We start from the raw sequence: 72089 nt of genomic DNA on the forward strand, positions 1-72089 counted from the left end.
TTGAATAAAGTTTACTTAGATATTCTACAAGATTCCAAGACGCATTAATCTGAAGTATTCATCGTCCGATTATAAAGCAACAGGTCGGCAGAAAGTGAAAAACAAATTCACTACGCGACCACGATAAAGACAATCGTCCGATAAAGGTGAAAACGTGATTCACCCAAAAGACGATCTAAAGACGCCAACCATTTTCTACAAATTGGCAAAGATGAACACAGAATAATGTAAGAAGTTATCGAAAGCAATCCAAAAAAAGAACCTGACGAGGTCTTATGGATAGCTAATATAATAACTTAAAAGACTGGCCGACGTTCAGAAGTCGGACCAAGTCAACCCAAGTTATAAGTAAACCCTGGAAAGAGGTTTGGCCAACCCTATTAAAGAGGATTACTTTAACTTAGAAGGGCCTGACATAACAAAGTCAGTCCCAAACTAAAAAGTTATATAAGTAGTCCCTGAAAGAGATCTGATAAAGGTCCAAGAAAGAGGACTACAAAAAATAACTTAAAGGAGACCGATATAACCAAGTCGGACTCCTACCATTAAAAAAGTTATACAAGTAGTCCCTGAAAGAGATCTGATAAAGGTCCAAGAAAGAGGACTACAAAAAATAACTTAAAGGAGACCGATATAACCAAGTCGGACTCCTACCATTAAAAAAGTTATACAAGTAGTCCCTGAAAGAGATTTGATAAAGATCAAAGAAAGAGGATTACGCTATAACTTAAAGGAGACCGACATAACTGGTGCACGAAATTGTGATCATCAATGGCGCCATCAACATGGTACGCTCATTGCAATCTCAACTCTCTATCACAACTCCGCACAACTAACCAGCAAGTGCACTGGGTCGTCCAAGTAATAAACCTTACGCGAGTAAGGGTCGATCCCACGGAGATTGTTGGTATGAAGCAAGCTATGGTCACCTTGTAAATCTTAGTCAGGCAAACTCAAATGGGTATAGATGATGAATAAAACATAAAGATAAAGATAGAGATACTTATGTAATTCATTGGTAGGAATTTCAGATAAGCGTATGAAGATGCTTGGTCCCTTCCGTCTCTCTGCTTTCCTACTGTCTTCATCCAATCCTTCTTACTCCTTTCCATGGCAAGCTTATGCAAGGGTTTCACCGTTGTCAGTGGCTACCTCCCATCCTCTCAGTGGAAATGTTCAACGCACCCTGTCACGGCACGGCTATCCATCTGTCGGTTCTCGATCAGGCCGGAATAGAATCCAGTGATTCTTTTGCGTCTGTCACTGACGCCCCGCCTTCAGGAGTTTGAAGCACGTCACAGTCATTCAATCATTGAATCCTACTCAGAATACCACAGACAAGGTTAGACCTTCCGGATTCTCTTGAATGCCGCCATCAGTTCTTGCCTATACCACGAAGACTCTGATCTCACGGAATGGCTGGCTCGTTTGTCAGGCGAGCGCTCGGTTGTCAGGCGATCAACCATGCATCGTGTATTAGGAATCCAAGAGATATTCACCCAATCTAAGGTAGAACGGAGGTGGTTGTCAGTCACACGTTCATAGGTGAGAATGATGATGAGTGTCACGGATCATCACATTCATCAAATTGAAGAACAAGTGATATCTTGGACAAAGAACAAGCGGAATTGAATAGAAGAACAATAGTAATTGCATTAATACTCGAGGTACAGCAGAGCTCCACACCTTAATCTATGGTGTGTAGAAACTCCACCGTTGAAAATACATAAGAACAAGGTCTAGGCATGGCCGTGAGGCCAGCCTCCCAAAGAGGGTTCAATCATCAAAACATGATCAAAAGATCCTAAGATTGAAAGATGAAAATACAATAGTAAAAGGTCCTATTTATAGAGAACTAGTAGCCTAGGGTGTACAGAGATGAGTAAATGACATAAAAATCCACTTCCGGGCCCACTTGGTGTGTGCTTGGGCTGAGCAATGAAGCATTTTCGTGTAGAGACTCTTCTTGGAGTTAAACGCCAGCTTTTATGCCAGTTTGGGCGTTTAACTCCCATTTTGGTGCCAGTTCCGGCGTTTAACGCTGGAAATTCTGAAGGTGACTTTGAACGCCGGTTTGGGCCATCAAATCTTGGGCAAAGTATGGACTATCATATATTTCTGGAAAGCCCAGGATGTCTACTTTCCAACGCCGTTGAGAGCGCTCTAATTGGGCTTCTGTAGCTCCAGAAAATCCACTTTGAGTGCAGGGAGGTCAGAATCCAACAGCATCTGCAGTCCTTTTCAGTCTCTGAATCAGATTTTTGCTCAGGTCCCTCAATTTCAGCCAGAAAATACCTGAAATCACAGAAAAACACACAAACTCATAGTAAAATCCAGAAAAGTGAATTTTAACTAAAAACTAATAAAAATATACTAAAAACTAAACCAAATATACTAAAAACATACTAAAAATAATGCCAAAAAGCGTACAAATTATCCGCTCATCACAACACCAAACTTAAATTGTTGCTTGTCCTCAAGCAACTGAAAATCAAATAAGATAAAAAGAAGAGAATATGCAATGAATTCCAAAAACATCTATGAAGATCAGTATTAATTAGATGAGCGGGGCTTTTAGCTTTTTGCCTCTGAACAGTTTTAGCATCTCACTCTATCCTTTGAAACTCAGAATGATTGGCTTCTTTAGGAACTCAGAATCCAGATAGTGTTATTGATTCTCCTAGCTAAGTATGATGATTCTTGAACACAGCTACTTATTGAGTCTTGGCTGTGGCCCAAAGCACTCTATCTTCCAGTATTACCACCGGATACATACATGCCACAGACACATAATTGGGTGAACCTTTTCAGATTGTGACTCAGCTTTGCTAGAGTCCCCAATTAGAGGTGCCCAGGGTTCTTAAGCACACTCTTTTTGCCTTGGATCACAACTTTATTCCTTTCTTTTTCTTTCTCTCTTTTCTTTTTTTTTCTTTTTTTCGTTTTTTTCTCTTTTTTTCCGTTTTTTTTTTGTATTCACTGCTTTTTCTTGCTTCAAGAATCATTTTGGTGATTTTTCAGATCCTCAGTAACATGTCTCCTTTTTCATCATTCTTTCAAGAGCCAACATTCATGAATCACAAATTCAAAAGACATATGCATTCAGAAAACCAAAGTGTTGCCACCACATCAAAATAATTAAACTGTTATAAAATTCAAAATTCATGCAATTCTTTTTCTTTTTCAATTAAGAACAAATTTTTTTTTCAAGAAAGGTGATGGATTCATAGGACATTCATAACTTTAAGGCATAGACACTTAAGACACCAATGATCATAAGACACAAACATGGATAAACATAAGCATGAAAATTTCGAAAAACAGGAAAATAAAGAACAAGGAGATTAAAGAACGGGTCCACCTCAGTGATGGCGGCTTGTTCTTCCTCTTGAAGGTCTTATGGAGTGCTTGAGCTCCTCAATGTCTCTTCCTTGTCTTTGTTGCTCCTCTCTCATGATTCTTTGATCTTCTCTAATTTCATGGAGGAGGATGGAATGTTCTTGGTGCTCCACCCTTAGTTGTCCCATGTTGGAGCTCAATTCTCCTAGGGAGGTGTTCAGTTGCTCCCAATAGTCTTGTGGAGGAAAGTGCATCCCTTGAGGCATCTCAGGGATTTCATGATGAGAGGGGTCTCTTGTTTGCTCCATCCTTTTCTTAGTAATGGGCTTATCCTCATCAATGGGGGTGTCTCCCTCTATGTCAACTCCAACTGAATAACAGAGGTGACAAATGAGGTGAGGAAAGGCTAATCTTGCCAAGGTGGAGGACTTGTCCGCCACCCTATAGAGTTCTTGGGCTATGACCTCATGAACTTCCACTTCTTCTCCAATCATGATGCTATGAATCATGATGGCCCGGTCTAGAGTAACTTCAGACCGGTTGCTAGTGGGAATGATTGAGCGTTGGATAAACTCCAACCATCCTCTAGCCACGGGTTTGAGGTCATGCCTTCTCAATTGAACCGGCTTTCCTCTTGAATCTCTCTTCCATTGGGCGCCCTCTTCATAAATGTCTGTGAGGACTTGGTCCAACCTTTGATCAAAGTTGACCCTTCTAGTGTAAGGATGTTCATCTCCTTGCATCATGGGCAAGTTGAATGCCAACCTCACATTTTCCGGACTAAAATCTAAGTATTTCCCCCGAACCATTGTAAGCCAATTCTTTGGATCCGGGTTCACACTTTGATCATGGTTCTTGGTGATCCATGCATTGGCATGGAACTCTTGAACCATTAAGATTCCGACTTGTTGAATGGGGTTGGTGAGGACTTCCCAACCTCTTCTTCGGATCTCATGTCGGATCTCCGGATATTCACCCTTTTTGAGTGAAAAGGGGACCTCGGGGATCACCTTCTTCAAGGCCACAACTTCATAGAAGTGGTCTTGATGCACCCTTGAGATGAATCTCTCCATCTCCCATGACTCGGAGGTGGAAGCTTTTGCCTTCCCTTTCCTCTTTCTAGAGGTTTCTCCGGCCTTGGATGCCATAAATGGTTATGGAAAAACGAAAAAGCAACGCTTTTACCACACCAAACTTAAAAGGTTTGCTCGTCCTCGAGCAAAAGAAGAAAGAAGAGAGTAGAAGAAGAAGAAATGAGGAAGAAGGGAATGGCTTTGTGTTCGGCCAAAGAGGGGGAGAAGTGGTGTTTAGGGTGTGTAAAAATGAAGGAGTGAAGATGGGTTTATATAGGTGTGAGGGGAAGGGTCATGGTTCGGCTATGGGAGGGTGAGTTTGGGAGGGAAAGTGGTTTGAATTTGAAGTGTGAGGTGGGTGGGGTTTTATGAAGGATGGATGTGAGTGGTGAAGAGAAAGATGGGATTTGATAGGTGAAGGGTTTTTGGGGAAGAGGTATTGAGGTGATTGGTGAATGGGTGAAGAAGAGAGAGGGTGGTGGGGTAGGTGGGGATCCTGTGGGGTCCACAGATCCTGAGGTGTCAAGAAAAAGTCATCCCTGCACCAAATGGCATGCAAAAACGCATTTTGAGCCAATTCTGGCGTTAAACGCCGGGCTGGTGCCCATTTCTGGTGTTTAACGCCAGGTTCTTGCCCTTTCCTGGCGTTTAACGCCAGTCTGGTGCCCCTTTCTGGCGTTAAACGCCCAGAATGGTGCCAGACTGGGCGTTAAACGCCCAACAGCTAGCCTTACTGGCGTTTAAACGCCAGCACGCTCTCCTCCAGGGTGTGATGTTTTTCTTTCTGCTTTTCACTCTGTTTTTGCTTTTTCAATTGATTTTGTGACTTCTCATGATCATCAACCTACAGAAACATAAAATAACAAAGAAAAATATATAAAATATAACATTGGGTTGCCTCCCAACAAGCGCTTCTTTAATGTCAGTAGCTTGACAGATGGCTCTCATGGAGCCTCACATTTTCTCAGAGCAATGTTGGAACCTCCCAACACCAAACTTAGAGTTTGAATGTGGGGGTTCAACACCAAACTTAGAGTTTGGTTGTGGCCTCCCAACACCAAACTTAGAGTTTGACTGTGGGGGCTCTGTTTGACTCTGATTTGAGAGAAGCTCTTCATGCTTCCTCTCCATGGTGACAGAGGGATATCCTTGAGCCTTAAACACAAAGGATTCTTCATTCACTTGAATGATCAGTTCACCTCCATCAACATCAATCACAGCCTTTGCTGTGGCTAGGAAGGGTCTGCCAAGGATGATGGATTCATCCATGCACTTCCCAGTCTCTAGGACTATGAAATCAGCAGGGATGTAATGGTCTTCAATCTTCACCAAAACATCCTCTACAAGTCCATGAGCTTGTTTTCTTGAGTTGTCTGCCATCTCTAGTGAGATTCTTGCAGCTTGCACCTCAAAGATTCCTAGCTTCTCCATTACAGAGAGAGGCATGAGGTTTACACTTGACCCTAAGTCACACAGAGCCTTCTTGAAGGTCATGGTGCCTATGGTACAAGGTATGGAGAACTTCCCAGGGTCCTGCCTCTTTTGAGGTAATTTCTGCCTAGACAAGTCATCCAATTCTTTGGTGAGCAAAGGGGGTTCATCCTCCCAAGTCTCATTTCCAAATAACTTGTGATTTAGCTTCATGATTGCTCCAAGGTATTTAGCAACTCGCTCTTCAGTGACATACTCATCCTCTTCAGAGGAAGAATACTCATCAGAGCTCATGAAAGGCAGAAGTAAGTCCAATGGAATCTCTATGGTCTCATTTTGAGCCTCAGATTCCCATGGTTCCTCATTGGGGAACTCAGTGGAGGCTAGTGCACGCCCATTGAGGTCTTCCTCAGTGGCGTTCACTTCCTCTCCCTCCTCTCCAAATTCGGCCATGTTGATGGCCTTGCACTCTCCTTTTGGATTTTCTTCTGTATTGCTTGGGAGAGTACTAGGAGGGAGTTCAGTAGTTTTCTTGCTCAGCTGTCCCACTTGTGCCTCCAAATTCCTAATGGAGGACCTTGTTTCAGTCATGAAACTTTGAGTGGTTTTGATTAGATCAGAGACCATAGTTGCTAAGTCAGAGGGGTTCTGCTTAGAATTCTCTGTCTGTTGCTGAGAAGATGATGGAAAAGGCTTGCCATTGCTAAACCTGTTTCTTCCACCATTATTGTTGTTGAAACCTTGTTGAGGTCTCTGTTGATCCTTCCATGAGAAATTTGGATGATTTCTCCATGAAGAATTATAGGTGTTTCTATAGGGTTCTCCTAGGTAATTCACCTCTTCCATTGAAGGGTTCTCAGGATCATAAGCTTCTTCTTCAGATGAAGCATCCTTAGTACTGCTTGGTGCATTTTGCATTCCAGACAGACTTTGAGAAATCAAATTGACTTGTTGAGTCAATATTTTATTCTGAGCCAATATGGCATTCAGAGTATCAATCTCAAGAACTCCTTTCTTCTGATTAGTCCCATTGTTCACAGGATTCCTTTCAGAGGTGTACATGAATTGGTTATTTGCAACCATTTCAATTAGTTCTGGAGCTTCTGTAGGCGTCTTCTTCAGATGAAGAGATCCTCCAGCAGAGCTATCCAAAGACATCTTGGACAGTTCAGAGAGACCATCATAGAAAATACCTATGATGCTCCATTCAGAAAGCATGTCAGAAGGACATTTTCTGATCAATTGTTTGTATCTTTCCCAAGCTTCATAGAGGGATTCTCCATCCTTCTGTCTGAAGGTTTGGACTTCCACTCTAAGCTTACTCAATTTTTGAGGTGGAAAGAACTTTGCCAAGAAGGCATTGACTAGCTTTTCCCATGAGTCCAGGCTTTTTTTAGGTTGTGAGTCCAACCATGTCCTAGCTCTGTCTCTTACAGCAAAAGGGAATAGCATAAGTCTGTAGACCTCAGGGTCAACCCCATTAGTCTTGACAGTGTCACAGATTTACAAGAATTCAGCTAAGAACTGATGAGGATCTTCCAATGGAAGTCCATGGAACTTGCAATTCTGTTGCATTAGAGAAACTAATTGAGGCTTAAGCTCAAAGTTGTTTGCTCCAATGGCAGGGATAGAGATGCTTCTCCCATAGAAGTCGGGAGTAGGTGCAGTAAAGTCACCCAGCACCTTCCTTGCGTTGTTTGCATTGTTGTTGTTTTCGGCTGCCATGGGTTCTTCTTGTTTAAAGATTTCTGTTAGGTCCTCTACAGAGAGTTGTGCCTTAGCTTCTTTTAGCTTTCGCTTCAAGGTCCTTTCAGGTTCAGGGTCAGCTTCAACAAGAATGCCTTTGTCTTTGTTCCTGCTCATATGAAAGAGAAGAGAACAAGAAAATGTGGAATCCTCTATGTCACAGTATAGAGATTCCTTGAGGTGTCAGAGAAGAAGAAAATTAGAAGGAAGAGGTAGAAGAATTCGAACTTAATCAGATAGAGTTCGAATTGTGCATTGAGAAGGAGTGGTACTCCATAAATAGAAGGATGTGAGAAGAGAGGAAGAAATTTTCGAAAATTAATTAAAAAGATTTTAAAAACATTTTGAAAAACTTTAATTTGATTTTTGAAAAACAAGAGTGGGAAAGAAATCAAGTAATTTTTGAAAAAGATTTTGAAATTAGAATTTAAAAAAGATATGATTGAAAACTATTTTGAAAAAGATGTGATTAAAAAGATATGATTGAAAAGTTATGCTTTTAAAAAGATATGATTGAAAAGATATGATTTGAAAACAAATTTTAAAAAGATTTGATTTTAAAAATTATTGACTTGCCTAACAAGAAAAGATATGATTCAAACATTAAACCTTTCTCAACAGAAAAGGCAACATACTTGAATTGTTCAATCAAATCATTAATTGTTGGCAAGTATCTTTGAAAAAGGAAAGAAATTGATTTTGAAAAAGATTTGATTGAAAAGATATGATTTGAAAAAGATTTGATTTTGAAAAACTTTGAAAACTTGAAGAAAAATTGATTTTGAAAACAAAATCCTCCCCCTTGTGCCATCCTGGCGTTAAACGCCCAGAATGGTGCACATTTTGGCGTTTAACGCCCAATGCACTACCTTTTTGGGCGTTAAACGCCCAACCATGCACCCTGGCTGGCGTTTAAACGCTAGTCTGTCCTTCTTCACTGGGCGTTTTGAACGCCCAGCTTTTTCTGTGTAATTCCTCTGCTGCATGTTCTGAATCCTCAGTTCCCTGTACTATTGACTTGAAAATAGAACCAAGATCAAATAAACAATGCATGCAAGACACCAAACTTAAAATTAGACACTAGACTCAAACAAGAAACATAAAATATTTTTGGGTTTTTATGATTTTGTAAATTTTTTTGGATTTTTCGAAAATTAAGTGGAAGAAGAAAATAAAGGTATCAAAATTCTTAATGAGAATTCCAGGAATCATGCAATGTTAGTCTAAAGCTTTAGTCTAAAGAAATTAGACATGGCTAGCCAAGCTTCAGCAGGACATTGCATTCAAGAGCTAAATTGATGAGAATCAATCAGCTTTGGTGATGATAAGAACATCACCTTGAAACACTAGAATTCATTCTTAAGAACTCTGAAGATAAATACCTAATCTAAGCAACAAGATGAACCGTCAGTTGTCCATACACGAAACAATCCCCGGCAACGGCGCCAAAAACATGGTGCACGAAATTGTGATCATCAATGGCGCCATCAACATGGTACGCTCATTGCAATCTCAACTCTCTATCACAACTCCGCACAACTAACCAGCAAGTGCACTGGGTCGTCCAAGTAATAAACCTTACACGAGTAAGGGTCGATCCCACGGAGATTGTTGGTATGAAGCAAGCTATGGTCACCTTGTAAATCTTAGTCAGGCAGACTCAAATGGGTATAGATGATGAATAAAACATAAAGATAAAGATAGAGATACTTATGTAATTCATTGGTAGGAATTTCAGATAAGCGTATGAAGATGCTTGGTCCCTTCCGTCTCTCTGCTTTCCTACAGTCTTCATCCAATCCTTCTTACTCCTTTCCATGGCAAGCTTATGCAAGGGTTTCACCGTTGTCAGTGGCTACCTCCCATCCTCTCAGTGGAAATGTTCAACGCACCCTGTCACGGCACGGCTATCCATCTGTCGGTTCTCGATCAGGCCGGAATAGAATCCAGTGATTCTTTTACGTCTGTCACTGACGCCCCGCCTTCAGGAGTTTGAAGCACGTCACAGTCATTCAATCATTGAATCCTACTCAGAATACCACAGACAAGGTTAGACCTTCCGGATTCTCTTGAATGCCGCCATCAGTTCTTGCCTATACCACGAAGACTCTGATCTCACGGAATGGCTGGCTCGTTTGTCAGGCGAGCGCTCGGTTGTCAGGCGATCAACCATGCATCGTGTATCAGGAATCCAAGAGATATTCACCCAATCTAAGGTAGAACGGAGGTGGTTGTCAGTCACACGTTCATAGGTGAGAATGATGATGAGTGTCACGGATCATCACATTCATCAAGTTGAAGAACAAGTGATATCTTGGACAAAGAACAAGCGGAATTGAATAGAAGAACAATAGTAATTGCATTAATACTCGAGGTACAACAGAGCTCCACACCTTAATCTATGGTGTGTAGAAACTCCACCGTTGAAAATACATAAGAGCAAGGTCTAGGCATGGCCGTGAGGCCAGCCTCCCAAAGAGGGTTCAATCATCAAAACATGATCAAAAGATCCTAAGATTGAAAGATGAAAATACAATAGTAAAAGGTCCTATTTATAGAGAACTAGTAGCCTAGGGTGTACAGAGATGAGTAAATGACATAAAAATCCACTTCCGGGCCCACTTGGTGTGTGCTTGGGCTGAGCAATGAAGCATTTTCGTATAGAGACTCTTCTTGGAGTTAAACGCCAGCTTTTATGCCAGTTTGGGCGTTTAACTCCCATTTTGGTGCCAGTTCTGGCGTTTAACGCTGGAAATTCTGAAGGTGAATTTGAACGCCGGTTTGGGCTATCAAATCTTGGGCAAAGTATGGACTATCATATATTGCTGGAAAGCCCAGGATGTCTACTTTCCAACGCCGTTGAGAGCGCACCAATTGGGCTTCTGTAGCTCCAGAAAATCCACTTGAGTGCAGGGAGGTCAGAATCCAACAGCATCTGCAGTCCTTTTCAGTCTCTGAATCAGATTTTTGCTCAGGTCCCTCAATTTCAGCCAGAAAATACCTGAAATCACAGAAAAACACACAAACTCATAGTAAAGTCCAGAAAAGTGAATTTTAACTAAAAACTAATAAAAATATACTAAAAACTAAACCAAATATACTAAAAACATACTAAAAACAATGCCAAAAAGCGTACAAATTATCCACTCATCAATAACCAAGTCAGACTCCTACCATTAAAAAAGTTATACAAGTAGTCCCTGAAAGAGATCTGATAAAGATCCAAGAAAGAGGATTACGCTATAACTTAAAGGAGACCGACATAACGAAGTCGGACTCCTGCTACTAAAAAGTTATACAAATAGTCCCTGAAAGAGATCTGATAAAGATCAAAGAAAGAGGATTACGCTATAACTTAAAGGAGACCGACATAATGAAGTCGGACTCCTGCTACTAAAAAGTTATACAAATAGTCCCTGAAAGAGATCTGATAAAGGTCCAAGAACGAGGATTACAAAAATAACTTAGAAGGGGACCAACATAAAGAAATCGGTTACGAGGCGCTAAAAATACAAACAAGAGCAAGAAAACCGAGAAACAAGCCGGACCCCCCCACATACACGGCCTCAAAAGGATCCAAGCTACAAGCAACAAGCACGAAAGCAACCTAAAAGGGGCCAGACAATAAAATTCCAACAGATATCATGCATAATACGATAAAGCTTCAAGGGGTCACCAAAAGCCAACCTCAGAAAGCTACTTTTGTTTTTGTAAAAGTTGCCAAGCAGGCAACTGAAAAGTGTCAGTAATCAAACAAAATAATAAACAGTTCAAAAAACCCACAAAACGGGCCATATACACAAATATCCAAGAAAAAAGATCAACTAAGATCAGAGGCCTTCCCAGTAGCATCAGTATGGGGAGAAGGAGGACGAGTCTGCAGGGGCACAGCATCTACAGTTCCATCATCCCGGTTCAGGACCTGGCAGTCCGGATCAGATGGAACAGGAGGAACAGAGGAGGTCGACACCTTAAGAGAAGGCACAGGAGGAGGATCAGTCTCATCATCATCCTGGTCATCAGGGACAATCCTACCATCTCTCACAACATTGTCCAAACTGATGAGAGTCAAGTCGGCATCAGGAGCTACAACCCGGAACTGCTCCATCAGATTCTCGGAGGCAGCAGTTACGCTACCCACAAGGTGACCCTGAAGCTCACCATAATTAACCCGAGCTGTTTCCAAATCCTCCCAAAGACGCATCAATTCCCTATAAGCCGAGACATAGCTATCCTTATGTTTCAAAGCCATGTCTTCGGCCAGCTTCAGAGAAGCAGCAAGGGCAATAGAGCTGGCCTTCTCACCCTCCAGTTCCTTCTCCACCTTGGCCAACTTCACCTCCACCTCCTCCTTCAGACCCTTGATTCGATCAAATTCTGACTTGGCTTCCTCCATAAAAGATTTGGTAGCATGAACCGGAATCCCCTGAATTGTTCGAAAAATAGCTGCACCCATATGGGCCATCTTCACACTATTTTGGGTAACAAAATACAAATGCTTTAGAAGAGATACGTCGTCCATGGAAAGCCCACCATAGGGGGCAATTTGCTGGTCAACAAACTCAATGGCATCAAAGTCCGGGGCATCCAAGTTAAAAGGCTCGGATGTTTTTTGCTTCTTGCTAGGAGGGGCACCAGGAGCTGCTGTAGAAGATTGTGGAGGATCGACCAGACGAACCCGAGGAATAGGAATTACTTTCCTCGGCCCGGGAGAACTCAGAATAGGAGGTTTAACTGGAGCTTGGGAAGACCCCTCGCCGACCACTTTGGCCGAAATGTTTAAAGCAGCAGTTGCCTTCTTCGCCTTCTTGAAGGCCTTCATGGAGTCATTGTTCTTAGACATCTCTGCAAACACAAAAACAACCACGACAAAGAGTTACAAAAGAGGAACAAAAAAGGAAATAAATAGAGGCAAGTCAGACCAATAGACAAACAAATACCCAAAGCAGGCCGAACCAAGGACGGATCATTCAGAAATCTCTTCGTATCCAGATGGGGAGGCTTCCCCCACAAATCTTCAAGAACAACTACAAAAGCCCGCTCAACCTCACTAAGCATTTCCCATGTGTAACGTGGCACTCTTACATTCTTTTGCCATTCTAGAGGAAAAGCAGGCTCGTCATTTTCATCAAGAAAAAAGGGGCAGGCCCCCTCAACAGCTCAAACTTTAAAAAAGTAGTTCTTGAAGTCCTTAAAGGACTCGTCATACATTGCAAACACTTTATGGCCCTGGACGGACCGGAAAGAAACCCAAGAAGCTTTCTTTTTTGAAGAACCGCAAGGCTTGGCAGAAACAAACAAGTAAAGAAAAAGAGTCTGAGAAGGTGTTACATCTAGTTCACTACAGAGAAGTTGGAAAATTTTTAATAAAACCCCAGGAATTGGGGTGAAGCTGGGATGGAGCAATGTTACACGACCACAATAGATCAGTCTCAAAAGCAGTAAAGAAACGTTTAACTGGCTAAAAAAGTATTCATAAGCATAAAAGAAGGGGCGTTCTCCCTCAAAAGAAGTCGGAAAGCACACTCTGTCGTCAGAATCAGGGGCAACAAGCTCGTAATCCTCCTCACGGGCAATGTTACCACAAATCCTATGGCGCTTCCTCAGCTCCGTGCAAAATTCAGCATCCACAACAGAAACACACAACAAAACAAGGGAGTCCAGCCAATCAGACATCCCCTCGGGAACTCTGGAAGACATCTCTACAATGTTATTGCGAGAAGACATGAGGCCAACTAATCCTACAAAGTAAGAAAAGAAGATAAGGGTTACTACAAACATCTCGGACAAAGGGAGAAAACAACTCGGTCAGTAGATGAAACAGCAAAAAGGAAAACCCCAGGACTCAAACCAAAAGTCCTGGGGCATCCTTTGGAGGCAGTAACAAAGCAAGGTTTCCAGAAATACTCTACAGCTCACATCCTAGCATTTCTCAAAAAGGATTCAAAACAACAAACACTTTTCACCAAAGAAAAACACAGCAAATCATTACAAGCCTGCCAAGCAATCCCAAACGTCAAACACGCCAAGCAGAGACCATTAAAGATGCAACCTTTTTTCAAAGATCAGGCAAAAAGCAAACCTCCAAAAGGAAGGAACAGATGCAGATTCTCTGTCAGAAGCAACAAAACCCTAGAAAAGCCTCGACGAAAATGCCAAAAAGAGCATGAAAGAAAGCAAAACACGTTTACAGCGAAGGAAACAAAAGCAAAGATCACAAAAAGGTTCAAAGCTTTCAAACATGCAAAAACAGAACTTCACCAAAAAACTAAAGACGAAGCTACGAAAGAAGCAAGAAAGCTAGTACCAACCTGGAAAGGGCAGCGAGCTTCAATGAAACTGAAGATGGAAATCTGGGAACACCTTCCCACAAAGAACGCAAACAAAGAGCAAATGTCGCAGGGAGAAACGTAAAACTCCAGGCTAAAACAGAAGCTCCAGAAACGCCAAACGACGACGCAAACACAGAAAAAAGGAGAGGCGCAAAACAAAAAAATAGAAGAGCAGAGAGAACGGAGAAGAGAAGTTATGAAAAGGGCAAAAGAAGAGAAACCGTTTCTGGGCTTTCAAAAATCAAAATAAAGAGCCAAAAGGAAACGGGGCAATTAATGCTAAAATTAAGGAAAGCATTAAACCCTCGCACGTTCCCAAAACGCCGATATAAAAGCGCGCGCCTTTAGAGAAAACGTTCTACATTCAAAAGCTGCTGCAAAGGAATCGACAAAATGCTTGAGTTCGGCTTCACCGAAGAAGGACCGAAGTCAAGGACTCGGCCTCAAAAAGAGAAGACCGAGCTCAAGCAGGGGCACTGTTCATACCCTGGGCCGAGCTGTCCGACCCGGGATGTTCTACAGGCAAAGCGACCGACCTCTTCAGGTCAGGACAAACCGACCTCTTCCCAAAGAGCTCGGCCAAGTCCCCAAAAAGCCCAAAGAAGGGCCCAAATAGAGGAACACGCCCCAAATCCTAAGGCGGCCCAAGCCTATAGAGAGAAGGGCGGTTCCCTTAAAAAATAAAGATGACCTCACTTAAAGATAAAGATAAGATAAGATAACTAACTTATCTTATCCACAGAAGGCCACATCTCACCATTATAAATACACTGGAGCACCCAGGTATAACTCATACTCTGATTCTATTCAATACCTGCTTAATACCCTTGCTAACTTAAGCATCGGAGTCTCTTGCAGGTACCCTCCACCCTCCGGGGACGAAGGATCAGCACCACCACCAAGTCCAACAAGTCGGACATACCAGCTCCGGCCGATACCCACCTGCCGGACACGTCAGTTCCGACCAACACAGACGATCTCATCCAAGATCGACCTATAGTTTCAGGTAACCCTCGGAACAATCATTACAAGGTTTGGGGTCCCATACTCCATCACCACAGACAATGGCACCCAATTCACAGATGCAGGCTTCAAAAAACTAGTGGCCGACTTGAATATAAAACACTAGTTCACCTCCGTCGAGCATCCCCAATCCAATGGACAAGCCGAAGCGGTTAACAAAGTCATATTGGCCGGGCTGAAACGGAGACTGCAAGAAGCAAAGGGGGCTTGGGCCGAGGAACTTCCACAAGTCCTATGGGCGTATCGAACAACCCCCCATTCTACTACGAACGAATCACCATTTCGATTAGCATACGGGGTGGAGGCAATGATTCCAATAGAAGTCGAGGAAGGGTCTCCCCGAGTAGTCCACTATAATGAACAAACCAAATCTCAACTTCAAAGAGAAGAGCTCGACCTACTTCCGGAAATCCAAGAAAAAGCTCGGATCAGAGAAGAAGCACTAAAGCGGCGAATGGCTTCCAGGTATAATCAAAAGGTAGTGCCAAGAGGTTTCGTTAAGAATGATCTCATCTTAATCTGAAATGATATTGGAACAACTCGACCCGGAGAAGGAAAGCTGGCAGCCAACTGGAAAGGGCCCTACCGAGTCACAGAAGTACTTGGGAAGGGCTACTACAGACTGTCCGAACTCGAGGGACGAGAACTCCTCAGATCATGGCACGCCTGTAACCTAAGAAGGTACTATAGTTAGGAAAGGTAAAAGATCTCATCACAAGATGCACTCTTTTTCCTGAAAAAGTTTTTTAATGAGGCGTCAAGATTGAGATTTAATCCGACTTAAGGGTATGAAAAACTCCCGCCTGTATATATTTGCACTTTCTTTAAATAAAATACCTTTCAGATATTCTACATATTCCCAAGACGCATTAATCTGAAGCATTCATCGTCCGATTATAAAGCAATGGATCGAACAGAAAGTGAAGAACAGATTCACTGTACGATCTCGATAGGAATGATCGACCGACAAAGGTGAAAACGCGATTCACCTAAAGGTCGATTAAACCAGGATAGAAACCACCATCTACAAATCGGCAAAGATGAACACAGAATAATGCAAGAAGTTATCGAAAGTGATCCCAAAAAGAACCTGACGAGGTCTTATGGATTGCTATATAATAACTTAAAAAGACTGGCCGACACTAAAAAGTCGGACCAAGTCAACCCAAGTTATTATCAAATCCCTGGAAAGAGGTCTAGCCAACCCTATTAAAGAGGAATTGCTATAACTTAGAAGAGATTGACCTAATGAAGTCGGTCTCCTACAAGACAAGTTGTAAAAGTAATCCCTGAAAGAGACCTAACAAAGGTCTAAGAAAGAGGATTACAAAAATAACTTAGAAGAGATCGACCTAAAGAAGTCAGTCTCCTACAAGACAAGTTGTAAAAGTAATCCCTGAAAGAGACCTAACAAAGGTCCAAGAAAGAGGATTACAAAAACAACTTAGAAGAGATCGACCTAACGAAGTCGGTCTCCTACAAGACAAGTTGTAAAAGTAATCCCTGAAAGAGACCTAACAAAGGTCCAAGAAAGAGGATTACAAAAACAACTTAGAAGAGATCGACCTAACGAAGTCGGTCTCCTACAAAACAAGATAATCCCTGAAAGAGACCCGAACAAGGTCCAAGAAAGAGGATTATCAAATAACTCGACAGAGCCCGATGATGAGCGGATAATTTGTACGCTTTTTGGCATTGTTTTTAGTATGTTTCTAGTAGGATTTAGTTAGTTTTTAGTATATTTTTATTAGTTTTTAGTTAAAATTCACTTTTCTGGACTTTACTATGAGTTTGTGTGTTTTTCTGTGATTTCAGGTATTTTCTGGCTGAAATTGAGGGATCTGAGCAAAAATCTGATCCAGAGACTCAAAAGGACTGCAGATGCTGTTGGATTCTGACCTCCCTGCACTCGAAGTGGATTTTCTGGAGCTACAGAAGCCCAATTGGCGCGCTCTCAACGGCGTTGGAAAGTAGACATCCTGGGCTTTCCAGCAATATATGATAGTCCATACTTTGCCCAAGATTTGATGGCCCAAACCGGCGTTCAAAGTCACCTACAGAAATTCCAGCGTTAAACGCCGGAACTGGCACCTAAATGGGAGTTAAACGCCCAAACTGGCACCAAAGCTGGCGTTTAACTCCAAGAAGAGTCTCTACACGAAAATGCTTCATTGCTCAGCCCAAGCACACACCAAGTGGGCCCAGAAGTGGATTTTTATGTCATTTACTCATCTTTGTACACCTTAGGCTACTAGTTTTCTATAAGTAGGACCTTTTACTATTGTATTAGAGAGCTTTTTGATCATGTTTTTATGATTGAACTCACTCTGGGAGGCTGGCCATTCGGCCATGCCTAGACTTTGTTCTTATGTATTTTCAACGGTGGAGTTTCTACACACCATAGATTAAGGTGTGGAGCTCTGCTGTACCTCGAGTATTAATGCAATTACTATTGTTCTTCTATTCAATTCCGCTTGTTCTTTGTCCAAGATATCACTTGTTCTTCAACTTGATGAATGTGATGATCCGTGACACTCATCATCATTCTCACTCAAGAACAAGGTGACTGACAACCACTTTTGTTCTACAAGCAATCAAGGCTCTAGTGTTTATCTCTTAGATTCCTGATACACGATGCATGGTTGATCGCCTGACAACCGAGTGCTCGCCTGACAAACGAGCCAGCCATTCCGTGAGATCAGAGTCTTCGTGGTATAGGCGAGAACTGATGGCGGCATTCAAGAGAATCCGGAAGGTCTAACCTTGTCTGTGGTATTCTGAGTAGGATTCAATGATTGAATGACTGTGACGTGCTTCAAACTCCTAGCAGGCGGGGCGTTAGTGACAGACGCAAAAGAATCGATGGATTTTATTCTGGCCTGACCGAGAACCGACAGATGATTACCTATGCTGTGAAAGAGCATAGGCAACGTTTTCACTGAGAGGATGGGAGGTAGCCACTGACAACGGTGAAACCCTACATGAGCTTGCCATGGAAAGGAGTAAGATTGGATGAAGACAGTAGGAAGCAGAGAGACGGAAGGGAAGGCATCTTCATTCGCTTATCTGAAGCTCTCACCAATGATATACATAAGTACCTCTATCTTTATCTTTATGCTTTATTCGTTTATCACTATACCCATTCGAGTCTGCCTGACTGAGATTTACAAGGTGACCATAGCTTGCTTCATAGCAACAATCTCCGTGGGATCGACCCTTACTCACGTAAGGTTTATTACTTGGACGACCCAGTGCACTTGCTGGTTAGTTGTGCAAAGTTGTGTTTATGCCATGGTATTGAGCACCAAGTCTTTGGAGCCATTACTAGGGATTGTTTTGAGTTGTAGTGATCACAATTTCGTGCACCAAGTTTTTGGCGCCGTTGCCGGGGATTGTTTGTGTATGGACAACTGACGGTTCATCTTGTTGCTTAGATTAGGTATTTTTTTTCAGAGTTCTTAAAAATGAATTCTAGTGTTTCATGATGATCTGTTGAAATCTGGCTGGCTGAGAAGCCATGTCTAATCTTATTGGACCGAGGTTTCAACTAATCATCACAATAGCTTGTTGATCTCTATCACTCTTGCTATTGGAGCAATGATCTGCTAAGGCTTGGCTGGCCATTGGCCATGTCTAGTGTTTTGGACCGAAGCTTTCTTTGAAAGCTTGGCTGGCTGTGAAGCCATGTCTAATTCCTGGACCGGAGTCTTAGACTAGCATTGCAATGATTCCTGGAAATTCAAATTGAGAATTCTGAAACCTTTATTTTCTATTTTCATATAATTTTTGAAAAAAGCACAAAAAATTTACAAAATCATAAAAACCAAAAATATTTTATATTTCTTGTTTGAGTCTAGTGTCTAATCTTAAGTTTGGTGTCTTGCATGCCTTGTTTATTTGATCTTGGTTCTATTTTCAAGTCAATAGTACAGGGAACTGAAGATTCAGAACATGCAGCAGAGGAATTACACAGAAAAAGCTGGGCGTTCAAAACGCCCAGTGAAGAAGGACAGACTGGCGTTTAAACGCCAGCCAGGGTACCTGGTTGGGCGTTTAACGCCCAAAAAGGTAGCATTTTGGGCGTTAAACGCCAGAATGGATACCATTCTGGCCGTTTAACGCCAGGATGGCACTAGGGGGAAGATTTTGTTTTTCAAATCAATTTTTTTTTCAAGTTTTCAAAGTTTTTCAAAATCAAATCTTTTTCAAATCATATCTTTTCAATCAAATGTTTTCAAAATCAATTTCTTTCCTTTTTCAAAAATACTTACTAACAATTAATGATTTGATTGAACATCTCAAGTCTGTTACCTTTTCTGTTGAGAAAGGTTTAATGTTTTGATCATATCTTTTCTTGTTAGGCAAGTCATTAATTTTTAAAATCAGATCTTTTAAAATTGTTTTCAAATCATATCTTCTCAATCACATCTTTTTAAAAAAACCAATCATATCTTTTTAATCACATCTTTTTCAAAATAGTTTTCAATCAAATCTTTTTGATTTCTAATTTCAAAATCTTTTTCAAAAAAATCACTTGATTTCTTTCCCACTCTTATTTTCGAAAATCAATTAGTGTTTTTTTTAAAAATGTTTTCAAAATCTTTTACTTAATTTTCGAAAATTACTTCCCCTCTTCTCACATCCTTCTATTTATGGAGTGTAACTCCTTCTTAATGCACAATTCGAACTCTATCTAATCAAGTTCGAATTCTTCTACCTCCTTCTTCTATTTTTCTTTTCCTCTGACACCTCAAGGAATCTCTATACTGTGACATAGAGGATTCCACGTTTTCTTGTTCTCTTCTCTTTCATATGAGCAGGAGCAGAGACAAAGGCATTCTTGTTGAAGCTGACCCTGAACCTGAAAGGACCTTGAAGCGAAAGCTAAGAGAAGCTAAGGCACAACTCTCTGTTGAGAACCTGACCGAATTCTTCAAAGAAGAAGAACCCATGGCAGCCAAAAACAACAACAATGCCAACAATGCAAGGAAGGTGCTGGGTGACTTTACTGCACCTACTCCCGACTTCTATGGGAGAAGCATCTCTATCCCTGCCATTGGAGCAAACAACTTTGAGCTTAAGCCTCAATTAGTTTCTCTAATGCAACAGAATTGCAAGTTCCATAGACTTCCATTGGAAGATCCTCATCAGTTTTTAGCTGAATTCTTGCAAATCTGTGACACAGTCAAGACTAATGGGGTTGACCCTGAGGTCTACAGACTGATGCTATTCCCTTTTGCTGTAAGAGACAGAGCTAGAATAAGGTTGGACTCTCAACCTAAAGAAAGCCTGGACTCTTGGGAAAAGCTAGTCACTGCCTTCTTGGCAAAGTTCTTTCCACCTCAAAAATTGAGTAAGCTTAGAGTGGAAGTCCAAATCTTCAGACAGAAGGATGGAGAATCCCTCTATGAAGCTTGGGAAAGATACAAACAATTGATCAGAAAATGTCCTTCTGACATGCTTTCTGAATGGAGCATCATAGGTATTTTCTATGATGGTCTCTCTGAACTATCCAAAATGTCTTTGGATAGCTCTGCTGGAGGATCTCTTCATCTGAAGAAGACGCCTACAGAAGCTCAAGAGCTAATTGAAATGGTTGCAAATAACCAATTCATGTACACTTCTGAAAAGAATCCTGTGAACAATGGGACAAGTCAGAAGAAAGGAGTTCTTGAGATTGATACTCTGAATGCCATTTTGGCTCAGAACAAGATATTGACTCAACAAGTCAATTTGATTTCTCAAAGTCTGTCTGGAATGCAAAATGCACCAAGAAGTACTAAGGATGCTTCATCTGAGGAAGAAGCTTATGATCCTGAGAACCCTTCAATGGAAGAGGTGAATTACCTAGGAGAACCCTATGGAAACACAAATAATTCTTCATGGAGAAATCACCCAAATTTCTCATGGAAGAATCAAGAGAGACCTCAACAAGGTTTCAACAACAATAATGGTGGAAGAAACAGGTTTAGCAATGGCAAGCCTTTTCCATCATCTTCTCAGCAACAGACAGAGAATTCTAAGCAGAACCCCTCTGACTTAGCAACCATGGTCTCTGATCTAATCAAAACCACTCAAAGTTTCATGACTGAAACAAGGTCCTCCATTAGAAATTTGGAGGCACAAGTGGGACAGCTGAGCAAGAAAGTTACTGAACTTCCTCCAAGTACTCTTCCAAGCAACACAGAAGAAAATCCAAAAGGAGAGTGCAAGGCCATCAACATGGCCGAATTTGGAGAGGAAGGGGAGGAAGTGAACGCCACTGAGGAAGACCTCAATGGGCGTGCACTGACCTCCACTGAGTTCCCCAATGAGGAACCATTGGAATCTGAGGCTCAAAATGAGACCATAGAGATTCCATTGGACTTACTTCTGCCTTTCATAAGCTCTGATGAGTATTCTTCTTCTGAAGAGGATGAGTATATCACTGAAGAGCAAGTTGCTAAATACCTTGGAGCAATCATGAAGCTAAATGACAAGTTATTTGGAAATGAGACTTGGGAGAATGAACCTCCTTTGCTCACCAAAGAACTGGATGACTTGTCTAGGCAGAAATTACCTCAAAAGAGACAAGATCCTGGGAAGTTTTCCATACCTTGTACCATAGGCACCATGACCTTCAAGAAGGCTCTGTGTGACTTAGGGTCAAGTGTAAACCTCATGCCTCTCTCTGTAATGGAGAAGCTAGGGATCTTTGAGGTGCAAGCTGCAAAAATCTCATTAGAGATGGCAGACAACTCAAGAAAACAAGCTTATGGACTTGTAGAGAATGTTTTGGTTAAGATTGAAGACCATTACATCCCTACTGATTTCATAGTCCTAGAGACTGGAAAGTGCATGGATGAAACCATCATCCTTGGCAGACCCTTCCTAGCCACAGCAAAGGCTGTGATTGATGTTGATGGAGGTGAACTGATCATTCAAGTGAATGAAGAATCCTTTGTGTTTAAGGCTCAAGGATATCCCTCTGTCACCATGGAGAGGAAGCATGAAGAGCTTCTCTCAAATCAGAGTCAAACAGAGCCCCCACAGTCAAACTCTAAGTTTGGTGTTGGGAGGCCACAACCAAACTCTAAGTTTGGTGTTGAACCCCCACATTCAAACTCTAAGCTTGGTGTTGGGAGGTTCCAACATTGCTCTGATCATTTGTGAGGCTCCATGAGAGCCCTCTGTCAAGCTACTAACATTAAAGAAGCGCTTGTTGGGAGGCAACCCAATGATTATATTTTATCTATTTTCCTTTGTTATTTTATGTTTTTTTTTGTAGGTTGATGATCATAAGAAGTCACAAAATCAATTGAAAAAGCAAAAACAGAATGAAAAACAGGAAGAAAAACAGCACACCCTGGAGGAAGAACCCACTGGCGTTTAAACGCCAGTGAGGCTAGCAGTTGGGCGTTTAACGCCCAGTCTGGCACCATTCTGGGCGTTTAACGCCAGAAAGGGGCACCAGACTGGCGTTAAACGCCAGAAAAGGGCAAGAACCTGGCGTTAAACGCCAGGAATGGGCACCAGCCCGGCGTTTAACGCCAGAAATGGCTCAAAATGTGATTTTGCATGCCATTTGGTGCAGGGATGACTTTTTCTTGACACCTCGGGATCTGTGGACCCCACAGGATCCCCACCAACCCCACCACTCTCTCTTTTCTTCACCCATTCACCACTCACCTCCATCCTTCATAAAACCCCACCTACCTCACCATTCAAATTCAAACCACTTTCCCACCCAAACCCACCCATAATGGCCGAAACACAAAGCCATTCCCTTCTTCCTCATTCCTTCTTCTTCTACTCTCTTCTTTCTTCTTTTGCTCGAGGACGAGCAAACCTTTTAAGTTTGGTGTGGTAAAAGCATTGCTTTTTGTTTTTCCATTACCATTTATGGCATCCAAGGCCGGAGAAACCTCTAGAAAGAGGAAAGGGAAGGCAAAAGCTTTCACCTCCGAGTCATGGGAGATGGAGAGATTCATCTCAAGGGTGCATCAAGACCACTTCTATGAAGTTGTGGCCATGAAGAAGGGTCAACTTTGATCAAAGGTTGGACCAAGTCCTCACAGACATTTGTGAAGAGGGCGCTCAATGGAAGAGAGATCCAAGAGGAAAGCCGGTTCAACTGAGAAGGCATGACCTCAAGCCCATCACTAAGAAAAGGATGGAGCAAACAAGAGACCCCTCTCATCATGAGATCCCTGAGATACCTCAAGGGATGCACTTTCCTCCACAAGACTATTGGGAGCAACTGAACACCTCCCTAGGAGAATTGAGTTCCAACATGGGACAACTAAGGGTGGAGCACCAAGAACATTCCATCCTCCTCCATGAAATTAGAGAAGATCAAAGAATCATGAGAGAGGAGCAACAAAGACAAGGAAGAGATATTGAGGAGCTCAAGCACTCCATAAGACCTTCAAGAGGAAGAACAAGCCGCCATCACTGAGGTGGACCCATTCTTTAATCTCCTTGTTCTTTATTTTCTTGTTTTTCGAATTTTTATGCTTATGTTTGTCCATGTTTGTGTCTTATGATCATTAGTGTCTTAGTGTCTATGCCTTAAAGTTATGAATGTCCTATGAATCCATCACCTTTCTTAAATGAAAACTGTTTTTATCACAAAAGAACAAGAAGTACATGATTTCAAATTCATCTTTAAAACTAGCTTAATTAGTTTGATGTGGTGACAATACTTTTTGTTTTCTGAATGTATGCTTGAACAGTGCATATGTCTTTTGAATTTGTTGTTCATGAATGTTAAAATTGTTGGCTCTTGAAAGAATGATGAAAAAGGAGACATGTTACTGAGGATCTGAAAAATCATAAAAATGATTCTTGAAGCAAGAAAAAGTAGTGAATACAAAAAAAAAGGAAAAGAGACGAAAAAAGAAAAGAAAGAGAAAAAAAAAAGAAAAAGAAAGAAATAAAGTTGTGATCCAAGGCAAAAAGAGTGTGCTTAAGAACCCTGGACACCTCTAATTGGGGACTTTAGCAAAGCTGAGTCACAATCTGAAAAGGTTCACCCAATTATGTGTCTGTGGCATGTATGTATCCGGTGGTAATACTGGAAGACAGAGTGCTTTGGGCCACGGCCAAGACTCAATAAGTAGCTGTGTTCAAGAATCATCATACTTAACTAGGAGAATCAATAACACTATCTGGATTCTGAGTTCCTAAAGAAGCCAATCATTCTGAATTTCAAAGGATAAAGTGAGATGCCAAAACTGTTCGGAGGCAATAAGCTACTAGTCCCGCTCATCTAATTTGGAGCTAAGTTTCATTGATAATTTGGAGTCTATAGTATATTCTCTTCTTTTTATCTTATTTGATTTTCAGTTGCTTGAGGACAAGCAACAATTTAAGTTTGGTGTTGTGATGAGCGGATAATTTGTACGCTTTTTGGCATTGTTTTTAGTATGTTTCTAGTAGGATTTAGTTAGTTTTTAGTATATTTTTATTAGTTTTTAGTTAAAATTCACTTTTCTGGACTTTACTATGAGTTTGTGTGTTTTTTTGTGATTTCAGGTATTTTCTGGGTGAAATTGAGGGATCTGAGCAAAAATCTGATCCAGAGACTCAAAAGGACTGCAGATGCTGTTGGATTCTGACCTCCCTGCACTCGAAGTGGATTTTCTGGAGCTACAGAAGCCCAATTGGCGCGCTCTCAACGGCGTTGGAAAGTAGACATCCTGGGCTTTCCAGCAATATATGATAGTCCATACTTTGCCCAAGATTTGATGGCCCAAACCGGCGTTCAAAGTCACCTACAGAAATTCCAGCGTTAAACGCCGGAACTGGCACCTAAATGGGAGTTAAACGCCCAAACTGGCACCAAAGCTGGCGTTTAACTCCAAGAAGAGTCTCTACACGAAAATGCTTCATTGCTCAGCCCAAGCACACACCAAGTGGGCCCGGAAGTGGATTTTTATGTCATTTACTCATCTTTGTACACCTTAGGCTACTAGTTTTCTATAAGTAGGACCTTTTACTATTGTATTAGAGAGCTTTTTGATCATGTTTTTATGATTGAACTCACTCTGGGAGGCTGGCCATTTGGCCATGCCTAGACCTTGTTCTTATGTATTTTCAACGGTGGAGTTTCTACACACCATAGATTAAGGTGTGGAGCTCTGCTGTACCTCGAGTATTAATGCAATTACTATTGTTCTTCTATTCAATTCCGCTTGTTCTTTGTCCAAGATATCACTTGTTCTTCAACTTGATGAATGTGATGATCCGTGACACTCATCATCATTCTCACTCATGAACAAGGTGACTGACAACCACTTTTGTTCTACAAGCAATCAAGGCTCTAGTGTTTATCTCTTAGATTCCTGATACACGATGCATGGTTGATCGCCTGACAACCGAGTGCTCGCCTGACAAACGAGCCAGCCATTCCGTGAGATCAGAGTCTTCGTGGTATAGGCGAGAACTGATGGCGGCATTCAAGAGAATCCGGAAGGTCTAACCTTGTCTGTGGTATTCTGAGTAGGATTCAATGATTGAATGACTGTGACGTGCTTCAAACTCCTAGCAGGCGGGGCGTTAGTGACAGACGCAAAAGAATCGATGGATTTTATTCCGGCCTGACCGAGAACCGACAGATGATTACCCATGCTGTGACAGAGCATAGGCAACGTTTTCACTGAGAGGATGGGAGGTAGCCACTGACAACGGTGAAACCCTACATGAGCTTGCCATGGAAAGGAGTAAGAAGGATTGGATGAAGACAGTAGGAAAGCAGAGAGACGGAAGGGAAGGCATCTTCATTCGCTTATCTGAAGCTCTCACCAATGATATACATAAGTACCTCTATCTTTATCTTTATGCTTTATTCGTTTATCACTATACCCATTCGAGTCTGCCTGACTGAGATTTACAAGGTGACCATAGCTTGCTTCATAGCAACAATCTCCGTGGGATCGACCCTTACTCGCGTAAGGTTTATTACTTGGACGACCCAGTGCACTTGCTGGTTAGTTGTGCGAAGTTGTGTTTATGCCATGGTATTGAGCACCAAGTCTTTGGAGCCATTACTAGGGATTGTTTTGAGTTGTAGTGATCACAATTTCGTGCACCACCCGACATGACAAAAGTCGACTCGGAAAGATAAAGTTACAAAAGATAAATCCCTGAAAAAGACCTGAACAAAGGTCCAAGAAAGAGGATTATCGAGTAACTCAACGACGTCTGACATGACGAAGTCGGCCCGAAAAAGATAAAGTTACAAAAGGTAAAACCTCAAAAGAGATCTGAACAAGATCTAAGAAAAAGGATCACCTAGTAACGAAATGGGGACCAACATGAAGAAATCGGACTAAAGCTACAAAAAGTTATAAAAAGTAATCCCAAGGGGTTGCTCGAAAAGATCAATTGAGAAGATCAACCAACAGAGGGGAGATAACTTGACCCGATAGACCTCGACCTCGCCACAAAAGCAATCAAAAGAGGATGGATAAAAAACAACTCTGAAAAAAAATTCCAGGTAAATGCTAAAGAAAGCTGCAAGCAAGCATATCGCAGTTACCATAAAACAAAGACTCAACAGGCCGCTTGAAGCCAACCCTAAAAGCAAGAGAAACCATTTTGTTTTTCAAAATAAAGTTGCTAAAAGTAGCAACTGGAAGTATCAACAGTCAACAAAACATCATTTACAAAAAAAGAGTTCAAAGCCCACAAATCGGGCTATTTACACAAATACTTAAAAAAGGAGGTCAACCAAGATCTGGAGCTTTCCCGGCAGCATCAGTACGGGGAGAAGGAGGGCAAGTTTGAATAGGCACAGCATCTACAGTTCCATCATCCCGGTTCAGAATCTGGCAATCCGGATCAGACGTAACGGGAGGAACCGAGGAGGTCGACACTTTGACAGAAGGCACTGGGGGAGGGTCAGCATCATCATCATCCTGGTCATCAGGGACAATCTTACCATCCCTCATAACATTGTCCAGGCTGAAAAGAGTAAGGTCGGTCTCGAAAGCAGTAAAAGGAAAAGTAACGTTCAACTGATTGAAGAAGTATTCACAGGCATAGAAGAAGGGACGCTCCCTCTCAATGGAAGTCGGAAAACAAACTCTCTCATTAGAATCAGGAGCAACAAGCTTGTAATCCTCCTCACAGGCATTGTTACCACAAATCCTATGGCGCTTCCTCAGCTCTGTGCAAAATTCAGCATCCACAACAGAAACACACAACAAAACAAGGGAGTCCAGCAATCGGACATCCCCTCGGGAACTCTGGAAGACATCTCTACAATGTTATTGCGAGAAGACATGAGGCCAACTAATCCTACAAGTAAGAAAAGAAGATGGGGTTACTAAAAACATCCCAGACAAAGGGAGAAAAACAACTCGGTCAATACGATACAGGCGAAGAAACAAGAAAAGGAAAACCCCTAGACTCAAACCAAAGTCCTGGGGAATCCTTTGGAGGCAGTAACAAAGCAAGGTTTCCAGGCAAGATCTACAGCTTGCACCCCAGCATTTCTCAGAAAGAATTCAAAACAGCAAACATTTTTCATCAAAGAAAAACACAAAAAGTCATTACAGTCTACCAAGCAAAAAGCATTCCCAAAAATTAAAGCACGCCAAGTAGAAATCATCAAAGACAGGAAACAACCAAGAAGCAACAATAAAACCCTAGAAAGCCTCGACGGAAATGCCAAGAGAATGCATAAAAGAAAGACAGGAAAAACATGTTACAGTGACAAGCAAATACAAGACCACGAAAAGATTCTGTTCATACCCAAGGTCGAGTTTTCCGACCCGGGATGTTCGACAGGCAAAGCGACCGACCTCTTCAAGTCAGGACAACCCGACCTCTTCTCAAAGAGCTCGGTCAAGTCCCCAGGAAAGCCCAGAGAAGGGCCCAAATAGAGGAACACGCCCCAAATCCTAAGGTGGCCCAAGCCTACAAAGAGAAGGGCGGTTCCCTTGAAGATAAGATGACCTCACTTAAAGATAAGATAAGATAACTAACTTATCTTATCCACAGAAGGCCACATCTCACCATTATAAATACACTGGAGCCCCCAGGTATAACTCATACTCTGATTCTACTCAATACCTGCTTAATACCCTTGCTAACTTAAGCATCGGAGTCCCTTGCAGGTACCCCCCACCCTCCGGGGACGAAGGATCAGCACCACCACCAAGTCCAACAAGTCGGACACACTAGCTCCGGCCGCTGTACACCTGCCGGACACGTCGGCTCCGACCAACACAGAAGATCTCGTCCGAGATCGACCTACAGTTTCAGGTAACCCTCGGAACAGATTCAAACTTTCAAAATCAAAGCTTCACCTAAAAAATGAAGACGAAGCTACGAAAGAAGCAAGAAAGCTAGTACCAACCTGAAAGAGCGGCAAGCTTCAAAGAAATTGAAGATGGAAGACGAAATTTGGAAACGCCCTCTCACAAGCAAAAGAAAGAACGCGAACAAGAGCAATGTCGCAGGGAGAAACGCGAAACTACAAAACTCCAGGCGAAAACAGAAGCTCCAGAAAAAACGCCAAGCGACGTCGCAACACGAGAAAGTAGAAGGGCAAACGAAAAACAGAGAGCGAAGGGAGCGGAGAAAAGAAGTTACGAAAAGGGCGAAGGAGAGAAACCGTTTCTGGGTTTTCAAAATCAAAGTAGAGAGCCAAAGGGAAACGGGGCAATTAATGCTAAAATTAATGAAAGCATTAAACCCTCGCACGTTCCCAAAGCGCCGATATAAAAGCGCGCGCTTTTAGAGGAAACGTTCTACATTCAAAAACTGCTACAAAAAAATTGACAAGATGCTTGAGTTCGGCTTCATCAAAGAAGTATCGAAGTCAAGGACTCGACCTCAAAAAAGAAGACCGAGCTCAAGCAGGGGCACTGTTCATACCCTGGGTCGAGCTGTCCGACCCGGGATGTTCGACAGACAAAGCGACCGACCTCTTCAGGTCAAGACAACCTGGCCTCTTTCTTAAGAGCTCGGCCAAGTCACCAGGAAAGCCCAAAGAAGGGCCCAAATAGAGGAACACGCCCCAAATCTTAAGGCGGCCTGTTCCGTGGGTTACCTGAAACTGTAGGACGATCTCGGACGAGATCTTCGGTGTTGGTCGGAGCTGACGTGTCCGGCAGGTGTACAGCGGCCGGAGCTGGTGTGTCCGACTTGTTAGACTTGGTGGTGGTGCTGATCCTTCGTCCCCGGAGGGTGGGGGGTACCTGCAAGGGACTCCGATGCTTAAGTTAGCAAGGGTATTAAGCAGGTATTGAGTAGAATCAGAGTATCCGTTATACCTGGGTGCTCCAGTGTATTTATAGTGTTGAGACGTGACCTTTGTTGGATAAGATAAGTTAGTTATCTTATCTTATCTTTATCTTTAGGGTTGAGGTCAGTGTATCTTCAGCGGAACCGCCCTTATCTCTATAGGCTTAGGCCGTCTTAGGATTTGGGTCGTGTTCCTCCATTTGGGCCCTTTATTGGGCTCTCTTGTCGATTTGGCCGAGCTCTCTGAGAATAGGTCGGATAGTCTGACCTGAAGAGGTCGGTCGCTTTATCTTCAATCATCCCAGGTCGGATAGCTCGACCTAGGGTATGAACAGTGCCCCTGCTTGAGCTTGGTCTTCTTTTCTGAGGTCGAGTCCTTAGACTTCGGTCCTTCTTGAGGCCGAACTCAAGCATTTTGTCGATTCCCCTTGTAGAAGTTTTTGGATGTAGAACGTTTTCTTCTAAAAGCGCGCGCCTTTATATCGGCGCTTTGGAAACGTGCGAGGGTTTAATGCCTTTATTTTAACATTAATTGCCCCGTTTCTCCTAGGCCCTTTTATTTTAATTTTGGAAAACCCAGAAAACGGTTTTTCTTCTTCACGCATTTCGTAACTTCTTCGCATTTCTCTCTTCTCCCGTTTTTAATTTTTCCTCTGTGTTTGCTCTGTTCTGCCTTACTCTTTCTCTGCGCCGCTTCGTTTTGGTACTTCGTTGGTGCTTCCTTTGAGAGACGTTCTCCTGCCCCAGTTTTCCATTTTCTTCAGGACTTTCCAGGTTTGGTTTCTACTTTCCGTTTCCGTACTTCTTTTGCTTTTTGACCTTTGGTTTATGATAAAGATTTGGTTTTGCTTGCATGCTTGTTTGAAAAACTTGAATCTTTTTGCATTTGTCGTGCCTGTTTATCGCCGTGTGTTCTGGGGCTTCTTTTATTTTTCTGCATGATCGCTTTTTGCCTAATGCCTTTAGAGCTTTCGCATGTCATCGCCTTTCCTGTTTGTACTTTTGATGGTGTTTTTTGCCTAATTCTGGAAAAAGGTTGTATCTTTGGTGTTGTCCTGTTTGGCATTGTTGACATTGACAGTGCTTTTGCTGGTAGACTGTAGAAAGGTAGTTGCTTTAATGACTTTTCATTTTTTATCATGCTGTACGAAATGCTTGTTGCTTTAGGCCTTGTTTCCTTGTTTTCGAGAAACGTTGGGGTGTAGGTTTCTCCCAGGGACCTTGCTTTGTTGCTGCTGCCTCCAAAGCATGCCCCAAGACTTTTGGTTTGAGTCTTGGGGTTTTCCTTTTCTGCATGCCTCGTCTGTATGATATTTAAGTTTACTTTCTACCTTCTCCGAGATGTTTTTAGTAACCCCGTCTTTTTTTCTTCTTTGTAGGATTAGTTGGCCCTATGTCTTCTCGCAATAACATCGTATCCGACTGGCTGGACTCCCTTGTCTTGTTGTGTGTTTCTGTTGTGGATGCCGAGTTCTGTGCTGAACTGAGGAAGCGACATAGGATTTGTGGTAACAATGCTCGTGAGGAGGATTATGAGCTTGTTGCCCCTGACTCTGACGAGAGGGTTTGCTTTCCGACTTCTGTTGAGGGAGAGCGTCCCTTCTTTTATGCCTACGAGTACTTTTTCAGTCAGTTGAACGTTTCTTTTCCTTTTACCGCCTTTGAGACCGACCTACTGTGGTCGTCTAATATTGCTCCTTCCCAGCTTCACCCCAATTCCTGGGGTTTTATTAAGATTTTTCAACTTCTCTGCCGTGAACTAGATGTATCTCCTTCCCAGACTTTGTTCCTTTATTTGTTTGTTTCCGTCAAGCCTGGTGGTTCCTCAAAAAAGAAAGCTTCTTGGGTTTCTTTTAGGTCCGCCCAGGGGCACAAAGTCTTTGCTATGTATGATGAGTCTTTTAAGGACTTTAAGAACTACTTTTTCAAAGTTCGAGCTGTTGAGGGGATCCGCCCCTTTTTTCTTGATGAAAACGACGAGCCCTCCTTCCCCCTAGAGTGGCAAAAAGATGTATGAGTATCTCGCTACACTTGGGAGATGCTAGATGACGTTGAGCGTGCTTTTGTGGTTGTTCTCGAGGATCTTTGGGGGAAACCACCTCATCTTGATACGAAGAGATTCTTGAATGATCCTTCCTTGGTTCGAACTGTTCTGGGTATTTTGTTTGGCTTTGCTTTTATACTTGTTTTTCCTTTCTCTACATTACATTTGTAACTCTTGGCTGTTGCTATATTTGCAGAGATGTCGAAAAATACTGATTCTTTGAAGGCCTTTAAAAAGGCGAAGAAGGCCACTGCTGCTCTGAACATCTCGGCCAAGGTGGCCGGAGAGGGATCTTCTCAGATTCCTTTGAAGCCTCCTGTACCGAGTTCCCCTGGACCGAGGAAAGTAATTCCTGTTCCTCGGGTCCGCCTAGTTGATCCTCCCCAATCATCTACTGCAGCTTCTGGTCCCCCTCCTAGTAAAAAGCAAAAAACCATTGAACCCTTCAATCTGGATGCCCCCGACTTTGATGCCGTTGAATTTATTGATCAGCAAACTGCTCCCTATGGTGGACTTTCCATGGACGATGTGTCTCTCCTTCAGCACCTGTATTTTATGGCCAAGAATAGTGTGAAGATGGCTCATATGAGTGCGGCTATTTTCCGGACAGTTCAGGGGATTCCGATTCATGCCACCAAATCTTTTATGGAGGAGGCCAAATCGGAGTTTAATCGGATCAAGGGCCTGAAGGAGGAGTTGGAGGTGAAGTTGGAAAAGGTGGAGAAGGAGCTGGAGGGTGAAAAAGCTAGTTCTATCGCCCTTGCTGCTTCTTTGAGGCTAGCTGAAGACATGGCCCTGAAGCATAAGGACAGCTATGTCTCCGCTTATAGGGAAATCATGCGCCTTCGGAGTGAGTTGGAGACTGCTCGGGCTGATTATGGTGAGCTTCAGAGCCATCTTGTGGGTAGCGTAACTGCTGCCTCCGAGAATCTGATGGAGCAGTTTCGCGTTGTTGCCCCTGATGCCGACATGTCTCTTGTCAGTTTGGACAATGTGGTGAGGAATGGCAAGATTGTCCCTGACGACCAAGATGATGATGATGCTGACCCTCCTCCAGTTCCTTCTCTCAAAGTGTCAACCTCCTCGGTTTCTCCTGTTACAGCTGATCCGGATTGCCAAATCCTGAACCGAGATGATGGAACTGTTGACGCTGTGCCTATTCAAGCTCGCCCTCCTTCTCCTGATTCTGATGCCACTAAGAAAGCTCCCGATGCTGCTGAGAAAACTTCTGTTGATTTATAGTTGGCCCGACTTGTGGGCGTTTTGTGAAAACTTTTCTATAACTTTTTTTTTGTGTAGATGGCCCGATGTGTGGGCTTTTTGAACTCTTTATTTTTCTCGTCTGACATTTTTAAGTTGCCTGCCTGGTAACTTCATTTTGAAAAACAAAAGGCCGCTTTCTGAGGTTGATTATGGTGGCTTTTTGAAGCTTCGCATTTATGCTTTCTTTGGCGTAATATCCCTTTATGAGTTATTTTTATAATCCTCTTTTTGGACCTCTGTAAGGTCTCTTTCAGGGATTACTTTTATAACTTATCTTTGTAGGAGACCGACTTCGTTAGGTCGATCTCTTCTAAGTTATTTTTGTAATCCTCTTTCTTGGACTTCTGTTAGGTCTCTTTCAGGGATTACTTTTATAACTTATCTTTGTAGGAGACCGACTTCGTTAGATCGATCTCTTCTAAGTTATTTTTGTAATCCTCTTTCTTGGACCTTTGTCAGGTCTCTTTCAGGGATTACTTTTATAACTTATCTTTGTAAGAGACCGACTTCGTTAGGTCTATCTCTTCTAAGTTATTTTTGTAATCCTCTTTCTTGGACCTTTGTCAGGTCTCTTTCAGGGATTACTTTTATAACTTATCTTTGTAGGAGACCGACTTCGTTAGGTCGATCTCTTCTAAGTTATTTTTGTAATCCTCTTTCTTGGACCTCTGTTAGGTCTCTTTCAGGGATTACTTTTATAACTTATCTTTGTAGGAGACCAACTTCGTTAGGTCGATCTCTTCTAAGTTATTTTTGTAATCCTCTTTCTTGGACCTTTGTCAGGTCTCTTTCATGGATTACTTTTATAACTTATCTTTGTAGGAGACCAACTTCGTTAGGTCGATCTCTTCTAAGTTATTTTTGTAATCCTCTTTCTTGGACCTTTGTCAGGTCTCTTTGAGGGATTACTTTTATAACTTATCTTTGTAGGAGACCGACTTCGTTAGGTCGATCTCTTCTAAGTTATAGCAATTCCTCTTTAATAGGGTTGGCCAGACCTCTTTCCAGGGATTCGCTGATAACTTGGTTTGGCTTGGCCCGATTTTTTGATGTCGGCCAGCCATATTAAGTTATTATATTAGCTATCCGTAAGACCTCGTCAGGTTCTTTTCTAGATTGCTTTCGATAACTTCTTACATTATTTTGTGTTCATCTTTGCCGATTTGTAGGAAGTGGTTGGCATATCGAGCTCGTCCTTTAGGTGAATCGCGTTTTCACCTTTATCGGACGATTTGTCTTTATCGTGGTCGTGCAGTGAATTTGTTTTTCACTTTTTGCCGACCTGTAGCTTTATAATCGGACGATGAATACTTCAGAATAATGCGTCTTGAAATCTTGTAGAATACCTAGATAAATTTTATTCAGAGAAAAATGCAAATATGTACATGTGGGAATTTTTTTCATCCTCTTAAGTTGGGTATGGTATAGGTCTCGACCTGGTGCCTCATTAAAAAACCTTTTCAGGAAAAAGAGTGCATCCACTGGTGAGATCCTTTACCCTTTCTAACTGTAGTACCTTCTTAGGTTGCAAGCGTGTCATGACCTTGGCAGCTCCCGTCCGTCAAGTTCGGACACTCTGTAGTAGCCCTTCCCGAGTACTTTTATGACCCGGTATGGTCCTTTCCAATTGGCTTCCAGCTTTCCTTCTCCGGGTTGAGTTGTTCCTATATCATTTCGGATCAAGATGAGATCGTTCTTAGTGAAACTCCTTGGTACTACCCTTTGGTTGTATCTGGAAGCCATTCGACGTTTTAGTGCTTCTTCCCTAATCTGAGCTCTTTCCTGGATCTCAGGTAGTAGGTCGAGTTCTTCCCTCTGAAGTTGGGAGTTTGCTCCCTCATTATAATGGACTGCCCTGTGCGATCCTTCCTCAATTTCTATTGGAATCATTGCCTCCGTTCCGTATGTTAACCGGAATGGGGATTCCTTTGTGGTGGAATGTGGCGTCGTTCGATATGCCCATAGGACTTGTGGAAGCTCCTCTGCCCAAGCTCCTTTTGCATTTTGTAGTCTTCGTTTTAACCCTGCCAATATGACTTTATTGGCGGCTTCGGCTTGTCCGTTGGCTTGAGGGTGTTCGACAGAGGTAAACTGATGCTTTATATTCAAGTCGGCTACTAGTTTCCTGAAGCCCGCATCTGTGAATTGGGTGCCATTGTCTGTGGTTATTGAATGTGGGACCCCGAATCTTGTGACAATGTTTCTGTATAAGTGATGAGCGGATAATTTATACGCTTTTTGGCATTGTTTTTATATAGTTTTTAGTAAGTTTAAGCTACTTTTAGGGATGTTTTCCTAGGTTTTTATGTTAAATTCACATTTCTGGACTTTACTATGAGTTTGTGTGTTTTTCTGTGATTTCAGGTAAATTCTGACTGAAATTGAGGGATTTGAGCAAAACTCTGAAAAAGGCTGACAAAAGGACTGCTGATGCTGTTGGATTCTGACCTCCCTGCACTCGAAATGGATTTTCTGGAGCTACAGAACTCCAAATGGCACGCTCTCAACGGCGTTGGAAAGTAGACATCCAGGGCTTTCCAGCAATATATAATAGTCCATACTTTATTCGAAGAACGACGACGCAACTTGGCGTTGAACGCCAAGTACACGCTCCTTTCTGGAGTTAAACGCCAGAAAAACGTCATAATCCGGAGTTGAACGCCCAAAGCACATCATAACTCGAAATTCAACTCCAAGAGAAGCCTCTGCTCGTGTATTGATCAAGCTCAGCCCAAGCACACACCAAGTGGGCCCCGGAAGTGGATTTATGCATCAATTACTTACTCATGTAAACCCTAGGAGCTAGTTCATTATAAATAGGATGATTTACTAATGTATCAATCATCTTTTGATCTCAGTTTTGTTTTATTCTTCATCTTAGGAGATCATTGATCACGTTTAGGGGGCTGGCCATTCGGCCATGCCTGAACCTCTTGCTTATGTATTTTCAACGGTGGAGTTTCTGCACACCATAGATTAAGGGTGTGGAGCTCTGCTGTACCTCAAAGATTAATGAAGTTCTATTTTCTTTTATTCAATTCTCTATCTTATTCTTATTCCAAGATATTCATTCGTACTCAAGAACATGATGAATGTGATGAGCTAATAACTCTCATCATCATTCTCACTCATGAACGCACGTGATTGACAACCACTTATGTTCTACATGCAAAGAAGCTTGAATGTGTATCTCTTAGATTCCCCAACAGAATCTTCGTGGTATAAGCTAGATAGATGGCGGCATTCATCTGGATCCAGAAAGTCCAACCTTGTCTGTGGTGTTCCGAGTAGGATCCTGGGAATCCGGAAAGTCTCACCTTGTCTGTGGTATTCCGAGTAGGATTCCGTTCATGAATGACTGTGACGTGCTTCAAACTTTAACCTGCTGGGCGTTAGTGACAAACGCAAAAGAGGGATTCTATTCCAGTAGGAGCGGGAACCAACCGGTGATTGGCCGTACTGTGACAGAGTGCGTGCATTAGCTTTCACTGCGAGGATGGGATGTAGCTATCAACCATGGGTGATGCCTCCAGACTGGTTAGCTGTGCGAGTGACAGCCGTACAGGTTATTTCCCCGAGAGGAATGAAAGTAGCCACAGCTGATAGTGAACCCCTATACAAAGCTTGCCATGGAAAGGAGTAAGAAGGATTAAGTAGAAGCAATGGGAGAGCAGGCGTCCGAGAGCTCTACAGCATCTCCATTCCGCTTATCTGAAATTCCCACCAATGAATCTACATAAGTATCTCTATCCCTTTTATTATTCCTTTTTATCAGAACAATCCAATTATCACTATTACAAATGTTTAATCCGCCTAACTGAGATTTGCAAGGTGACCATAGCTTGCTTCATACCAACAATCTCTGTGGATTCGACCCTTACTCACGTAAGGTATTACTTGGACGACCCAGTACACTTGCTGGTTAGTTGAACGGAGTTGTGAATTCCACCAGAGCCATAATTAGAACATTGATCACAAATGATACAAGAATTTGAATCACAATTTCGTCCACCAAGTTTTTGGCGCCGTTGCCGGGGATTGTTCGAGTATGGACAACTGACGGTTCATCTTGTTGCTCAGATTAGGTAATTTTCTTTTCAAAAATCTTTTTCAAAAAACTTTTTCTTTTATTTTTCGTTTTTCCAAAACTTTATTTTCGAAAATAATTAATAAAAATCCAAAAAAAATTAGAAAATCATAAAAATCAAAAATATTTTGTGTTTCTTGTTTGAGTCTTGTGTTAATTTTTAAGTTTGGTGTCAATTGCATGCTTTTAAAATTTTTTTCTTGCATTTTTTTTCGAAAATCTCATGCATTCATAGTGTTCTTCATGATCTTCAAGTTGTTCTTGATAAGTCCTCTTGTTTGATCTTGATGATTTCTTGTTTTGTGTTGTTTGTTGTTTTTCATGTGCATTTTTGCATTCATATTTTCCATGCATTAAGAATTTCTAAGTTTGGTGTCTTGCATGTTTTCTTTGCATCAAAAATTTTTCAAAAATATGTTCTTGATGTTCATCATGATCTTCAAAGTGTTCTTGGTGTTCATCTTGACATTCATAGCATTCTTGCATGCATCTTGTGTCTTGATCCAAAATTTTCATGTTTTGGGTCATTTTTGTGTTTTTCCTTAAAAATTTAAAAATCAAAAATATCTTTTCCTTATTTCCCTCCAAAATTTTCGAAATTTTGGGTTGACTTGGTCAAAAATTTTCAAAATTAGTTGTTTCTTACAAGTCAAGTCAAAATTTCAATTTTAAAAATCTTATCTTTTCAAAATCTTTTTCAAAAATCATATCTTTTTCAATTTTCTTTATAATTTTCGAAAATTTCAAAAATATTTTTCAAATTATTTTCAAAATCTTTTTCTTATCTTTTATATCTAATTTTCGAAAATTAGCTAACAATTAATGTGATTGGTTCAAAAATTTGAAGTTTGTTACTTCCTTGTTAAGAAAGGTTCAATCTTTAAGTTCTAGAATCTTATCTTGTAGTTTCTTGTTAGCTAAGTAATCTTAAAAATCAAATCTTTTTCAAAATATCTTTTTCTTAAAAATCTTTTTGTCTTTTAATTTATCTTTTTCAAAAATTTTATCTTTTTCAAAATTTGATTTTAAAATATCTTATCTAACTTCCTATCTTCTTATCTTTTTAAATTTTGATTTCAAATCTTTTTCAATTAACTAACTAACTTTTTGTTTGTTTCTTATCTTTTTCAAAATCACCTAACTACTTCTCTCTCTTCTATTTTCGAAAATATCTCATCCCTTTTTCAAAAATTCTTTTTAATTAATTAATTGTTTTAAATTTTAATTTTAAATTACATTTTATCTCTAATTTTCGAAAATCACTAACTCCTTTTCAAAATTATTTTCGAAATTTCTCTTCTCTCTTCCTCTTCTATTTAATTATTTAATTACTAACACTTCTCTTCACCCCTCTTCATCAAAAATCCGAATCCATTCCTCTTCTTCTACCCCTGTCTTTTTCTACTAACATAAAGGAATCTCTATACTGTGACATAGAGGATTCCTTCTTTCTTTTTGTGTTCCCTTTTCTTTCATATGAGCAGGAACAGGGACAAAGGCACTCTTGTTGAAGTTGATCCAGAACCTGAAAGGACTCTGAAGAGAAAATTAAAAGAAGCTAAATTACAACAATCCAGAAGCAACCTTTTAGAAAATTTCAAACAAGAGGAAGAGATGGCCGAAAATAATGATAATAATGCAAGGAGAATGCTTGGTGACTTCACTAAGCCAACATCCAAGTTTGATGGAAGAAGCATCTCCATTCCTGCCATAGGAGCCAATAACTTTGAGCTTAAGCCTCAACTAGTTGCATTAATGCAACAAAACTGCAAGTTTTATGGACTTCCATCTGAAGATCCTTATCAGTTTTTAACTGAGTTCTTGCAGATCTGTGACACTGTAAAGACAAATGGAGTTAATCCTGAAGTCTACAGACTCTTGCTTTTCCCTTTTGCTGTAAGAGACAGAGCTAGAGTATGGTTGGATTCACAACCCAAGGATAGCCTGGACTCATGGGATAAGCTTGTCACTGCATTCTTAGACAAGTTCTTTCCTCCTCAAAAGCTGAGCAAGCTGAGAGTGGATGTTCAAACCTTCAAACAAAGAGATGGTGAATCCCTCTATGAAGCTTGGGAAAGATACAAGCAGCTGACCAAGAGATGTCCATCTGACATGTTTTCTGAATGGACCATATTAGATATATTCTATTATGGTCTCTCTGAATTTTCGAAAATGTCATTGGACCACTCTGCAGGTGGATCTATTCACCTGAAGAAAACGCCTGAAGAGGCTCAAGAACTCATTGACATGGTTGCAAACAACCAGTTCATGTACACTTCTGAGAGGAATTCGGTCAACAATGGCATACCTCAGAAGAAAGGAGTTCTTGAAATTGATGCTCTGAATGCCATATTGGCTCAGAACAAAGTGTTGACTCAACAGGTCAACATGATCTCTCAGAATCTGAATGGACTGCAACATGCATCCAATAGTACTAGAGAGGTAGCTTCTGAAGAAGCTTATGATCCTGAAAACCCTGCCATGGCAGAAGTTAATTACTTAGGTGAACCCTATGGAAACACCTATAATTCATCATGGAGAAATCATCCGAATTTCTCCTGGAAGGATCAACAAAAACCCCATCAAGGTTTTAACAATGGTGGACGTGCAAGGCTGAATAATAGTAAGCCATATCCATCATCTTCTCAGCAACAGACAGAGAACTCTGAACAAAATAATTCTAATTTAGCCAACATAGTCTCTGATCTGTCAAAGGCCACTTTCAGTTTCATGAATGAAACCAGATCTTCCATTAGAAATCTGGAAGCACAAGTGGGCCAGCTGAGTAAGAAAGTTATTGAAACTCCTCCCAGTATTCTCCCAAGCAATACAGAGGAGAATCCAAAAGGAGAGTGCAAGGCCATTGATTTAATCAAAGTGGCCGAATGCACAAGGGAGGAGGAGGACGAAAATCCTAAGGAGAAAGACCTCCTGGGACGTCCTTCAAGCATGAAGGAGTTTCCTATTAAGGATCCAGAGGAATCTGAGGCTCATCTAGAGACCATAGAGATCCCATTAAATCTCCTTCTGCCATTCATGAGCTCTGAAGAATATTCATCCTCTGAAGAGGATGAAGATGTGATTGGAGAGCAAGCTGCTCTATATCTAGGAGCTATCATGAAGCTGAATGCCAAACTGTTTGGTAATGAGACTTGGGAAAGTAAACCTCCATTACTCATTAGTGAACTAGACACTTGGATTCAGAAAACTCTACCTCAAAAGAAACAAGATCCTGGCAAGTTCTTAATACCTTGTACCATTGGCACCATGAGCTTTGAAAAAGCTCTATGTGATCTGGGGTCAGGGATAAATCTTATGCCACTCTCTGTAATGGAGAAGATGGGGATCATTGAGGTACAACCTGCTTTGTTCTCATTACAACTGGCAGATATGTCAGTGAGGCAAGCATATGGATTAGTAGAGGACGTGCTAGTAAAGGTTGAAGGCCTTTACATCCCTACTGATTTCATAATCCTAGATACTAGGAAGGAAGATGATGAATGCATCATCCTAGGAAGACCTTTCCTAGCCACAGCAGGAGCTGTGATAGATGTCAACAGAGGTGAGTTAGTCCTTCAATTGAATGGGGACTACCTTGTGTTTCAAGCACATGGCCATCCCTCTATGACAAAAGAGAGTAAGCATGAAGAGCTTCTCTCAGTTCAGAGTCAAGAAGAACCTCCACAGTCAAACTCTAAGTTTGGTGTTGTGAGGCCACAACCAAACTCTAAGTTTGGTGTTCAAACCCCATATCCAAACTCTAAGTTTGGTGTTGGGAATACCACACTTAAATTGACCTGATCACCTTGTGGTTCCATGAGAACCACTGTCAAGCTATTGACATTAAAGAAGCGCTTGTTGGGAGGCAACCCAATTTTATTTATCTAATTTTATTTTATTTTGTTTCTTTGTTATTTTTGTGTTTTATTAGGTACATGATCATGAGGAGTCACGAAAAAATCAAAAAAATTAAAAACAGAGTCAAAAACAGAAGAAAAAAATTTTTCACCCTGGAGGCGCACGGGCTGGCGTTCAACGCCCAGAAGGAGCATCTTTCTGGCGTTCAACGCCAGAACAGAGCATCTTTCTGGCGTTGAATGCCCAAAACAAGCAACAACCTGGCGTTTAACGCCAGGATGCGCACACAGAGGACAATCTGGCGCTGAACGCCAGAAACAAGCATGAAACTGGCGTTCAACGCCAGAAACGTGCATAACATGGGCGTTTAACGCCCAGAACTAGCATCCATGGGCGTTTGAACGCCAGAATGATGCATCAAGGCATGTTACATGCCTATATGGTGAAAGAATGGTATTTGTTTTCACCTCAGGATCTGTGGACCCCACAGGATCCTCACCTCAGGATCTGTGGACCCCACAGGATCCCCACCTACCACATTCCTTTTAATCCTAATCACACTCTTCTAATCCAAATCTCATTCTCAATGTCACACTTCCCAAAACCTTCACCTATCACCTCAATTCCTCTTCCCAATTACCCCATTCACCATTCACATCAACCCCTCTTCCCCATACACCCCACCTACCCCCACTACTTTCAAATTCAATTTCCCACCCTTTCCCACCCAACATGGCCGAACCTATACCCTCCCCCCTCCCTATAAATACCCTTCTTTTCTTTTACATTTTCACACAACACAAACCCACATTCTCCCACATAACCGAACCCTCTCTTCTCCCTCTCTCCATATTTTCTTCTTCTTCTTCTACTCTTCTTTTCTTTTTGCTTGGGGACAAGCAAATTTTAAGTTTGGTGTGGTAAAAAGCCTAAGCTTTTTATTTTTCATTCACCATCAATGGCACCCAAGGCCGGAGTTTCCTCAAGAAAAGGAAAAGGGAAGGCAAAAGCTTCCACTTCCGAGTCATGGGAGAAGGAGAGATTCATCTCCAAGAGCCACCAAGACCACTTCTATGATGTTGTGGCAAAGAAGAAAGTGATCCATGAGGTCCCTTTCAAACTCAAGAAGAATGAGTATCCGGAAATCCGACTTGAAATTCAAAGAAGAGGTTGGGAAGTCTTAGCCAACCCCATGCAACAAGTCGGAATTCTCATGGTTCAAGAGTTCTATGCCAATGCATGTATCACTAGAAACCATGACCAAAGTATGAACCCAAGCCCAAAGAATTATCTCACAATGGTTAGGGGGAAATACTTGGATTTTAGTCCGGAGAATGTGAGGTTGGCGTTTCATTTGCCTATGATGCAAGGTGATGAACACCCTTACACTAGAAGGGTCAACTTTGATCAAAGGTTGGACCAAGTCCTTAGGGACATTTGTGTGGAAGGCGCCCAATGGAGAGTTGACTCCAAAGGCAAGCCAGTCCAACTAAGAAGACTGGACCTCAAGCCTGTAGCTAGAGGATGGTTGGAGTTCATTCAAAGATCCATCATCCCTACAAGCAACCGATCTGAAGTTACTATGGATCGGGCCATCATGGTTCATAGCATCATGATTGGTGAAGAAGTAGAGGTTCATGAAGTCATAGCCAATGAACTCTACAAAATAGCTGACAAGCCTTCATACATGGCACGGCTAGCATTCCCTCACCTCATATGCCATCTATGTTATTCAGCTGGAGTTATCATAGATGGAGATGTCTCCATTGAAGAAGACAAGCCCATCACCAAGAAAAGGATGGAGCAAACAAGGGAAGCTCCTCACGGCCTCCAAGAAGAACATGAGGAAGTGCATCATCAACAAATGCCTCAAGGAATGCACTTCCCTCCCAACAACTATTGGGAGCAACTTAGCACCTCCTTGGAAGATTTGAGCCATAATGTAGAACAACTAAGGGTGGAACACCATGAACACGCCCTCACTCTTCAAGAAATAAGAGAAGATCAAAGAGCAATGAGGGAGGAGCAACAAAGGCAAGGAAGGGACATAGAAGAGTTGAAGAACATCATTGGTCCTTCAAGAAGAAGACGCCACTAGAGGTGGATTCATTCCTTGTTCTTTATTTCTTTCTGTTTTCGGTTTTTAATTATTGTGTTTATCTATGTTTTATGTCTTTATTCCATGATCATTAGTATGTAACCATGCCTTAAAGCTATGAATAAAATCCATTAGTCCTTCACCTCTCTTAAAAGAAAAATGTTTTAATTCAAAAGAACAAGAAGTACATAGTTTTCGAAATTATTATTGAATTTAGTTTAATTATATTGATGTGGTGACAATAATTTTTGTTTTCTGAATGAATGATTGAACAGTGCATATGTCTTTGGATCTTGTTGTTTATGAGTGTTAAAATTTGTTGGCTCTTGAAAGAATGAGGAACAAAGAGAAATGTTATTGATGATCTGAAAAACATCATGAAATTGATTCTTGAAGCAAGAAAAAGCAGTGAAAAAAAAAAAAAAAGAAGAGATCTAAAAAGAGTATATAGAAAAAGAAGGAGCAGTAGAAAAAGCCAATAGCCCTTAAAACCAAAAGGCAAGGGTAAAAAGGATCCAAGGCTTTGAGCATCAATGGATAGGAGGGCCCAAGGAAATTTAATCCGGGCCTAAGCGGCTAAATCAAGCTGTCCCTAACCATGTGCTTGTGTCATGAAGGTCCAAGTGAAAAGCTTGAGACTGAGTGGTTAAAGTCGTGATCTAAAGCAAAGAGTGTGCTTAAGAGCTCTGAACACCACTAATTGGGGACTTTAGCAAAGCTAAGTCACAATCTGAAAAGGTTCACCCAGTTATGTGTCTGTGGCATTTGTGTATCTGGTGGTAATACTGGAAGACAAAGTGCTTAGGGCCACAGCCAAGACTCATAAGTAGCTGTGTTCAAGAATCAACATGCTTAACTAGGAAAGTCAATAACACTATCCGAAATTCTAAGTTCCTAGAGAAGCCAATCATTCATAAACTTCAAAGGAAAAAGTGAGATGCCAAAACTGTTCAGAAGCAAAAAGCTACAAGTCCCGCTCATGTAATTAAATTAATATTCATTGATATTTTGGACTTTATAGTATATTCTCTTCTTTTTATCCTATTTGATTTTCAGTTGCTTGGGGACAAGCAACAATTTAAGTTTGGTGTTGTGATGAGCGGATAATTTATACGCTTTTTGGCATTGTTTTTATATAGTTTTTAGTAAGTTTAAGCTACTTTTAGGGATGTTTTCCTAGGTTTTTATGTTAAATTCACATTTCTGGACTTTACTATGAGTTTGTGTGTTTTTCTGTGATTTCAGGTAAATTCTGACTGAAATTGAGGGATTTGAGCAAAACTCTGAAAAAGGCTGACAAAAGGACTGCTGATGCTGTTGGATTCTGACCTCCCTGCACTCGAAATGGATTTTCTGGAGCTACAGAACTCCAAATGGCACGCTCTCAACGGCGTTGGAAAGTAGACATCCAGGGCTTTCCAGCAATATATAATAGTCCATACTTTATTCGAAGAACGACGACGCAACTTGGCGTTGAACGCCAAGTACACGCTCCTTTCTGGAGTTAAACGCCAGAAAAACGTCATAATCCGGAGTTGAACGCCCAAAGCACATCATAACTCGAAATTCAACTCCAAGAGAAGCCTCTGCTCGTGTATTGATCAAGCTCAGCCCAAGCACACACCAAGTGGGCCCCGGAAGTGGATTTATGCATCAATTACTTACTCATGTAAACCCTAGGAGCTAGTTCATTATAAATAGGATGATTTACTAATGTATCAATCATCTTTTGATCTCAGTTTTGTTTTATTCTTCATCTTAGGAGATCATTGATCACGTTTAGGGGGCTGGCCATTCGGCCATGCCTGAACCTCTTGCTTATGTATTTTCAACGGTGGAGTTTCTGCACACCATAGATTAAGGGTGTGGAGCTCTGCTGTACCTCAAAGATTAATGAAGTTCTATTTTCTTTTATTCAATTCTCTATCTTATTCTTATTCCAAGATATTCATTCGTACTCAAGAACATGATGAATGTGATGAGCTAATAACTCTCATCATCATTCTCACTCATGAACGCACGTGATTGACAACCACTTATGTTCTACATGCAAAGAAGCTTGAATGTGTATCTCTTAGATTCCCCAACAGAATCTTCGTGGTATAAGCTAGATAGATGGCGGCATTCATCTGGATCCAGAAAGTCCAACCTTGTCTGTGGTGTTCCGAGTAGGATCCTGGGAATCCGGAAAGTCTCACCTTGTCTGTGGTATTCCGAGTAGGATTCCGTTCATGAATGACTGTGACGTGCTTCAAACTTTAACCTGCTGGGCGTTAGTGACAAACGCAAAAGAGGGATTCTATTCCAGTAGGAGCGGGAACCAACCGGTGATTGGCCGTACTGTGACAGAGTGCGTGCATTAGCTTTCACTGCGAGGATGGGATGTAGCTATCAACCATGGGTGATGCCTCCAGACTGGTTAGCTGTGCGAGTGACAGCCGTACAGGTTATTTCCCCGAGAGGAATGAAAGTAGCCACAGCTGATAGTGAACCCCTATACAAAGCTTGCCATGGAAAGGAGTAAGAAGGATTAAGTAGAAGCAATGGGAGAGCAGGCGTCCGAGAGCTCTACAGCATCTCCATTCCGCTTATCTGAAATTCCCACCAATGAATCTACATAAGTATCTCTATCCCTTTTATTATTCCTTTTTATCAGAACAATCCAATTATCACTATTACAAATGTTTAATCCGCCTAACTGAGATTTGCAAGGTGACCATAGCTTGCTTCATACCAACAATCTCTGTGGATTCGACCCTTACTCACGTAAGGTATTACTTGGACGACCCAGTACACTTGCTGGTTAGTTGAACGGAGTTGTGAATTCCACCAGAGCCATAATTAGAACATTGATCACAAATGATACAAGAATTTGAATCACAATTTCGTCCACCAATAAGAACTTCCGGCTTCTCTGGGCAATAGCGTTGGCTAAGGGTTCTGCCTCGATCCACTTTGTGAAATAATCTACCCCTACTATGAGGAATTTAACTTGTCCCGATCCCTGGGGAAAGGGGCCGAGAAGGTCGAGTCCCCACTTCGCAAAAGGCCAAGGTGCGGTCATGCTGATGAGTTCTTCTGGTGGGGCAATATGGAAGTTGGCATGTTTCTGACATGGTGGACATGTCTTTACGAATTCTGTAGATTTTTTTTGTAAAGTTGGCCAGTAAAATCCTGCCCGGAGTATCTTTTTGGCAAGAGCTCGTGCTCCGAGATGATTACCGCACATGCCACTGTGTACCTCTTCTAATACTTCCCTTGTGCGGGAAGTAGGTACGCATTTTAGTAATGGTACTGAGATCCCTCTTTTATACAGGGTGTTGTTTATGATGGTGTAGTACTGTGCCTCTCTTTTTAGCTTTTTAGCCTCCTTTTCTCCTGTGGAGAGCGCCCCTGACTTGAGGTAGTCGATTATGGGAATCATCCAGCCTTGGTCCTGGCCCGTTATGGTTAGAACTTTTTCTGCTTCCGAGATTGATGGGTTCTGTAGCATTTCCTGGATGAGGCTTATATTATTGCCTCCTGGTTTGGTGCTGGCTAGCTTTGAGAGTGCGTCAGCTCAAGCATTTTGGTCACGAGGTATGTGGCAGATCTTGTATTCCTCCAATTGTTTGAGCTGTTGCTTGGTTTTACCCAGGTATCTTTTCATGACGGGATCTTTGGCTTGGTAACTCCCTGTTATCTGTGATGTGACCACTTGCGAATCACTATAGATGTTGAGTTTTCGAGCTCCCACTTCTCCAGCCAGTTTCAAGCCAGCTAGCAATGCTTCGTATTCTGCCTGGTTGTTTGAGGCCGGGAATCCGAAATTGAGGGAGAGCTCGACCTGGGTTCCCTGGTTGCTTTCTATTATTACTCCTGCGCCACTTCCCGTTTTGTTTGAAGACCCATCCACATATAGATTCCACTTTATGGGGGCCTCTAGGGCATCTGTGAACTCAGCGATAAAATCGGCTAGGTATTGTGATTTGATGGCGGTTCGAGCTTCATATCGGAGGTCAAATTCTGACAGCTCGACTGCCCATTATAGGATTCTGCCCGCTAAATCTGTTTTCTGTAGTATTCCTTTTAAAGGCTGATTAGTTCGAACTTTAATGGTGTGAGCCTGGAAGTAGGGGCGGAGTCGCCGAGATGTTAAGACGAGAGTGTAGGCAAATTTTTCTATTTTCTGATAGTTCAGCTCGGATCCTTGTAGTGCTTTGCTAATGAAGTAAATGGGTTGTTGCCCGTTTTCGCTTTCTCGGACCAGCGCTGATGCTACTGCTTTATCCCCTACTGCAAGATATAGTATGAGTGGTTCTCCTTCTTGAGGTCGGGATAGGATAGGTGGCTGTCCTAAGAACTTCTTAAAGTCTTGGAACGCTTGTTCGCATTCTGTAGTCCATTCAAACTGTTTTCCTTTTCTTAAAGTAGCATAGAAGGGGAGAGATCTTATTGCAGCTCCTGCTAGGAATCGGGATAGGGCGGCCAACCTCCCGTTGAGTTGCTGTACCTCTTTCATGCAGGTTGGGCTTTTCATGTTCAGTATGGCCTGGCATTTATCTGGATTTGCTTCAATTCCTCTTTGTGTGAGCATGAAGCCTAAGAATTTGCCTGCTTCTACCGCGAAGGTGCATTTAGCTGGATTAAGTCGCATATCATGCTTCCTGATGGTATCGAACACTTGGGCCAGGTCGGTCAATAGTGTCTGTTCGCTTTTCATTTTGATTAGCATGTCGTCGACATAAACTTCCATGATTTTCCTGATGTAATCCGAGAATACTTTGTTCATTAATCTTTGATAGGTGGCTCCTGCGTTCTTAAGGCCGAAAGGCATCATGATGTAGCAGTAGTTTGCCTTTGGCGTTAAGAACGAGGTCTTTTCTTGGTCCAGTGGGTACATGGGGATTTGGTTGTATCCTGAATACGCATCCATAAACGAGAGATATTTATATCCAGAGGAGACGTCTACCAGGGCGTCAATACTCGGGAGTGGATATGGATCTTTTGGGCAAGCTTTGTTGAGATCTGTGTAGTCGGTGCACATTCGCCACTTTCCATTTGATTTTTTCACCAGAACAACGTTGGCTAGCCATAGTGGATATTTGACTTCCCTTATAAATCCAGCTTCCAACAGTGCCTGCACTTGCTCATCCACAGCTTGGGATCGTTCTGGCCCGAGCTTTCTTCGTCTTTGTTGTACCGATCGAGATCCGGGATAAACTGCCAACTTGTGACACATCAACTGAGGGTCTATGCCTGGCATGTCCGCGGCTTTCCATGCAAACAAGTCGGCGTTTTCTCGCAAGAATTGTATTAGCAACTCTTTTAGATCTCCTTTGAGGATTGTGCCGATATTAGTTATTTTTTTCCGAGGTGTCCCCGATCTGAATTTTTTCTATTCCACCTTCTGGTTGAGGGCGGAGTTCCTCTCGTCGTTGAACTCTACCTAGTTCGATTGTGTGGAACTCTTCTCCTTTGCCCCGAAGGTTGAGGCTCTCGTTGTAGCAGCGACGTGACAAACCCCAATTTGAGGGTTTGTCTTGTATTGAATTTAGAGTATTTTGATAACCTTTTGTCACATTTAGCCTATAAATTAGCATGGTTTTGCTATCTCTCCCATATTTGTGCCTAAGTGTAAAAACATGCTTTTTAAGCCTTATTTTGATGAATTCTATTTCCTCCTTGATTCCATAAGATGCCTTGATGTGTTTGCTAGTAATTCCAGGATTGAAATAGGCTAGGCATGGATCAAAGAAGGCAAGGAAGGAAGCATGCAAGTGGAGAGAAGCACAAAAAGCCAAAGAATTGACTTCGGCCAAGCACGCGTACGCGCACAAGGCGCTCGCGCGCACATTGCGAAATCGGCCAGGGACGCGCACGCGTACCGTGCGCGCACGCGTCGATGATCGCACATGACCTCATTAAGGCAACACGTGCCTGGCGATTTTGAGAGGTTTCAGCAACCAACTTTGGCGCCAAAATGCATATAAGAGCCAAGGATTGAAGGGGATTGACATAACATACACACATTCACTTCCATAAACAATTTTAGATCATTAGGTAGATATTTTTAGTTAGTTACATTTGTAGAGAGAGAAACTCCAACTTCTCTCTAGGATTCATCTTCATCTTCTCAATTCTCAACCATTTCTTGGTGAGATCTATTACAACACTCAATTTACTTTGTTCATGTTGTAGATCATCTTCTCTAATCTCCATTAGTGTTTGTAATTGTTCAATTCTTGTAGATCTTAGAATTAGCTTTGTTGTTTTGGATTCTATTGATTCATTAAAGATCTCATTTTCATTGTTGTTCATTGTTGATTGTTGTTACTCTCTTGTGTTGACTTGCCTTAGTTCTAAATCTCTTCTCAATTTTACTATGTCTTTCATTCTTGCTCTCCAAGTGTTTGAGAAAATGCCAACTTTAGATATGGAGTAGTATTCCCTCACTTGGCCTAGTGGTTGAGTCATTGGAGACACTTGAATAATGGATGTCAATTGTTGATTAAGAATTGAGGATTGCTAATTGACTTAGAGTGCACTAAAGCTAGACTTCCCTAGGGTAAGACTAGGACTTGTGACTTGAGTTAATTACTTTTACTTGACTTTCCTCTATAATTAGGGGTTAACTAAGTGAAGCAATACTCCTTTGTTATCACAATTGAAGAAAGCTATAGTGATGGGACTTCCAATGTTCAACCTTGGCCAAGGCTTTTAATATTGATTGATTGTTGTTTTCTTTTATTCACACTTTTATGCCACACTCTTCAAGCCACAAAAGACCACTTAGCCAATAACAATGCATCCGTGTAGCATTCCTAGGGAAGAACGACTCGGGACTAATACTCTCGATTATAGATTGTAGATTTGTTTGATGATGGATTTTGCGTCGGTTTAGACTATACTACGATTGATTACTTGATAATTTCTAAACCATCAAAAATCCAATCGTCAAAATGGCGCCGTTGCCGGGGAATGCGCATGAGTGCCATGTTTTTGGTTAATGTAAATATGTGAATATTGTGAATATGTTTGTCTTTTGTTTGTTTGTTAGTTTTTGTTAGCTTTAGGTCCCTATTAGCTTTGTTCTTATTTGCCACTATGAATTCTCGTCCTTGTGGTTTTGGATATGACTATGACTATTTTGTAGGTGATGAAAACTTGAATGATGGCTCACATTATGAGGGAGATGAATTCTTAGGAAGGGAGCCATATCCATATGAGCAATCATCATGGCAACCTTTCCCTTCAAGCTACTATGATGGTAATCCTCCCTATAATGCATATCATTCCTACGGATATGATGATTCTTATCATGGTTATACCTCTCAACCACCACCATTCTATGCACCATACTCTCAACCCACATCTTATTTCCACCAATTGCCTACATATGATCCAAATCTATATTCCCCCTATGCATACCCTTGTGACGATTATGAACAAGCAACCCTTGAATCACCACCACTCCAACATTTTTACCCTCCAACCCAAGTGCCCATGGATGATACACTTGGCATCATTCTTCAAGAGCAAGAAGAGCTCCAAACCACCTTCACTAGTTTCACCTCTACCCTCCAAGAATTTACATCCCATATAATTTCACCCTCTACCAATAACCAAAATGACTTCCCACCTCAAAGCTTCGATGAATCTTCTTTCCAACCATATTATGACTTCTCCTCTCCGCCACAAACCTCCATGGAAGCATATCAATGTCCATTAATCCAAGAGCAATATGATCCTACTTATGTTAGTAAAGCGGAACAAGAACTAAGGGATCATTTCAAGGAAGAAATGGATCAACTTCAAGCAACCATCCGTCAAAAGATAGATTCTTGGGATTCATATCACAAGCGAAATGAGTTCACGGATGATTGTGAGAAAGCAACCAAAGAGGGAGGTATGAGAGAGACTTTAGAGTCTCAAGTTGAGCACAAAGAAATGGAGTGTGTGTTGCAACAAGCGGAGGAAATAAAGGTTGTTGAAGATAAAGAAGTGGAAGAAGACCTAGAGGAGGTTGAACAAGAAGAAAGCTCCATCAACGAAAACAACTCTACATCAAGTGACAATGGTGATCTTGTTGAAGCTTCCCCCTTCGAATGTGAAGCCAATGTTGAGGAGGGTGCGCAACCTCCAACACATGACTTGATCAATAATAAAGGTTTGAAGGAAGTTAGCAAACAACAAGAATTTAAAGAAAGTTATCAAAAGATGGAAATCATCATGGAGGAGCCAAAGGAAGTGGAACCTACAATGTCAAGACCATTGGATATCTTCATTGCTAAGTCGCCGTCCCAATCACAAATTGAGTGGGTAATCATCTCATCCTTTAATTTTCTTGGCCCATATCAATATGCATTGCTAGAAACGGACGGTCAACTTAGAGCTCTTTGTGGGCTAGAGAGTAAGAACGGATTAGATGTCGGTGGACAATTTGAATCAAGGTGCATAAAGGATGGAATATCAAACTTTGAGTCTCAAAGGTGGAGTGAAGCCAAATTCAATGGGATTAGGATGATGAGTATGAGTTACAAGGAGAATTCAATAAGTTTGTTACCCCATCGGAAGCATGAAGATCAAGAAGAAAAGGGGTTGACAAATAAAGTATGGGACCCCGGAACATACATAGATCACTATCAACTTAAGGGTCTTGTTACTTGCTTAGGCCCCCTTGAAGGCCTTGTACGTTTAAATTGGGATCCCGGAGGCTATTGGAAGAGCAAACATTGGTGGGGATTCAAAGAAGAGTTCAAGCATAAGCCACCCTAGCAAGGACTCCACCAAATGTCCAACTTAAGGACTTTAACTAAAAGTGCTAGGTGGGAGACACCCCACCATGGTAAACTCTTTCCACTCTCTTCTAACCTTGTTTAATAAGTGATTTGAGTTACCATTGTAGGTAGGTCTTCATTTCATAATTAGCTTGTTTGTGTACATTAGTTGCTAGCATATTAACATGTATGTTGTGCTTAGTAGAAATAGAATAAATCTCAAAACCAACTTGCATTTTAGAAAGTGTGTGATTTTGACTAAATAAGGAGTTGTAGCCTTGTAGGCACCATGGGGAGCCTTTGGGCAATTAGAGTTTTTAGGCAATTCAAAAAAAAAAAAAAAAAAAAAAAAAAAGGGGTGGACGCGAGCGCACCATGTACGCGCACGCGTCCCTGTATGGATGCACCATGAGCCACACTCCCGAGAGTTGGGCCGCCCTTGGGCAACCATCATGCCTTGAGCCCAACGCAATACACGCGGACGCGCACAACATGCGTGCGCGCCGTCGTCAAGCATATGGACATTCGCGCAGACGCGCACCTGCCGCGTCCGCGCCGTTTACTGCTGCATCGATTGAGCCAATCCACAGAGAGTTGAGCCAGTTTTGGGCAAACCTTAAGCCCCTGGCCCAACCTGCTTCGCGCGGACGCGTACATGCCGCGTGCGCGCCGATCTGATTGCGCGACTTCCAGGCCATTGTCCAGAGAGTTAGGCCTGCGTTGGGCCAACTCTAAGCTCCTAGCCCAACTCCATGCACGCGTGCGCGCACTATACGCGCACGCGTCCCTTCCCATTTTGCTCACATACGCTCAGGCGCGCTATACGCGCACGCGTAGACCTCAAGTTTTCTCAATCGACGCGGACGCGCAAGGTGCGCGCTCGCGCCGACTCAAAAAAATGGGAATCCTAAGACGCGAAGAGCGTTGCGCCGCAGCGCACTCCCTTCTTCCCCCCTCCATAATCGCCGCTGCTCAGCCGGTACCACCGCCACAGCCAGAGCCTACCGGTGTACCTATCCCGGATCCTCAGGATTAGCATCGAGGACGATGCTTGATCTTAAGTGTGGGGAGGTAGCCGGTGGCATAATTAGATACCGGTGAACATTTTAACCACTTTTCTAGCTATCTCACTTTGCACACTTTTTGTGTATATTTGATGTATTTTGAATTTATTTTAGATACTTTTATTGCTTAGTCAAACATTGAGATTTTCCAAGAAGTTTAAATAGAGGGCATTACCCAATTGATTGAAGGAAATTTTTGGTGAAACTTGCTTGAATTTCATACCTTGTGAAGCATGTATTGAACTAAGAACACAAGCTTGTGAGACTTGAGCCTATTGATGTGGTTACATTTTATAACCACTTATTTTCCATTCTTGTGTGAAATTGTTCTCTTTCTATGATTGTAATCCTTGATTTGCTTGATTCTATATGTCCATTTATTTCTTGTATTTATGCATTTATATGATTGAGGCCATTACTTCATTAGCCACTTACCCAAATAGCCAACCTTTTACTCTCCATTGTTAGCCAATCTTGAGCCTATGCTTAACCAACTTGTTCTCAATTTAGCACATTACAAGCCCAAGGCGGAAAACCAATGAAAAAGTCCTTGTTTGGATCTTTGATTAGCCTAGGCTAGTGAGAGTGTTTATTATTCAAGTTTGGTGAGGCTTGGGAACATTGGATGGGATAAGAGGGGTAGTATATTTTCATGTTTAGGAATTGGGTACATATTCATGTATTGATTAAATGTAAGGACCTTATGCATTGATGTTCTTGTATGTAATAAAGAGAAAAAAAAAGAATGAATGAAAAAGAAAAAAAAAAGAAAAAAAATAAAGAAAAAAAAATGAATGATGATGAAAAAGAAAAAAAGTATATATAATAAAGAGGGGACAAAATGCCCCAAAGTGAAGTCAATAAAAAGGAATCAATGCATATGTGTTATGAATCAAATAAGAATGCATGAGTATGTAAGAAAAAGTGAAGAATGTGTAGTTAGGATAGCTTGCATTTGTATAGGTCATTAAATAGGTTAGGAGGGAAAGTCTATGCTAATCAAAGATTCAAATCCTAGTCCACTTAACCATAAATGATCCTACCTTGATCCTAACCCCATTACAACCCAAATGAAAGACCTCATGATGAATGTATGCATACATTGAATAAATGTTGATTGTTAGAAGAAAATCAAATTTTGGAAAACATGATTAGAAGAGAATTGAGTGAATTAACCCTCAACACTTGAGTGAATAGAGCGGATACACATCCGGTGAGGGTTCAAAAGTTCAATCACATGTATTCACCCATATTATCTATATTCTTGCAAGTTGAACTCTTTTTGATGATTCAATACGATTGTGGTTTGGACTTAGTTCCTATATGCCTAGCTCTTGTGCTTACGCATGTCTCTTGGGAATTGATTTGTTTGAACCAAGCATTTTCAATTACTTTAGATAGTTGCATTTAGATAGGACCCATGTAGTTTAGTTGCATCCAAATAAATGTCATAACCCTTAGTTCCTTCTTATTTTAGCATGAGGACATGCTAAGGCTTAAGTGTGGGGAGGTTGACAAACCCCAATTTGAGGGTTTGTCTTGTATTGAATTTAGAGTATTTTGATAACCTTTTGTCACATTTAGCCTATAAATTAGCATGGTTTTGCTATCTCTCCCATATTTGTGCCTAAGTGTAAAAACATGCTTTTTAAGCCTTATTTTGATGAATTCTATTTCCTCCTTGATTCCATAAGATGCCTTGATGTGTTTGCTAGTAATTCCAGGATTGAAATAGGCTAGGCATGGATCAAAGAAGGCAAGGAAGGAAGCATGCAAGTGGAGAGAAGCACAAAAAGCCAAAGAATTGACTTCGGTCAAGCACGCGTACGCGCACAAGGCGCTCGCGCGCACATTGCAGAATTAGCCAGGGACGCGCACGCGTACCGTGCGCGCGCGCGTCGTAGCCCGCACGTGACTCTTTTATTACAACACGTGCCTGGCGATTTTGAGAGGTTTCAGCAACCAACTTTGGCGCCAAAATGCATATAAGAGCCAAGGATTGAAGGGGATTGACATAACATACACACATTCACTTCCATAAACAATTCTAGATTATTAGGTAGATATTTTTAGTTAGTTACATTTGTAGAGAGAGAAACTCCAACTTCTCTCTAGGATTCATCTTCATCTTCTCAATTCTCAACCATTTCTTGGTGAGATCTATTACAACACTCAATTTACTTTGTTCATGTTGTAGATCATCTTCTCTAATCTCCATTAGTGTTTGTAATTGTTCAATTCTTGTAGATCTTAGAATTAGCTTTGTTGTTTTGGATTCTATTGATTCATTAAAGATCTCATTTTCATTGTTGTTCATTGTTGATTGTTGTTACTCTCTTGTGTTGACTTGCCTTAGTTCTAAATCTCTTCTCAATTTTACTATGTCTTTCATTCTTGCTCTCCAAGTGTTTGAGAAAATGCCAACTTTAGATATGGAGTAGTATTCCCTCACTTGGCCTAGTGGTTGAGTCATTGGAGACACTTGAATAATGGATGTCAATTGTTGATTAAGAATTGAGGATTGCTAATTGACTTAGAGTGCACTAAAGCTAGACTTCCCTAGGGTAAGACTAGGACTTGTGACTTGAGTTAATTACTTTTACTTGACTTTCCTCTATAATTAGGGGTTAACTAAGTGAAGCAATACTCCTTTGTTATCACAATTGAAGGAAGCTATAGTGATGGGACTTCCAATGTTCAACCTTGGCCAAGGCTTTTAATATTGATTGATTGTTGTTTTCTTTTATTCACACTTTTATGCCACACTCTTCAAGCCACAAAAGACCACTTAGCCAATAACAATGCATCCGTGTAGCATTCCTAGGGAAGAACGACTCGGGACTAATACTCTCGATTATAGATTGTAGATTTGTTTGATGATGGATTTTGCGTCGGTTTAGACTATACTACGATTGATTACTTGATAATTTCTAAACCATCAAAAATCCAATCGTCACGACGCGCCATCCTCTGATCTGCTTTTATCGTAGCTATCCCTTTTGGAGTTGGGAATTTCATGCATAGGTGTGGGGTTGAGACTATTGCGCCGAGTTGATTGAGCGTAGTCCGGCCTATGAGAGCGTTGTAGGCCGAGCTTACGTCCACTACAATGTAGTCTATTTTGAGGGTCCTGGATTGGTCTCCTTTTCCAAAGGTTGTATGTAGTGATATGTATCCTAGTGGTCGAACCGGAGTGTCTCCCAGCCCGAACAAGCTGTTTGGATATGCTTTGAGTTCTTTTTCTTCTAAGCCGAGTTTATCGAAGGCAGTTTTGAATAAGATGTCGGCAGAGCTCCCCTGATCTATCAGAGTCCGATGTAGGTTGGCGTTTGCCAATATGATGGTGATTACCATGGGATCGTCGTGTCCTGTGATGATGCCGGTCGCGTCTTCTTTAGTGAATGTTATCGCTGGTATGTTGAGTGCTCCTTCCTCTCCTTCGACGTGGTATACTTCTTTGAGGTGTCTCTTACGGGAGGATTTGGAGATTCCTCCTGCTGCGAAGTCGCCATGTATCATATGGACATGTCTTTCTGGCGTCCGAGGTGATCGTTCTATTCGTTCGGCGTCATCATCTCGTCGTCTCTTTCTTTGCTCATCATCTCGGGTAGCCAGGAATCGATCTAGTTTTCCTTCTCTCACTAATTTTTCAATGATGTTTTTCAAGTCGAAGCATTCGTTGGTGGAGTGTCCTCGGACCCGATGATATTCACAATACTCCTTTCGATTTCCTCCTCCCTTTTTGCCTTTCAATGGCCGTGCTGGGGGAATTTTTTCCGTGTGGCAGACTTCTTTGTATATTTCAACCAAGGATGCCCTAAGAGGAGTGTAGTTATGGTACTTCTTAATTTTCTCCCCTTGTTTGTCATCTTTCCTTTTGGATTCCTTGTCTCTGTCACGGTAGGAGGCTCCCGATTTCGAGGATTCCCCTAAACGAGCGTTTTCTTCCATGTTGATGTATTTTTCAGCTCTCTCCTGTACTTCGTCGAGGGTAGTCGGGTACTTTTTCGATATAGATTGGCTGAAAGGTCCCTCTCGCAGACCGTTGATGAGTCCCATGATTGCGGCTTCCGTGGGTAAACTTTGTATGTCCATGCATGTTTTGTTGAACCTTTCCATGTAGTTGCGAAGGCTCTCCCGATCTCCTTGTTTGATTCCTAATAAGCTGGGGGCGTGCTTAGCTTTATCCTTTTGAATGGAAAATCTTGCTAGGAATTTTTTAGCTAGGTCGTCAAAACTTGAGATGGATTTGGGTGGCAAGTTGTCAAACCACCGCATAGCCGTTTTTGTCAGAGTTGTTGGGAAGGCTTTACAGCGAACAGCATCTGGGGCATCAGTGAGGTACATTCTGCTTCTGAAGTTATTGAGATGGTGGTTGGGATCCGTGGTGCCGTCGTATAGAGCCATATCTGGGAGTTTGAAGTCTTTCGGAATTTTGGTTTTCATAATTTCTCTGGTGAAGGGGTCTTGCTCCTTGTGTGAATTTTCTTCTGGATTAGCGCGGGGAGCTTTTGATTTGAGATCGGCTTCCAATTGCTGTAGCTTTTCTTCCAATTCCCGACGTCTCCGCATTTCCCTTTGTAGATCCCTTCCGATTTCTCGCTGTTGCTGGGTTTCTTTTTCCAGCTGCTTTAAGCGATCTAGAAGTGTTTCTATGGTCCCTGCATTTGGTGAACCTTTGTTTCTATTAGTTTCCGGTGTGTCTTGTAGCGTAGCATCCGTGTTCTTGTGCGGTGTTCGATCCTCCAAATCTGAGCCATGGTTGTTGTCATGGTCGTCCGCCATGGTGGTGGGATGACTTCCAGGTCCCCGGCAACGGCGCCAATGTTCCGTGGGTTACCTGAAACTGTAGGACGATCTCGGACGAGATCTTCGGTGTTGGTCGGAGCCGACGAGTCCGGCAGGTGTATAGCGGCCGGAGCTGGTGTGTCCGACTTGTTAGACTTGGTGGTGGTGCTGATCCTTCTTCCCCGGAGGGTGGGGGGTACCTGCAAGGGACTCCGATGCTTAAGTTAGCAAGGGTATTAAGCAGGTATTGAGTAGAATCAGAGTATCCGTTATACCTGGGTGCTCCAGTGTATTTATAGTGTTGAGACGTGACCTTTGTTGGATAAGATAAGTTAGTTATCTTATCTTATCTTTATCTTTAGGGTTGAGGTCAGCGTATCTTCAGCGGAACCGCCCTTATCTCTATAGGCTTAGGCCGTCTTAGGATTTGGGTCGTGTTCCTCCATTTGGGCCCTTTATTGGGCTCTCTTGTCGATTTGGCCGAGCTCTCTGAGAAGAGGTCGGATAGTCTGACCTGAAGAGGTCGGTCGCTTTATCTTCAATCATCCCAGGTCGGATAGCTCGACCCAGGGTATGAACACAGCCCAAGCCTACAGAGAGAAGGGCGGTTCCCTTGAAGATAAGATGACCTCACTTGAAGATAAAGATAAGATAAGATAACTAACTTATCTTATCCAAAGAAGGTCACTCCTCACCATTATAAATACACTGGAGCACCCAGGTATAACTCATACTCTGATTCTACTCAATACCTGTTTAATACCCTTGCTAACTTAAGCATCGGAGTCCCTTGCAGGTACCCCCACCCTTCGGTGACAAGGGATCAGCGGCATTCTCAATTCCACAAGTCGGATACACTAGCTCCGGCCGCTATACACCTGCCGGACGCGTCGGCTCTGACCAGCACAGAAGATCTCGTCCGAGATCGACCTACAGTTTCAGGTAACCCTCGAAACAGTTTCTGACACTTGGTCCTTTTTAATAGGATCTTTTAACAATAACTTAATCGTTTTCTGGTCCTTTTTTAATAGGACTTTTTAACAAAGTAGCTGTTTTTTGTTCATGCGGTGAAGCTTTTGTTGAGCTTTACTTTTACGAAGCTTTTGAGAAAGCTTTTGCCAGATGGGCTCTAATTGATTTCGCTATTATCCAGTGCAAGGTTTTTGAGAAAAACTTTTTGCTAAGCAATCTCTGTTTTGATAAGGCTTTTATGAGAACACCTTTACTTCCGATCCTATAAGGGACTTTCGTATTTCTTGCTTTCCATTATTTTGTTCGCATACGTTCAACTTCGCTTTGCTTATTGAATTGTTTTCATAACATAAGTTATTTTTGCAATGCATTTTGCTCTGTTCGGGGCTTTTCGACTTATAAGTCAATTGCCTTTCATTGCCGAGTTGTTTTGCTTGTCTTTTTACAACCTCTTTACACTTGTACCTCGTCACTTTATCTTGCCGACCACCTAGGTCGGGTAACGGATTTTTGCGCTTTTTCGAGCTTAAGTCGGTGCGTATCGTAGTAATGGTAAATGGAAATTCAAAAGAAAAAGATAATAAAGGGAGGGATATTATTGATGAAATGTAACTTTACAAGGATGCTTTGGCTACTAAGGGAATAAATTTCATGCCCTTAGCCCTCGTTTTGATGCCTCGTTAAAACCCTTCCAGGAAAACCCTCTTTGGGAAAAAATCATGAAGTCGAAAAAAAGAGTATATCAGGGAGCGAAGTTCGCTTCTAGCTGTAATATCTCTTCATATTGCAAGCGTGCCATGACCTTGGGAACTCGGAACCTTCTAGGTCGGATACTTTATAGTAGCCCTTGCTCAAGACCTCAACTATCTTGTAGGGTCCCTTCCAGTTCGCAGCGACTTTTCTTTCTTCCGACTTGTTCACCCCGATGTCATTACGGATGAGAACTAAGTCGTCTGAGGCAAAACTTATTCGAATGACTATTTGGTTGTACCTTGTTGCCATCCTTTGTTTTAACGCTGCTTCTCTTATCTAGGCTTGCTCGGACTTCTGGAGTAATTCGAGTTTTCTTTGTGGGCTTGAACGTTTCTGACCTCATCGTAGAATCTCACCCTTGGACTTTGCTCATTGACCTCAACAAGAATAATGACTTCTATGTCATAAGCAAGTCGGAAAGGTGTTTCACCAGTGGTTGAATGAGGTGTAGTTCGGTAAGCCCATAGCACTTGAGGGAGCTCTTCGACCCAGGCCCCCTTTACTTCTTGAAGTATTTTCTTTAATCCTATCAATATAACCTTATTGGCTGCCTCAACTTGTCCATTCGCTTGGGGATGCTCAACCGAAGTGAATTGGTGCTTGATTTTCATACTAGCCACCAAGTTCTTGAATGTAGAATCAGTAAATTGTGTGCCATTATCTGTGGTGATAGAGTGATCCCAAACCGGGTGATTATATTCTTGTAGAGGAACCTCCGACTTCTCTGTGCTGTTATAATGGCCAGCGGCTCTGCTTCTATCCACTTGGTGAAGTAATCCTCTCATACAATCAGGTATTTAACCTAACCTGGTGCTTGGGGAAACGCTCTGAGTAGGTCTAATCCCCATTTTGCAAATGGCCATGGAGAGGTTACACTAATGAGCTTTTCGAAGGGAGTGACATGGAAGTTTGCATGTATTTGACCGGGCTGGCACTTTTTAACGAAGTCGATAGCATCCTTTTGCAAAGTCGGCCAAAAGAACCCGACTCGTATCACTTTTCTGGCAAAAGACCTTGCTCCGAGGTGATTTCCACAAATCCCATTATGTACCTCTTCCAAGACTTTTTTTGTTTTAGAGGTCGGGACGCCCTTCAGCAATGGTGTAGATATCCCTCTTCTATAAAGGACATTTCGTACCAAAGTATAGTTATGTGCTTTCCTTCTGAGTTTTTGGGCCTCCTTTTGCTCCTCGGGAAGGGTGTCGAATTTCAGATATTCGACTAGGGGAGTTATCCATCCGAGGTCTAAGCCAGAGATATGGAAGACGTCTAGCTTGCTATCCGTCTTTATGACTGAGGGCTCCTGGAGAGTTTCTTGTATCAGACTCCTATTATTTCCCCTGGCTTGGTACTTGCTAGTTTGGAAAGAGCATTGGCTCTGCTATTGAGCTCTCTTGCTATATGTCTAACTTCAGTTTCAAGGAACTGCCTGAGATGCTCAAGTATTTTTTCTAAGTACCTTTTCATGTTGGGATCTTTTGACTGGTACTCTCCATTAATTTGGGAAGTTACTACTTGAGGGTCGCTGAAGAATATCACCTTGGTAGCACCGACCTCTTTGGCCAACTTTAGCTCGTCAATCAGAGCTTCATATTCAGCCTGGTTATTAGAAGTAAGGAACTCGAATTTCAAGGATACTTCTATTTGGGTCCCCTCTTAGTCGAACAATATTATACCAGCTCCGCTCCTGACTTTATTGGAGGATCCATCCACGTACAACTCCCATGTTGTGGAAGTTTCCACTTGGTCGCCTGCGTATTCTGCTATGAAGTCAGCAAGGCATTGAGCTTTGATGCGTGAGCATCCTTTCTATCTTTTCCTAGTGAATTTACATTTGAATTACTAAGGTTAATCAAGATTTAATTACTTTTAGCCACTTTGAATGCTACTTTGAGTTGTTTGCAATTTCTGTTTATTTCAGGTAGCATTTGGATGGATTTGACGGAATTTTGTAGCAGAAAAGGAAGAAAGCGAATGATGCTGTCAACCCTAACCTCCTTTCACTCAAATAGAAATAACTTGAGTTATAGAGGTCCAATTGATGTGATTATAGTGGCATTGAAAAGCTAACTTTCAGAGCTTTCCAACGATATATAATAGTATACCCTTTTCTTTCATTTCGTTCGGCCATCTCCATGCCGAACTTGGCTCCTTCAAAGGGGAAATGCGCACACCATTCCATGCTGAACTTGGCTCCTTCCAAGTTCTGCGCCAGCTTGAAGACTCCAAAGGGGAAATGCGCACACCATTCCACACTGAACTTAGTTTAATCCAAGTTTAGCATGGATTCAAGGAAAACAAAGGAAACGTGCTGCCTCATCCATGCTGAACTTGAGAATTTCCAAGTTCAGCGTGGACCTTAATGAATCAAGTGGTCCCCAATTCGTCCAAAGGCTGCACGGATCAATTTGAAATAGTTTTGATTTAAAATTTTATTTTATTTATAATTAGAAAAAGATATTATTTAGTTTAGGAATTATATTTTACATTAATTAGGATTAGATATAAAAGGGAAAAGAATCAGCCCTTCGGGCTCTTCTCTTCTCTTCTACCTCATTCCGCATTTTACAGTTTTTACCTGAATCCTAGTTTTCTCTCTGAACCATGAGTAACTAAACCTCCACTGTTAAGGTTAGGAGCTCTGTCTATTGTATGGATTGATACTATTATTTTTCTATTTTAATTCATGTACTGATTTATAATTCAAGAATTATTTTCGTTCTTTATCTTATGAATTTGGGTAGAACGGAAGTATGACCCTTGTTCTAATTGAGTTCTTGTATAACTTGGGAAAGCTCTTTACTTGAATAACAGCTTGAAAACATATTCTCCTAAATTTCTAATTATCTGGACTTAACGGGATACGTGACATATAATCCTCTTATATTTGGGTAATTAGGATTTTTGTGGCATATAAACTAGAATTGAACTTCAACCTCTAGCTGAAATTAAGTGACCAAGGAATTGGCGGTTGATGAATTTTAGAGGAGACTAAAAAGGTCTAAGGAATTAGGGTTTAGTCACATATAGTTTGCCATGAATTAAATCTGGCATGATTAAAATAGTTAGTGAGAAAAGTCAATCCGGAAATTAGATATTTCTGAAGGCTTAACTGTTTCTCCATATATTATTCACAACTTGTTTACTGCTTGCTTTCTGATATTCTGAACTACTGTTTAGTGCTTTTAAACTCTCAAACACCATTTTCTATTTGTCTAACTAAGTAAATCACTTAACCGTTGTTGCTTAGTCCATCAATCCTCGTGGGATCGACCCTCATTCATCTGAGGTACTACTTGGTACTATTGTTGTCAGAACCGGACCGATCCGACCGCTTAGACTGAAAAACCAATGAACCGGTCATAGAACCAGTCCGGGTAGAACAAGGGACCGGACAAGGAAAAAAACCAATGTGAACAGGTTTGACCCGGTCGGTTCTAAGAAAAACCACTGAACTGGCGAGTTTAAAAAATCGGACCGGTTCGATTTTTTTTTTAAACCCCTTCCACAAAAACGACGCCGTTACCCCACTCTTTTTTTTTTGGAAAAATTAAACCCCTAAGGGAGCCCCATTCCCCTTCACTATCTCTAGCTCAATCTCACAACTCACAAGTCACAGAGGCAAAGCTCTTAGCATCTCATTCTCTCACTCAGTTTGTCACCGCCACCGCACGTCGTCGGTTTCTTTGCATAGTCTTGTCTTCTCCTGTGCATCTCTTTCACTGCGCCGTCGCCTATGTCCGTGGTTCGCCTTCACCGTGTTGGCGCATCTCCTTGCTCTTATGCGTCTCTGTCATCATTGCCGCGTCATCGTTCGGCATGGCTCTCTGTTGCTTCTGCCTCCCCCTTGCCAGTTTTTGCTTCGTCGTACTTGGTCGCCCTATTCTTTGCGCGTGTTCTGCCTCTGCCTTATGCCTGTCTTGTGCCTCCTCTATTTCTGCTTCTGGCCCTCTCCATCTCATGCCTCCTCTGACTTTGGCTCTATGATGGGAACAGATTGAAACACTGTGAGATAGTTCTGATTTTGGACTTATATTTTTTTATTATTGTATATTGATTTTTAAAACTTGATTGTTGTTGTTTAATTGTAGATTTAGAATAAATAAATTGATGTTTATTAGAATTTATATAGAGTGACATGTTAAAGCAAATTTGAAAGCAATTGGAATTTGATGCTGGTGTTGTCGTTTTAAAATTTTTGATGCTAATTGGAATTTGTATAGAATACTTGATTGTTGTTGGATTAAAACTTGATTGTTGCTTGTTTAATGTAAATTTAATACTTAATTGTTATTGTATAGAATACTTGATACTTGATTGTTGCTGGTTTAATATTTGATTGTTACTGATTTATTGTAAATTTAATACTTAATTGTTACCATATTAATATTTGATTATTGCTATTTTAATGTAGATTTAATACTTGATTGTTATTCTTATTGCTACTGTTGCATGAGTGTTTAAATATAGATTTAATGCTAATCAGAATTCTTTTATTAGCTATTTTTAGAGATTAAAATTTGTTGGTAGAATGTTAGTGGAGATCTTTTTTTAATATAGATTTAATGTTTATTAATTGATTATTTTATATTTTTATTTAAATGAGACCGGGTTAATCGGTTCAACCAGTGACTCAACGGTTGAACCAGTAATCCAGTGACCCAATAGCCAGACCGAATCGATCACCCGTTCAGTTCTGACAATTATGCTTGGTACGACCTGATGCACTTGCCAGTTAGTTTGTGGTTAGAAATTTCGCACCAAACTTTGATTGTTGTCCAAGTTTCGTATTTCAGGTCGAACTTGGATAGCTCTATAGCCCATTGAACTATCCTGCCCGCAACATCTGTTTTCTGAAGAATTTGCTTCATGGACTGGTTCGTTCGAACTCTTATGGTGTGAGTTTGAAAATAAGGCCGGAGCCTTCTGGACGCTACGATTAAGGCATATGTAAACTTTTCAAGTTTTTGATACCTTAATTCAAGTCCTTGTAGCGCCTTGCTAGTGAAGTAGATGGGATATTGTCCATCCTCGTCTTCCCGTATTAATGCTGGCACTGCAGCCTTTTCGGCGACAACTAGATATAATACGAGTTCTTCCCCTGCTTTTGGTCGAGTAAGGATGGGAGGTTGGCTCAGAAATCTTTTGAACTCCTAAAAGGCCTCTTTGCATTCAAGGGTCCATTCGAAGTGGCATCATTTTCTAAGCAGCAAGAAAAGTGGTAAGGATCTTAGTGCTGATCCTGCCAAGAATCTAGATAAACCTGCAGGTCGGCCATTTAGCTGTTGAACTTCTTTTAAACAGGTTAGACTTTTCATTTCTAGGATTGCTCTGCACTTATCGGGGTTGGCTTCAATTCCCCTTTATGTTAGCATGAATCCTAGAAATTTTCCAGTTTCCACTGTAAAAGTGTACTTGGTGGGATTTAACGTCATCCTGTGCCCTCTTATGGTGTTGAAGACTTGTGAGAGGTCAGTCAGAAGGTCAGTCTCATCCTTGGTCTTTACCAACATGTCATCCACATACACTTCCATTAAGTTTCCAAAGTGAGGTGCGAACACCTTAGTCATCAGCCTTTGATATGTGGCCCCTGCGTTTTTTAATCTGAAAGGCATGACCACGTAGTAAAAGTTCGCTCTAGGGGTGATGAAGGACGTCTTCTCCTGGTCCGGCTTGTACCTTGGAATTTGGTTATATCCCAAGTAGGCATCCATGAGTGACAAATGTTGATATCCCGAACTGGAATCTACTAGGGTGTCAATATTAGGTATAAGATATGGGTCCTTTGGGTATGCTTTATTGAGGTCGGTATAGTCGACGCACATCCTCCACTTCCCATTTTGTTTTTTAACTAGCAGCACATTTACCAACTAGGCTGGGTACTTGACTTCTCTGATAAACCCTGCCTCTAGCAAGGCTTGCACTTGTTCTTCGACCACTTGAGCCCGTTCGGGTCCAAACTTTTGTCTCCTCTGTTGAACAGGTCGGGATCTCGGGTAGACAGTCAGCCTATGTGACATGAGCTCGGGATTATCCTAGGCATGTCGGAGGCTTTCCAGGCGAAGAGGTCAGAGTTCTGCTGTAGGAGCTTTTCTAGTTCTTGCTTCAGATCTTGTGTTAGGTTAACTCCTATGTTGGTGGTCTTTTCAACCTCTTGGCCAATCTGGACTTCTTCCGTCTTTCCTCCAGGTTGTGGTCGTAGTTCCTCTCTTACTCGGACTCCGCCGAGTTCAATGGTATTAACTTCCTTGCCTTTACCTCTTAGGCTTAGGCTCTCATTGTAGCACTTCCTCGCCGGCTTCTGATCTCCCCTGATGATAGCAATCCCTTCCTGTGTTGGGAACTTCATGCAAAGGTGAAGAGTGGAAACAACCGCTCCCAGCCAATTTAACGTCGTCCGGCCTATCAGGGCGTTATAAGCAGAGGCTACATCGACAACAATGAAGTCGATGCTTAAAGTCTTAGACTTAACTCCCCTTTTAAAAGTTGTGTGTAGGGAGATGAAGCCTACTGGCGTGATAGGAGCGTCCCCTAACCCCAACTTATCAAATGCCGGCTTGAATAATATGTCGGTTGAACTCCCTTGATCCACCAGAATTATGTGTAAGTGAGCATTGGCGAGGATCATTGTAATTACCGGATCGTCATGCTCGGGTATGATTCCCTATCCATCTTTTTTGGTGAAAGAGATGGTTGGGAGGTCGGGTCCATTGCTCTCGACTTGGTAGACTTCTTTCAGATGTCTTTTCTGAGATGATTTGGTCAGCCCTCTTCCAGCAAACCTTCCTGATATCATATGAATATGTCGTTCTGGAGTCTGCGGGGGCGGGCTTCTCCATTCGTGGCCTTCGTCGTCTCTCTTTCTTTTCCCATGATTGTCCGATCTTTCCATGAGATATCTATCTAGCCGACCTTCTCTGGCCAGCTTTTCAATCAAATTTTTAAGGTCGTATCAATCATTTGTGGAATGCCCGTACAATTTGTGATATTCACAGTATTCATTACGGCTTCCACCCTTTTTGTTCTTAATGTGACGCGGAGGAGGAAGCTTTTCAGTATGATAGATCTCCCTGTAGACATCCACTAAGGAAACTTCTAGAGGAGTATAAGTGTGATATCTTCTAGGCTTCTCAGGTCCGACTTCTTCTTTTCCCTTGGGCTCCCTTTCCTTTTCCTTTGGCTGGTGGGGGTGCCCTAGTTACCAACTTGGTTCTCGTAACCTGGCGTTTTCCACCATATTAATGTACTTTTCAGCTCGCTCTTGTACATCGCTCAAAGAAGTCGGGTGTCTCTTTGAGATGGATTGAGAGAAGGGTCCTTCTCAGAGTCCATTGACAAGTCCCATTATTACTGCCTCCGTAGGCAGGTCTTGGATCTCTAAGCATGCTTTGTTGAACCTTTCCATATAGTCTCTCAGGGGCTCTCCAACCTCTTGTTTTACTCCGAGTAGATTAAGGGCATGCTTGACCTTATCTTATGAATTTAAAATCGCGTAAGAAACTTACGCGAGAGGTTGTCAAAGCTGGTGACCAACCTAGGGAGAAGGCTATCAAACCACTTCATGGCCGCCTTTGTTAAGTTCGTCGGGAAGGCCTTGCAGTGAGTAGCATCCGATGCATTAGCTAAGTACATCCGACTTTTGAAGTTATTGAGGTGATGCTTCGGGTCAGTTGTCCCGTCATACAGGCTCATATAAGGGCTTTTGAAGTTTTTGGGAACTTTAGCTCTCATGATATCTTCAGTGAACGGGTCTTCTTCCCCCAATGGGGTATCCTCCTGATCTGCGCGAGAATCCTTATTTTGGAGATTGGATTCCAGCTTCGAGAGCTTTTCTTCAAGCTCTTTTCGTCGCTCCATTTCTTTCCTTAGGCTCTTCTCCACTTCACGCTGTCTCTCCAGCTCTTGTTCTAGTTGCTCGAGTCGACCTTGGTGGCCATGTAGTAACCCCATAAGGTCAGTGGAATGAGATTGTCCCTCTTTTCCGGGCTGATGAATCTCAGAGGAGATTCCCTTTAGTCCCTGAGCACCTGAGGAGCCTTCACCACGCGGTCCCTCTGTTCTTGATAGAGGTATTATTGCTTGGTCATTATTGACCACGTTCTGATGCTCTTGATCAGACTCAGATGCAATATGCCCGTCTTCATGTTGGTCGTCTACCATTGTGCATTGATCTCCGGGTCCCCGGCAACGGCACCAATGTTCTGGGGTTTACCTGAAACCGGGTGATTGGGTTCAAATGGAAGGCCCAAACGTTGAAGGATGGTGGTCTCCGACTTGTTCGCGTCCAGAAGCCTCCGTCCGAGTTGTATGAATACGCTTGAATATATGGGGAGTGGTATCTGCAAGACACTCCGATGCCTAAGTTAGCAAAGGATTAAACAGGTTTTGTGTATTGGAACTTATCTTTACCTGAGTGTGTTAGTGTATTTATAGGGGATGAACCAATAACCACCGTTCAAGTAGTTCCACTTCTGATGGTGGATAACTGTCCCTTTATTTTAGGGTTGTTGAGATCTCTCTTCTAGAAGTAGGCGAGAGATTCTGGAAGGCAGTTACTTACGTAGTTAAGTGTGTGTTGCTTGTTTAATATGTTCTGACCTCTTAGAAGAGGTCGGATATGTGGACGAGGCCGTTCTACTGGATCGGGCCTTTTATTCGCATTGGGCCCGGCTTACATTTTAGGACAGGATATGAACAATAGTCTTTCTTTCAATCACCAAATTAACATTATAAACACAAAAATTTTACTGACATGTTAAGAAATATAAATAATATTCAAAATGATTCCTCTAGTCTTTTAAATTAATTAAAGTAATCTTTTCATTCTCTTTTAAAATAGAGCTTATAAACTATAAATAAGCAACAATTTATATAACTAAATTCAACATTTCATAGATAAAGGATTGTATATTCAACTTGAAGAGTTTTTGGCTGTAAGAGAAGGACTACACAAGTTGCAATATAAAATTATACACAGCAAATCAAATATTCTATGTAAAATTTAAAAAATGTTATACATATGTAAATAAAATCCCGTACAAAATAAAATAAGTATCTAAAAGAACAATAAATTAGTTCTTCTTTCTCGATGATTTAAAATTTGGAGTTGGAATAAATTTCATAAAATTAATCTCTTAAAATTTTAAAGATCCTGATTGAATTGAAATATTAAATTTTCTTTTTCTACCAAATTTTAAAAATTTTCCAAATGAATAATCCGCTATTGCCTCAAGCGGATTTTATACTCATATCATTTTCGAAGTAACTATTAGAGATTGTCGCAATTTCTTCACGCACTAATTTTTTTATAAACCGCTACAAAGTGTAGCAATTTTTGTATGCACACCATTAAATGTAAACCGCGATAGAATGTAGCGGTTTACGTGTAACCTAATCTGTAGGAGAGTATTGTGTTTATATATAATTACGAAAGTTGTATTGCATTTGGATATTTAAAAAGTTGTAATTTGGTAATGTATTTCTCCAAACAATTAAAACGAGTAAATTGTCCTATAATTATTTAATTAAGCATATTAATTATTTGATTTGACTAAACATTAACTTTTGGTCTTATATATTTTGAGTCATAATTAATTATTTATTTAATTTAATTGAAAAAATATTAAATTATTTCATATTTTGTTTGATCAGATTACCTTTAATTAATCAGTTATATTAATTATTTGATTTGACAGAAATAAATAAATAAATTTTGTTTTAATTTCTATTATTTTTTGTCTTATTTATTTTGATTAATCATTTTTAAAAGTGATTTAATTATTACATAATATATTTATAAGATATTTTTTATTTATTTTTAAGTTACTTTATTTAGCCAAACAATTATAGTTAATTTGTTATATGAATTATTTAATTTAATTAATTTAAATATATGTTATTTGATTCAATTTATTGTGAAGTTAATGTTCGAATAGTTATTTATCAAAAGTTTCTCTTAATTTTTTTTATCTTAAATATTTTGATTTTAAATTTCTGATTTTTATTCATTGTGTATATTTATTTTTATTTTAATATCAAATATAATATTTTTATTAATATTTTTTTATAATTTATTATCTAATAGTTATATGCACATCATCAATTAATTATATGATCGTGAATATTTTTTTAATTTATTAAAAATTTCATTCTTTTTTTTATTTTATCTATATCTATATTTCATAAATTATTCACTATAAAAGGCCATATATGCTAGAAGAGAATCTCATTTATTATCGATTGCTCTTCTATTCAGTAATATTTTTTTTTTCTCTTATGATGCATTATTTTATTCTTTGATTTTTTTTATAAATTATAAAACATTATTATTTGCTATTATACTCTATCTCTTTTATTTCTTTTATTTTGTTCCTATTTTTTAAGTTTTTATATTTTTTATTATAAATTTTATCTTTTTTCACACAAGTTAATTTATCATAATTATTTACATGTTAAATCTTCTCAATGTTTAAACTATGAGCCGCGGAAGCCAATGAAATATCATCTCATGTTATAAAACCACTTATCCCAAACGTTTAAGCTAATTTTGGGATTCAACAAAGATTGAACTCTTGACCGTTCGGATCTAGAGCTCTGATACCATGTCATGATACCACTCATCCTAAAAACTTCAGCTAATAAAAAAAAGTAATACTAATGGTTATATCTCTAATACTGAATCAGACATCTTTACACCTCTATTGTATACATTGTACAAATATTCCATTGGCTCTCTATACTTCTTCTTAAATTATATTCTTTATGTGCTTAATTTTATTTCTAATTTGGGAGATTGTGTGATAAAATAATATCTATAAAGGCTTTGTGCATCTTTTTCTTTGTCCTTTTGGCTTATCTCTCATTTCGTAGGGATCATGAATATTTATATACTATGATATTTATACACGAAAGATAAGTATAAATTATATCTGAGATTAGAGATTCGGAAATTAATTTAGTTATGGAGGTGTTGTTGGTGCTGGACGGTGTTATGGAGGGGAGGAGAGCTTTACATGCGTATGGTGTCAGTTCACAAACAAATCGGACCCAGGGATTTGTCATAAGCAAATCGGACCCAGGGACTTGCCAAAAACAAATCGGACCGAAGGACTTGTAGTAATCATGCGGACCAAATTTTTTTTAACAAACAAAATGGACCATGCGATTACCTTCAAGGATTATAAAAATAAACTATCTGCATGTACAAGTCGCAGGGTCCGATTTCCTTGTCTCCTCTCCATGCAAAACGGACCTTCCGATTTGCTCAGGGAAAGCTGAAAGAGGAAATCGTTGGGTCCGATTTCTCATCAACAACTCTGACAAAAAAAATTGTCCCACATATTGGTCTAATTCCTCTCACAACAACACACCCACTACTTCCATAACCAAATTAATCAGCCTTAGAGATTATTCTGAAAAAAATAAAATACTAAAAGACTATCAGAATTTATTATTTTTGACAAATATAGAATAAAATATATTATTAAATTACTAAACTAAAAAAATTATGTTAATAGCTAAATAATGGCAAATAAATTTTAATAACTTCTAACATTTCTCCGAAAAAAAAAAGGATAGAAAACTCTCTTTAAGAGGAGGTAGTAGTCACCAACACCAAGTTATTCAGTGATTTAGTAAAACATGTCAAACAATGGCACTATAATTTGTCCTCTGATGCAGTGATACATATATGACTTCTCTCAGTGTAAAATAAATAATAATAAATATTCTCATTAATTTCCATGGATTTCCTCCATTATCAGAAGCGAAAGCTATTCTTTCATGAATAAATAATTAAATTGGCAGAAGAAAAAAAAAATGTCTTGAATAAGCATCAAGATAGACCAGATCCACGACTACCTCATCTTCTGGCATGATCTGATCTGATCTGATCGTCATGTGGATATTGTTGAGAATGATTGGTGTTGTTCTTAATGTGCTCATCTAGTCTCCACTGTGTGTGGGTCCCACTTGGTACAATTATTATAGCAACTCAAAAAAGTGAACTTTGCAGTGTCTCTCTTGAGTCTTGAACCTTTTCTCTCGTCCTTGCTCCTTCGATTTGATGTACCAACAACACAACAATCAATCTATGGATAAGCCCCAACTACTTCCAACATCATTCAACATGGAACATTGCAGAACCCTCTCTCTTTTTCTTCAAATTATTGATGCTATTCGTCATCAATTTGCAGATTTTGTCCCCTGGGTAGTACACATCAAAATCTAAATTATTACTTACACATGGGATTAATGAAGGGTGAAAATAAAAATACAAACTTTAATTTGTTGCTTGAGGGTTCTGATTTCTGAACACTAATCTAGCATAGCACGCCACATAAATTTTTGGAATGATGCTACTACTTTCAGTTAGATTATATAGGTTTTATGGGATCCCTACATGGATACCGAACCATGCAATTGGTAAAGCGTATAATGTATGATGCAGACACTATAACGACTCAAGAGTAAGGCATATACCAGTGATCTAACTTTCAAGGAGTAGGATCATATTCATGAGAAACAATAGAACATGTTACATTTAATGCAAATCAATGGACTTGTGGTGTGTCAATGAGTGCTTAGTAGTCTATATTGAATGAGAGAGAGAGAGAGAGATTACAAAGCACTTTGGGGAGATTCAAATTTGGAGTGGAGATAGCATCTTAGAGAGTGAGAACAAATGAAGGAGCATCCCTTCTGGGTCCAGCAACGGAACGATACACATAGACCCTTTCGGCTTGGCTATCATCGCTGCCGTCTTCCTTTATTACCTCAACATTCAACCTTGGCATTTCCTTAGCCAACAATCTACATCCATTCATTGTCACTTTGCAATCTGACATCCACAGCGACCTCATCGACTCGTACTTTTCCAACCCCGAAAGAAGTGCAGCATTCCCAAATGGGCAGTCCCTTATCTCAAGTTTCCTCAGCTTAGGACACCCTTCTAGTACACACTGCATACCCCAATCACTGCTTCCAGCAAAGGCAACTGAAAGAGTTTCCAAGTTTTTTGCATACTTCCCTATGTACTCAAATGTAAGGTCGGTCAGTAAACCAGATATTGCAAGCCTCTGGAGTTTGCTGCAAGTCTTAACAACTGCTCCAAAAGCCTCATCCATTGGTTCGCTTGTCCGGTAATCCGGCTGGCCCGGGTTCATAATACAGAGCCGGAAATGAGTGAAGTCAGGGCAGTTTTGCACAACAGTGGCAACAGCAGCA

The 72089-nt window shown here is 41.1% G+C and overlaps 1 protein-coding gene and 2 non-coding genes across 5 annotated transcripts in view; 1 reads left to right on the forward strand and 2 right to left on the reverse strand.

The window, feature by feature from the left end:
- Nucleotides 1-7055: 7055 nt before the first annotated feature.
- Nucleotides 7056-7163, forward strand: LOC130972704 (small nucleolar RNA R71). The gene has a single exon (XR_009083867.1). It is a non-coding gene; the product is annotated as a small nucleolar RNA R71 (small nucleolar RNA).
- Nucleotides 7164-20299: 13136 nt separating this feature from the next.
- On the reverse strand, nt 20300-20407 carry LOC130972420 (small nucleolar RNA R71). Its single transcript, XR_009083589.1, has one exon. It is a non-coding gene; the product is annotated as a small nucleolar RNA R71 (small nucleolar RNA).
- Nucleotides 20408-70483: 50076 nt separating this feature from the next.
- The window catches only part of LOC130968368 (protein TRANSPORT INHIBITOR RESPONSE 1-like), a 5223-nt gene continuing 3617 nt past the window's right edge, over nt 70484-72089 (reverse strand). For all 3 annotated transcript variants that reach the window (XM_057893595.1, XM_057893594.1, XM_057893593.1), the window contains 2 exons: nt 71488-72089; nt 70484-71069 (listed from right to left, as the gene is read on the reverse strand). The exon at nt 71488-72089 is cut by the window's right edge and continues 197 nt beyond it. In XM_057893595.1, the coding sequence (XP_057749578.1) occupies nt 71531-72089 (559 nt within the window). In that variant the 3' untranslated portion in view covers nt 70484-71069; nt 71488-71530. The remainder of the gene's footprint in view (nt 71070-71487) is intronic.

The sequence above is a fragment of the Arachis stenosperma genome, chromosome 3 (assembly GCF_014773155.1).
Source record: "Arachis stenosperma cultivar V10309 chromosome 3, arast.V10309.gnm1.PFL2, whole genome shotgun sequence".
Classification (NCBI taxonomy): domain Eukaryota; kingdom Viridiplantae; phylum Streptophyta; class Magnoliopsida; order Fabales; family Fabaceae; genus Arachis; species Arachis stenosperma.